Genomic DNA, 52009 nt, shown 5'->3' on the forward strand with positions numbered 1-52009 from the left:
GTGAGTCTAGAGACTTGGCCTTACCCCACAGCGAGTTTAGAGACTCAACTTCTTGGTTGAACAAGGCGTCGGTGAGTCTAGGGACTCGGCCTTACCCCGTAGCATGTCTAGGAACTCGACTTGGTCGCGAGGCCTTGACGAAGACTCGGGATCTGGTGCCCAAGCTCGACCCCCTGGCGTGTCTAGGGACTCGACTTCTTACTTGAGCGAGGGATCGGCGAGTCTAGGGACTTGGTTGGTCTTTATTCACCTGTTCCTCGCGCTAAGCAGTAATGATTGTCGAGCTTGGATTTAGATAGGAGATTGGCTCAATCTCGTAGAGTGCGCACGAAGGATGGTCAGGCAGTCAAGCAACCTGCCCGCTTATTCGGGCGCCTAGGAGGTCAGGCGGTCCCTGACCTTTCTCGAACAGGGTGTGAGTGCGGAATTCGGCTAAGGAGGGAATAGGCTCGACCGCATAGAGTGTGAGCATGTAGCCTGTCTAAAGCAGGAGATGGATTCAACCGCATAACTTTTAAGCGCGTAGCTCGTCTAAGGCGGGAGATGGGCAAAATCGCGTAGTGTGAGCGTGTAGCTCGTCTAAGGAGGGAGATGGGCTTGACTGCATAGAGTCCGCACGAAGCTTGGCCGAGTAGTCAAGCGACCTGCCCACCTATTCGGGCGCCTAGGAGGTCGGGCGATCCCCGATCTTTATTGAACAGGGTGCAAGTGCGAAGCTTGACTAAGGTGGGAGATAGGATTGATCGCGTAGAGTGCAACGTAGCTCGGCTAGGGCGGGGATGAACTTGACCACATGAGGTGAGAGCGCAGAGCTCAAGTGTGGCGAGAATTGTGCTCGGCGGCGCAAGAAGCACGTAGCTCGGTGGTGCGTCTATATATATTCTTGTCATTTTTTGGAAAGTGTATGTTCGCCTGGCGTTTCCGTTTTCAATTTTATTGGTGTTGAAATTTGTATGGAGTAACCAATGCAAAGTGGTTAGAGGGCCCGTTGACCCCCAGGGTCCACCTTAGGCTGTTGCTGAGCCCGCAATGAGTGTAAGGACTCGACTTCTTTGTTGAAATGGGGTCGACGAGTTTAGGGACTTGACCTTAACCCGTAGTGAGTTTAGGGATTCGACTTCTTTGTTGAATGGGGGGTCGGTAAGTCTAGGGACTTGGCCTTACCCTGCAGCGAGTTTAGGCACTCGGCCTTACCCCACAACGAGTCTAAGGACTCGACTTCGTTGGTCGCGAGGCCTTGATGAGGGCTTGGGATCTAGTGCTCGGCCTTGACCCCACTATGAGTGTAGGGACTTGGCCCACCCCACGGCGAGCTTAGGGAGTCGACTTAAAATGTTCAACGGGGGGTTGGCGAGTCCAGGAACTTGGCCTTATGCCACATCGAGTCTAAGGACTTGACTGATTTGTTCGTGAGGCCTTGAAGAGGGCCCGAGATCTGGTGCCCAGCCTTGACCCGACAACTAGTTTAGGGACTCGTCTTTTATGGTTCCAAACCTTGACGACAAAGAGTTTGAGGCAAACATCCTAGCATTCTCATTCATCACATAAGTTTACAATTTTCATACAAAGTATTGCTCTATGTCTCGACACATAGTATTTCTTCAGGTGGATGGTGTTCTAAGGGTGGGGGAACTCGAGTCCCTAGCTATCCTTAAGGCAATAGGAGCCGGGTCAGTTGCTTGCAGTTACTACATACGGGCCTTCCCACCGTGGCCCAGCTTCCCTTCTTCCTGGGTAGTTACTCTATTCTGTCTCAGCACTAAGTCACCGACCCTGAAGGAGCACGGCCTGACCAATTTGTTAAAGTATTGATCTACCTTTCGCTTGTTACATGCCATTCGTATTGCCACCTCTTCCCTTCTCCCTTCCAGAAGATCTAGCCCCTCGGCTAGCCTCTCGTTGTTCGCGTCCGGGTCGAAGTGATGTATATGGAATGTGGGCACTTCGACTTACACAGGAATTGTTGCTTCGTTGCTGTAAGTGAGGGCGAAGGGCATCTCCTCAGTGGGGGTCCGAATAGTCGTTCGGTATGCCCATAGTATACTTGGGAGTTCTTCGGCCCATGCTCCTTTGTGTGCCCCGAGCTTCTTCTTGAGGGTGGAGAGGAATGTTTTATTGGTGGCCCCAGACTAGCTATTGGCTTGCGGGTATCCTGGCGAGGACTACTTCACCTTGATTCCGAGCTTTGCGCACCACTCCTGGTAATGTGTGCAATTGATCTGTCTTTTGTTGTCCTGTATGAAGCTTTGCGGTATGCAGAATCGGCAAACTACTGACTTCCACAGGAACTTTGTGATGGCTCAGGAGGTGATGCTCACGAGGGCCTCTACTTCGGCCCACTTTGTGAAGTAATTGACCGCTGATAAGTGTGATTTTTATATGATTTTTATTACTCTTTTGTTTATGAAAAGTGTCATTTTTCCTTCAAAACTATTGATTTTATTTTATATCTATATATTTTTCTTTATTTTCTAGGATTTGAAGGAATGAGAAGATTTAGTGCAAAAGGAGAGGATTTTGGTACAAAAGAAGAAACTACAGATTTAGACTGATAAGAGGCAGCAACATCTGAAGAGAGCCGAGGAGATTTAGGTGAAGAGACTCGCGACCAAACTCGCGACCAGAAGACGCGACCAGAAGGTGCGACCAAAATTGGCCACAAGCATTAGGTGATAAGCGAGAGATTTTACCTCCTAGGCGCAAAGACTTGGCGCAAGGCTCTGGGCAACTAGATTGGGTGACTAGTCTAAACGACCAACTTAAGCAACCAACCTAAATGACATTGTGGACAACAAATAGCAAAGGCGAGCAGCTTTACCACTTGGTAGGCTGACGAGAGGAGTCTTTCATCTCGGTCAAAAACCTTACATCGTGGCCATTGGGCGAGGAGACCAGTTATATTCAGTGCACACGACATCTACCCGGTGGGACCCTTTTGAGTTCCGCAATCAACTTGCTGATTATGAAATCCTCCCGAGCTCTACAATTCAAATCACATATCACTGAATCTTCCATTTTATGAATGATGTGTTCCAGATTCTTGGGATAATTTTTTTTTTATGTTAACATCTATCTTTAGAAACTATTTTCCAGAGTTTTAGGCTATATTTTAGCCGCATTTATCTTGTTTCATGATTTGGGTTTTGACATCTATTTAATCCCGTCTTGTGGGATGAATATGGGGAGTCTTGAGTTTTAGAGTCTGAGTTCTATTCCAGAGTTTATTCTTTAAGTTTCTTTCAAGGAGGCATATCTAGAGGGTAGAGCCGAGAGCCGCATGCTTCATCAACCAATTCCAACGAAGAATACTAGTTTTATTCTTGTTCTTTTCAATTTCATTATGAACTGATTTTATTTTCTAGAGTTTTGATGTAGTTTAGCATTGAACACACAATTTATATTCCAAGTTATTTTATTTTCAATATTTCTATAATTGAGTGTTTATTTCTTATTCTTAGTGCTTGTAATTTTCTAGCTAACTGTTATTCGATCTATTGAATCGCAATGAGACCGAGAGGTGATTTGTGATTAAAGCTCTAGGATTAAGCACCATTAGTTGAGCGAAAGTAGAGATGCTTTACCAAAATTAGTGTGATTTTCAAGAAAAATCCAAATAACTTAATGAGTCTCTAATTAGTTAAATTCACATAGAGATATGGAGTTATTAGTTGGAGATATTTTTGATATTGTTCGAGAGAAAATATTGAATAGTTAAGGGATTTTTATCATTAACTTGGGATAATTGGAATTCTATAACGAGGAAGAATAAATTGTGTGGGATTTGTTAGGTGAAATCAAACGCTCTACATCTATTCTTATTATCTTCAAAATCTTAGTTTTAATGCTCTTGTCTTCAATTTAATTTAAATAATTCATTCTTCAAATTTCGGTTTTCCAAATAGTAATTAATTTAGTAAATTTCAATACTCAATAGCATAATTATTCCTTGTGAGTTCGATATATATTTTCTTTAAAACACTTTACTACTTGTTACAATTCTGTGCATTTGCAGATCATATTTTATGCGAACAACTACCACGACCACGAACTTGGTCCCTCCTCTGGCCGTTGGGAATGGGCCGATTAGATCCAAAGGCCCTACTGAGTGAAAGGCCATGGAGCCGTGATCAATGTTAGCTCCTCTAGTGGGCAGTGTGGCACCGGCCCATGCTCTTGACACTTAAGGGTATTTTTTCTTGAAATCCACTGCATCCTTGTGGGAACGGGGCCTCGTTATTATTACGTGACAGTACTACTATGCTACTTGTCCCATTAAAGGACCGGAATCATGCCTGAAAGAGTACCTACTACTACTAGGGTTACTTTGAACTAGTAATTAAGGTTGTTGATGAGATACAAGGCATTGCTTGTCAGCCTGGCAACTTCCAATATACGTTTTCTGACCTTGTTCTTCACCTTTTCGCTTATTTCTTGGCCTTCCTCAAACCCATCCAAGCACGTATTCTCATCCGTTAAGGCCGCGCTCACCCAAGTCTTAATGTTGGACATCTGGAATTCCTTATCCCAACCGCTTAATTTGTCCATGGCATCCAGGGATTCTCGGAGCTCATCAATGGAGTTTTTAATGTTCACGACGCAGTCCTTAATAACTGCAGTCTCAGAACTCGTCAATGATCCCTTCTGCTTCAGTTGTTTCGATACTATGGAGGATGCATTCTGGGATTTGCTTTGATTTTGGAGGCATAGGAGGAGAGGGACGTGTAGCATAATTGTGGGTATGTGGTTGAATTGCAGGATGTGATGATGTAATTTTCGTAGGTTTGGCTGGTATTGGTGGTGGCTAAGACTGCTTGAAGCGTCGACACGAATAGATCAAGAGTTAGAAGCATCATGAAAACATGGTATGAGAGTGGATGTCTAGGAGTGTTGTTGGCTGCCATCTCTCTTTAATTCTCTCTTTTTTCTATGCACTCATGATTAATTTTGTGGAGGAGCCCAATATATATAGGATGGAGAGCTGTAGGCCAGGAGCTGGCCGCTACGGTGATCATGATCATGCTGTAGAAAAGATCAATAGGAAATGATCAAAACGATATATACTCTAGAAGAATATAATAAGTGAATAGAAGAAAGTTTAAGTACGTAAAAAGGGGGTACGTAATTTCAGAATTAGGCCGGCGTCCAAGGAATAAATCAATCACATGTTGGTATTTGCATACCAAAAGGAATATTTGTAGGTCAGCACGACACGACGATGTCAACCAGCTAGCTTACTAGGTACGTACGTCTTGATTATCCAATTCTCATTGATCATCGTGCTCTGCACATCACTGAAATTAATGGTATTAATAATATTATAATAATGTTCTGTAGTTGAACATATTATATTATGCATACATTGATTATATAATGTTATTATTCAAGTCAACCATAATTTGATGTAATTAAGTCAACCATGGCTAGCTGTTTGTATAATTGATATTTATATGGTTTGATAACCCGACACTACAAGGTTCAACAATTTTGCCAGCGATTATGTATCGCTGGCTATACACAACAAATCGCTGGCATATGTATATCCCAGCGATTTTTAAATTGCTGACAAATCGCCGGTATTAACGCCCCACTTTAGATCTACTGCAACGGAAACCAAAACTCGCTGCCATATATTAATATTCCGGCGAATTTTTTTTCGCTGCTGATTACAAATTAATCGCCGCTAATTCAATATAGGATTCTGTCATTAAACGCTGCGATAGATTATTAGCAGCATTTACTATTCGCCGCTAAAAATGATTTTCTCGCTGCCAAATATATTTGCCAGCCACTCCACAAAATCGCCGCAATGAGAAAATCGCCGTATATTACCATATAGCAGCGATTAATTATCGCTGGTTTTATTAATAAGCGGCGATTTTTTATATTTACCATATTATTCATAGTATTTCGCAGCGATATAATATTCGCTGCTAAATACTATTATACAGCGAGGTTTCACTCGCTGCGAATTGGTTTTCAAATCGGTAATATATGGCGGCGATATATTAAATCGCCGCCATATATTTAGAGGCAGCGAGTTTCCAAGATCGCTGGCAAATACATTCTGGTATATAAATTTATTTGCGGCGAATATTTAGTCGCCGGTATTGATATTTAGTAGCGATTTTTACATCGCTGGGTTAGGAGATTTAAGTGTCAGTTTATAGCGGTGAGTAAAAATTCGCCGCTAAATGCACTTAATTCGCCGCTAAACCTGGATTCGTGTTTAAATTTCTTGGGCTTCATTTTCTTTCTAAGCCTGGTTTTTAGTTGTTCCTAAATGCACCATTCATAATCCAAACTCATTCATTCAAGTTGCTAATCAATATAACATGCGTAATAAATACATAAAGTTCCATCCAAGCCTATCAACAAAATCCAAACTCATATGTATTACAATGGGGTGGTGTATTAATGTATTCTCATATACAAACTGAGCTTTTATCCTTAATAATAAATAAGCATCACAATCATCCAAAGGATTAGTACCAAATCATTGGTTGCAGGAAGAATTACACTTGATCAATCAGGCCGTTACATGGGCACCAGACACAGCACAACAGAAGACATTAGGAAACCTGGCCAAGGTCATAGCTGAAAGATATCCACCATAACTCCACCCATACAACCCAATATGGCCAACTTTATCAAGCCCTCGTTTAAATGTGGGGTGCGGCTCCAGTCAGCTGATCATCAGCATCAATCTGGCCAGCCTTGTATTTTAAAGAGCATTCATTAAGCCCACGTCGAGCAGTTCCTCTATTGTCCATCTGTACAAATGGTAAGAATATATAAAAAATCATGAGCATTACGCCTATCAATTTTTCAAAATAAGTAGTATGATGTTGGATAAGACCTGCTCGAGAAGCAGGTAGAAGATAGCTTTTATCAATATGTTCGACAAAATGAGTGGAGTATCCACTATCCACTCCAGACTTATGTTTGACACCTCAAACATGTTTGACACCTCAAAACATGTGAAGGAAAAGATACATGTGCAGACACCTACTTAAGCCTAAAAGTTCAAGTATATAGAAGGGACCTGATCATGTATCAACCCTTTTACTTTAAAATTGTGCAACTCAACACTCACATATGTACCATAACAAGGTCAATAGACCTGGAAAGAAAAACAACTTAAACCAGAAAATCTATGGAAAATCTAGCTAATACTACCGCTCTTTATTATATGATAGATAAAGCCGAAGGAAACTTTTAGAACTGAGCATTACAACAAAAATCTTAAAATTGACTGAAAAAACTAAAATCAAATATCAATCAACAAAAGCTAAATTCATCACGTCGATTCAACATTTGCAGTAGTTTTCCAGCCCAACTTTCTGCATCCGATGCTAAGCATGCAGAACACAATAATATATCACTACAAGAAAGGAAGTAGAACCCAACATACCTCATCAAATTCCATCTGAAAGAACAATCGTGCCCTGCTGCAGCAATGCCTCCAATCTTTCTTTTTTGAAATCTGAAAGTCCAGCTCCGTTGCTGTTGCTAAATAAAGAGCGGTAGTATACTTCATAGGCTCAACTGATCCATTCCCTACGACCTCCTCACATTTTCTTCCAAAATAGTTGGATGTTTGGGAAGCAGAAGGGAGAAAAGCATCATCAGACGATAAAAGCTCCATTACTTGTTGTGTATAGAAACCAAAGTACATATTAATACTTGCATGGTGTTCAGCTCTAGCAACCATCCCCTTTGAAGCTTTTGACATAACAAGGAAAGCCACTGCTACACATGACAACTGAAGTTTAATGAGAAACTAGATGATAATTTGTCAAGGAAGAGGCCCAATGGCACCCCTTCCTCTTAAAAATGAAAAATAGTAGAATATGCATTAATGTGAGAAATATTAAAGGGAAATTGCAACGCCTTACAATAGCCGTCACAGTAACACTCCTACTTAGCAAACCATAACAAATTGTACATAAAATTATAGATTACCATGATTGCTATTCCAATCAATTTTATTATAATCCAATAATTCTCTATACACCCAAACCATAGCATCAATACACCACAATATGGTCCAACCCTCAAAGCCTTTTAAGCTATACAGATTCTATTATGTTATTACACAAATGGTCAGCTCAATGAGAGAGAGAGAGAGAGAGAGAGAGAGAGATCAGTGCAAAAGTAGTCATATTTACTAGAATTTCCAAAGCGACAAAGCTAGTTAAGAACCAAATGATTAACTGTAGAGGATCAATGTCATTTTACACGGGAAAAAAATAAAACACAAGTTGTAAGTAAACTTTTACAGAGCAGGGAAAAGGTGTCGGAACTTACTCTCTCTCTAGCCTTAAGCTTCTCTTCCAACACAAGTAATTCCAAGATCCTTCATCTCAAGGAAGCTTCTCAGAATGTCAGCCTTCTGTGATTCAAATTAACAAAAAAAAAAAAAAAAGGAATTATGTATAAAACCATCAATGAATTATTCATCGGGTTTGGGAAACAAAGTTGCTAGAAATATATTTAACACTTCACTTGTACAAGTACATTTTATGGTGGATAACTCCAAATGATACTAACCTCATTTGCAGACCATGAGAGATCCAAGAGATCCCCGGTGTAGACATAGATCCAAGATTTATATAAATATATATAATACTATATATATATTTATATCATATAGCCCAGTGTCGTATAAAGTAAGTACAAAAACCACCCAAATGGAAAACACGTCGACACCCTTGACTCCTCATGCCTCCCCGGTGTCACAAAAAACCACCCAAAAAATGTGCCCTTTTATGAGAAGCCCCTTATGGGCCGGGGGAATCGTTACACTGAGTCTGTCGAATTGACTCAGTGAACGACGGGAAAGCCCTAAAGAAAGACTGCATCACTTTGTCATTTTCTATCTGATGCTCCCTCAGCTCCCGCATCTCTGTCCTCATTTCATCCAGCTGACTCTTGTAAGCTTCAGCATCCTTCTTATATTGCTCAGCATCCTTCTTATATTGTTCAGCATCTTTCTTGTGCTTTTCAGCCTCAGACATGTATTGTTGCATTTGAACTTTGTCACGTTGTCTACTTGACTCGGGGATGACCATTTCCCCAAGTCCCCGTGCATATCCAGGTCGATGGCCAAGAACCTCCCTAGAGACAGTCGCTGCTGCCTCATCACTACGTTGCTCTGGTCCTAGGCCATCCAACCTACCTTGCATCTCCTTCTGCACATTGAGAAAGCAACGATTATTAACAAATAATCAGCTAGTGCTATATTAATGATTTTACTACCGTATAGAAAGAAACATAGATCCCAACGGCTGTTTCTGCACTACTCACATAAGTACTTTCTGTAGCATCTGTGACAAATGCATTCTTTTTCTTCGACCAACGCGTCTCTTTGTAGAAGTCGACCAAATTCTCATTCTCATTGCGCTGTCATGTGTATGAACCATTTGACATTTGAACAACAAAAGCTATGAGTAACCACCTTTAGTGATAGTAAAGTAATATTGTCACTAAAATCTCCAAGTAAAGTGCATTTTCACTATTCTATTGAAATGAAAAGATTGTTTTCCCTTAGACATACCTTTTGCTCAGGTAATCGGACGAATGATTTACGTCCTGATGTGTGATTAATGGCCTGTTTGTTTCGGTTCTCCCGATTTTGAGCTGAAATTTTCTGTCATACACAATAGGGAACAATTACTTATAATAGACAAACAGATTTTCCACCACAATATTTAGACATATTAAATATATACATATTATATGGTTGTATGTAAGAAAGACTATCTGTACCTTGAAGGCATCGCTGCCCCACCTTTCACACAACTTCACCCATACAATGGGGTCCACCAGACTAGTTCCATTAGCCAACGCTTCTGCGTGGCTTCCATAGGATTCATAAATCTTGTGCAAGTCATGGTGGAAGGAGTTGAAGCGCTTACGTAAGGCCTTTGTCACCGTCAATCGGTGGTTTTCGCGATCCCAGTCCAACACAAAGTCACTCTATATAAGGCAGCATGCAAACAATCAATGTGTCATCTCGTTATTTAGGCGATGATTATACTACATAAACAACACCCCAAACAAGGACAATTAAATTTTTTACTTACCCGAACACGGTCAATGAGCTCCTCTTTAATCGCTGGTGGGACATCCGACCAACGCTTGTAACTCATGTCACAGTATTGTTTCACAATCCACGATACTCGTGTTGTGAACATAGAAGCGTGTTCACAACATGGGGCTGTCTCACCATCGTTTATCTTCAACTGCACTTTCCCCGTTCTTCCTTAGCTTGTCAAAGAAAATGCATCTAGATGGCCCACGAGTTCGTCTCCTTTGTTCTTGCGTTCCTTCGGTCTCCATTGGGGCATCTGCAGCTGTATTTTAAGGTACAATATATTAGTATTTTAAAGTGTAATGTGGAATATTCACACTTAATAACACATACAAACATGCGAATGCTTTCAAAATTAAAGTATTGGAAAAATATGCACCAGTTTGTTCTCCAGTAGGTGATTGTTCCCCAGCAGTATTTGGTTGGGGTTCTTGAATATATTGTACCGCGTGAGTTGGCATAACGCATGGTGGGGGCTTGGGGGCTGTGTTGAGTCATCCGAGGAGGATTGATTACACTCCTCCGTGCTATGATGTGAAGATAATTTCGCACCGCGTGGTCGACAATGACGACCTGAGTATGGGATATAACGCCTTCCACCTCGAAGACCTCGAAGTCTGCCTCCACCTCTTGAACTGGGTCCCGGCTGATTACCTGCACGAGTACAAGTTAATAACATAGTGGGATAAAATTGATGCCCTAATTGATACAAAATAATCTCAATATGCACAGACAGGTTCGTAAACAAGCAAATTTATCTACCATTTTCAGTTACTTTTAGGTAGACTAACCCTTACACTATGAGACTTTAAATAGATAAACGAATAACTGAGAGTCGGCCGTATATATACCTTGATACGGCATAGTGCATCCCAGTTCACACAGCCTCCCAATATTGAACGTAACCTGAAGCAAATTAAATCACATGTTAGATACTATTTAATTTAGGTATAGATGTTGTAAAACTTGAATACTACTCTCAAGATTGTTTGCTACTTGCATAATAAGAAAATATGAGTTTGCATAATAAGTAGTTCGAGCCAGGTAAAATGATTTTCTTCATGGTAGTAAGAAAATAAATCAAAACATATATTTCACCCAAACACATATTGAACTATCTATATACACATACCAATTTCAAAGTCAATCTCATATTGTCAGATGTCTATATACACATGGAAATTTCGAACAAGAATTCTAATATCTCAACCTTAAATGAACGAAGTTCCTGGGTTATATTTATAGGTCGCCAGACTCATCAGATGTTGTGTGCCCATCCTCATCTGAATGTTCCCCCTCATTTGTTGATAGGTCCTCTTCATCTGAATATTCCCCCTCACTGGCCGCATTTCCAGACTCAGAAGTGATCATGTTATCATTAATAAAGCCTGTTGAATCTATGCATTGACCAACCGGATCCATGATTTCTCGTGCATCTACATGGCTAGGTAGTATATCAGGCCTATTCAGTTGAGTTGCCACTTGATCTGTGTTATCACACTGCACTGGTTCATAATAATATGATGGCTCATCTTCTTGATCGGCATCAGGAGTACTTGATTCCCCATCAAGTACTTCAAGAACTCTCGGCCGTGGCGGAATGTTGTATACATTCCTATTTGCATAGCTCTGCATAACACCCCAATTCCCTTTCGCCCTTAAATCTCTTATGTAGAAACATTGATCAGCCTGACTCGCCAACACGAATGGTTCATCCTTATACCAAGTCCTGTTCATGTTGACACTAATCATATGGTCATCGACCCGCACCCCTCGTTTTCGATCACCAACATCAAACCAATCGCATTCAAACAGGTACACCCGACGCCACTCCATGTAGCGTAACTCTACAATATTATTAATAACTCCATAGAAGTCCAAATTATTTGTGGCCTCATCACCAGTTACCACCACTCCAGAATTTTGTGTACGACGGCGAAGTTCACGCTGTTTCGTATGAAACCTTTTTCCATGTATTATGCAAGCAGCATATGTTGCAACCCAACGGTCAGGCCCGCAAGCTAACGCGTATAGATCGGCGGACACATCAAGTGTATACGAGGTACGATGTTCCTGGATCTATATATTTAAAAAAGCAAATTTCATAACGTTTATTTTCGATTAGATCCAAATCATATAAAATGAAAGCTATAGCAGCACATCTTAGATAGGAATGGATAAGAACTTACACGTTGCTTAAACCAAGTTGGGAACTCAGTTTGGTGCGTGCGCTCGATGCAATCTGGGTGTTGAACCTTACATTTCTCGTAGTGTTCCCTGCATTTGGTGCATCGAGGCGAAGCAACATATTGAAGTTAGATGGTATTGGGTTCATCCCAAATTGTATAGAATGAAAGATGATTTTTAAGTAGACTCGTTAATGCTTACTCTATATAAGGTCCAATCTCCGCACAATTATTGAGCACGTACCAGATGGCTGCCCTAAATAGTTTATCCTCTAATTGCACGTTCGAAGGCATACCCAAGGGACGAACTTTCTGGTTGAAAATTTTGAACCCATCTAACGTTTCCTCTTCGTCAGCATCAATGTTGCGGTCCGGTCGGCTAAACCTCGTCTCAATATCTTTGAGATACATGGAGCAGAATGTCAAGCATTCGGTGTGAATGTAAGCCTCGGCTATTGAACCTTCTGGGCGGGCTTTATTCTTAACATACCGCTTGAATTTGCCGAGATACCTCTCAAATGGGTACATCCACCTATATTGTACTGGACCCCCAAGTCTGGCCTCACGGGGTAAATGGAAAGCTAGGTGGACCATAACATCGAAAAAGGAAGGAAGGAATATCATCTCCAGTTTGCATAGAATGGTGACAACATCAGTTTGGAGTTGGGCCAGGCGGTTGACATCGAGTGTTCGAGCGCACAACTCTTTGAAGAAAGTACCAAGTTCAGTCAAAGCCAAGCCAATGTCACTTCTTAAATACCCCCCAGCAGCAATAGGGAGTAGTCTTTGAAGGAAAACGTGACAGTCATGGCTTTTCAACCCTGAGATTTTGCAGTCACGTCGAGATACACAGTTCGAGATATTGGAAGCGAACCCATCTGGAAATTTGATATCAGACAACCGCTAACAAAATTTATTCCTTTGCTCGACGTTTAATGTGTACTGTGCATGTGGTATTGTTACACGATCACCATGCCATATCAAGTGTAATTCTTTTCTATAGCCCAAAAGCTCTAAGTCACGCCTTGAATTGATGTTATCCTTACTTTTCCCTGGACTGTTCATTAAAGTGAATAAGATGTTGTCGGCAATATTCTTCTCAATATGCATAACATCTAAATTATGCCGAAGTCGAACTGTTGACCAATAAGGTAACACGAAGAATATGCTACACTTTGTCCAGTTCAGCTCTTCAGCAGTGTGTTTTTTCTTCCTATGAGATTTGCCAAACTGAACATCCCCAATCATCTGCAATTGATTTTGAATCTCTTCAGGACCAAATTCCCTTGGTGGCATGCGATGATCTTCTCTACCGTTGAACAACCATTTCCTCCTTCTCCATATGTGATCTGGGGGTAAGAAACGACGATGTCCCATGTAACAATATTTTCGGCCATATTTCAACCAATTAGAGTCTGTGTCTGCATTGCAAGACGGACAAGCCAATTTTCCCTTTGTTGACCAGCCAGACAGATTCCCGTAGGCAGGAAAATCGTTGATTGTCCACAATAAGGCAGCATGCAACATAAACGTCTCCTTAGTTGAGGCATCATATGTAGGTACCCCATCTATCCAAAATTCAAGCAGTTCATCGATCAACGGCTGCAAGTATACATCAATCTCATTCCCTGGTGACCTTGGGCCAGGAATAATCAGAGATGTTATGAAGAATTGGTCTTTCATGCATGACCACGGCGGCAAGTTATAGGGGACAAGGATCACTGGCCAAATGCTATGAGGTTTAGCCAAGTTGTTGAATGGAGTGAAGCCATCACTTGCCAGACCGAGCCTAACATTGCGAGGATCTGAAGCGAACCAGCCATGATCTTCATCAAATTTCTTCCAGCACTCAGAGTCGGCCGGATGTCTCATACAACTATCTTCTTTCGTCTGTTGCTCTTTGTGCCATCGCATATCACCTGCTATCTTTGCAGACATGAAGAGACGCTGCAATCTCGGTTTCAAAGGAAAGTGACGCAACACTTTTTGAGGTACCGCGCGCTGTCCGTGTGTATTTGGTATCCACCTCGAAGCCTTACATACAGGGCATTCATTAAGAGCTGCATTTTCCTTCCAAAATAAGATGCAGTCGTTGGGGCACGCATGGATTTTGTGGTATTTGAAGCCCAAACCGCGCTCCAAAGACCTTGACTCCTCATATGATTGTGGCAATAGGGCATCAGGAAAGGCAGACCTCAACAAATCAAGTAGAATGTCAAATGACTTAATTGACCACCCACCGATTGATTTGATGTGTAACAACTTGACCACGAATGACAGTTTTGAAAATTTTGTACACCCATCAAATAACGGACGTCGGGCATCCTCTAGTAGTTGCTGGAAAGATGGTGAATCTACCGTCTCTAGTGGCCTGTTTGCCGCAGGAGTGCTATCTTGGGGCGCATCATCGAAGGTGCCTGCCCGGATGTCATCCAACATATCCTGTATGTCATCTATGTAATCGTCTTCTTGGTTGATATCATCATCAATATCTTCATCACTCATGTTCCATGTTGTATCCTCCTCCCCATGAAATATCCACTGCGTGTAATTTGGGTTGATCCCTTTCATAAACAAATGAGTTTCTACCTCAAATATAGGCAGCCACAGATTGTTAAGGCATGCACGACATGGACACCGGATGCGATCCCTTCCACTTGCATGGTTTCGTGCTTGTGTGAGGAAATATTTAACGCCTTCGGCGTATGCAGGTGATACAAGCCTATCGGGGTCATTCATCCAACTTTTGTCCATCTGAAGCACGATATGGGAGGGGAAGAAAGTTAGTTAAGCATGGCAACCTCTACAACTATGCAAATGTACCAAAGAAGTTTAAGTGTTCAGGAATTTTAATGAAGCACCAATGAAGAACCCAAGTTCACAATATTTTAACTCCATTAAGGGACTTCTTGATTGGGTAGTCATGATATGGTTAGTAGTCATGATTTTCTCATCTCATATAGGGACTTTGAATCTGGTCTTATATATTAGATCATATGCAAGGGGAAGCTACACTCAACTGTGCTCTTTGATATGTACATAAAGTTTTGCTTAGTGCTTTTAATCTTCTAGTATATATATAATATATATATATATAGAAAGTATTAGGATATATGGAAGTACTCACGTCTGCATTATAGTCACAAAAGAACTGGCATAAATAGGACTACTCCCCCATATATAAGACTACATAAAATCTTACATATTTTTCATTTGCTGGCTGTTCAGTGTTGAAACTCCCAACTAGACAGAACGTGTATAGTAACATAATGGAAAATGATTATATAACACTATGTAAAGTTGGCTTAATACATGATTAAGTCACAGAACTGGCATAAAGTTACTTTGTATTTAAAGTATTTCTCTATGGAAGAAATCATATTTAGGTGGGAGTCGTGGGACTCATTTTCCTGGTTTTTACTGGAGGTAGAAACAAGAAGGCTAGGTGCACGAAATTTAAGCAAAAGTAAGAAGCTGCATGCCAGTGCATGCATGAGTCATAGTCCAGTCAAATATTGCAATTCAATATTCCCATGGAGTCTTCATTTATTATAGTTGTTGTCATTAAGTTGCTGTTCTTTAAACAACTTTCATAAGCATTAGATGATCAGGCCAATATTTTGGTCTTTTGCGCCTTGATCTTTAATTATGTTCTTGGTCAAGCCAATATTTGCAATTCCATTTAATGTCTTATAGCATTCTCATTGAATTGGCAAAATACAAATTTAAATTTTAGCTAATATCACTCAGAGTTTGTCGGTGTCTATTCCATTCAAATCTAATCCCTATATTGGATTTACTCTCTATATGATTAAAAAATAAAAATAATTTAATAGTTTTTTTATTGAATACCTATTTTTATCACATTTTGTAGTTCTACCAATTAAGATTTAATTTAATTATATTCTAATTAAATTAAATCTTAATATTCTAATTAATATTAACTAATTAATATATTTTTATCACATATTATATTTAATAATAATAAATTAAAGGTATTTTCTTAATTACGAAAAGCACCTACATATTTGGTGAGAGGAGTGAGAAATGAATTATATAGTGTTTGGCTAAGTTACTATACGAAAAACAATTTAGTGAGTTACTTTAATTAGGTCCATAAATTTATCCAAACATGCTTAATTCAATGTAGGGTGTTTTAAATGTCTTGTTAGCTAAATTTAGTTGAAGTTAGATTTTATCCAAACCAATGAGGATGTTCTAATTAAGTGGCCAGTACTTGACAGGTTGAATGACATGACTACACCTTACCAAATATAAGATTCAACTTTCTTTTTGGAATTCAATGAAAAAAAATTTTACAAACTATAATGCTATCGGTAGATTCGGTACAACAAAGTCTAAAGCTGGAATTTCTATGCTCCCCAGTCATTTATAAATCCATTTTTATGACTGTACGCATTTAAATATCACAATATTATAAATGGAAAATAAATAGTATCGATGGCTTTTTGTTACGTACTCTATTAGGCAATAGAAATATACACATGATCAAGATATCCAGCAGCAGATCAGGGTCCCAAAATTAGCAGCATCACACAGAGTACACCAACCAAAAACCAACTAGCAACACCTATATATGGACCAAGCACCTAGCTAATCGAGTACATGATACATATCAAGATCTTTTCAAGTATTTATCTAAATTTGAAGATCGGAAAAAACATAGATATACAATTTATCTTACGTGTCTATCTTTTCCCTCTTCTACATAAAAAATCAAGGAAACCAGAAATTAATATATCCATTTCCCAACATCGATCAATCATTAGCTCCTAATGATTGGTTGTAGGGGAGAAAAAGGAAGCCAAAAAAATAAATGATAATACTAAATAAATTATAATTTAAATATGGGGGCCATATAAACATGAAAATATCCTTAAATTAATCTGCTCTCTTACCAATTGAGCATAGGATCAATGTCCATATATATATAAAGTCTATATTCATATATATATATATATATGAATATAGACTTTATAATTGAGTAATAGGATATGATCGATTTTCATATATGGGGGGGTCTACCAAGCCTATATAATGAGATGAACTACACAAAAAAGCTTGAAGATGTATTCAATATATTAATATTTCATGAATAACATGAGGGGCCAAGGTCTTATAAGTCGGTGACAAAGTTAGGGAATCACATCCAAATGATTATTAATTGGATCACCCTACGTACCAAGAGAGAGGGGAGAGAGAACTCTTTGGAGTATTGAAGATGTATTTATCTATGATGCTGACAGCTGGACACAGTAACGCTAGTTGTACGTGGGTCCCAAGTATATAGTGGTTCGGATGATGGCTGTTACATGGAAGGAATCTAGTGGCTCTTTGTCTCTATATATATGTTAGTGAAAATGGGACAAATACCAGTCCAAACTGACAAGGTTTTCGTCCATGATCATGATGTCAAGAACCAAAAATCAGTCTATTAAGTAATATCTAAACAGAATATGGGTAGAACCAAATATATATATATATATATTAATTCATGAATTTAATATTTGTTTTTCATTAGTACTAATTAATTAGGAGGATGATCTCCTTATCATTTAGATATTTAATTGGTGAATTTTTTAATTAATCACTCACATGTGTATCACACAAGTACTCATCATGTGAAGTTAGATGGAGCATAGTATTAACGTGAAAACAGAATCCATATATTCAATAGTGATTATATTTCATGCATTTCGATCATTTAATCCATATATACACACACCATATATGTTGCAAGATAATCCCCAATATTATCCCTTAGTATATCATGAATCTCAAAAGAAATTTGCGATAAGTGAGGGAAAAACAGAAAATAAATTAACTCGAAACGATATGAATGTAATTCGGGGGAAAATATTGAATTATGAGCTTTCTACAGAAAGAAATGAGAGGGCTGTGGACTAACAATCATCATGCATGTAAGAGATCATGCATAAACAATGGGGCTAACATGAAAAACAAACAGTAATAATAAAAAAAAATACTCCAATAGCATGATCATATTGGAAGTGCACTTAATTGCTCAATTAATATTTCAGAATGGACTTGATTAATATTTAGGGAGTACTATATAATTGATACATATACCCAAATGGAAGATAAAATCTGTTGTGGTGATATTTTTCTCCAAAAAAGAAGTCATTGTAAGCAAGTTATCAAACTCTCGAGAAGATAATGTATTTCTAATTTTAAGACAAATCTGATTGCTTCAGTCATATAAGAGCGAGCTTCTTAGTTATACCAAAAGAACTAGTCAAAGTTATAATTGGAGTTCCAAGCTCGAAGTGTCTCATTATGTTTTCTAACTTAATTCAAACTATAGTTTGAATCCAATATTTCCAAACCACCACAATACCATGCACTTTGCAACAAAAAGTGAGAGAAGATCAGACTCAATACTCGTTCATCATGATCAGCTAATTAAAAAGCTAAAATAAGCTGGACAAAAAATTAAATTAATTTTTCTAATAATTTTCACCGGCTGCGTTTTCACTTCTTAATAAAGTGGTTCTCTCACTTTGTTAACAGTACGTACAGTCGCCGCTAATAAAACATTACAGATCAGATATGAAGGGACGAAAGACACTTAGATTACACGTTTGAAGCCACTAAGGGAGAAGCAGACAAGAAAAATCTCTTTTAATTGGTTGGTTTTTGAGCAGTAGGCAGTAAAGCTCCCGGAAAACATATATATTATTAATTTCAGCATCATGTTTCCAAAACATGATTTATATCCAATCCATTAATCACGGAAAGCCATTATACTTTGGAAAACAGAATTAGGAGTTTGTACCCCCCATTAAAATCAGATCTACTTTATGATCATATAGTTCAGTACTCAGTATCAAACTTTTTTACACTAGAAGAAAAAAGGGTTAATCCAGCGCAATGATAATGTGCGCAAGCTTCTTAGATTCTACCAAAAGAACTAGTCAAAGTTATAATAAAAAATCCTAGTTAAAGTGTCTCATTATCTAATCAAACTTAATTAAGGCTGACAAATGAGATAGGTCTTATTAATTTAGAAATAATTAGATATATAATCTATATCTATATATATATATAGCATAATTTATTAAATCACATCTTAAGATAAGAGTCATCCCTGTTCTTGATCATTAGTAGCATTAGGACTACATGCACTCAAACCAGTAAAAAGAGTTTTTTCTAGCACACATTTTGGTATATGAAGTCTGTTGTGGGTAAATGAGGCATTTTCTATCTACATTTGGGCAACAAAGTTTGCCCAAGAGGATGAAAGAAAAAAGGCCCTAGCTAGCACAAATCCAATTTCAAAAGCACAGAAATATGCATTAATGTTCAGTCTATTATGAGAACATTCTGTACATTCTGTTATGAGAACAGGTACACTCCAAAAACAAGTAGGACTATAAACTTGAGATTATCTATAATGCGTTTTGACTAATTGGTATAAGATGTATTGGCAAAATAGCAATTTTTTACTGGGTCATTCAATGTTCGAGCCATGGACATGAGTTCTGTGAAACACAAAATGCAGATATTGAACGCAAATTTCGTGAAAAGAAACCCTAATTACTGGTACATTTCACAACTGCACAGATAGAAATTAGTCTAGCAACAAAAAACTCCTAATTTTGTAAAGAAACCCGCGCTTCAAATCGATTCATTACCAAACTCCAACTGAGTTGCAGCCATACCTGTGGTGACAGAAGGACCCACGCTATCCCTCAATTGAATCTTGACCAACCTCAGTTGGAAGCAGCTGACCCAAATCCCACAGATTCAAAGAGACGAATCGCACGGCTCCTAATCAGCTTCGGGGATACTATCTCGACCGTAGCTTCCGCGGGAGGAAAATGTGGTAAAGGAGCAAACTTTGGGTGGTCGGGCGAAAGTGGAGATGAAATCGTTGGGGGGACGTGGGTGGAGTAGCAGCTGATCTCTCGGAAAGGGAAATGGAGATGGAATATTGCGGAAGAACAGAGAGAAGTGTCGGGGGAAAGAAATCGGGGGGAAAAACAAAATATTTTTAGGGGAATGGCGCCACTTACTATATTACGGCGAAATCGAGCGTTGCAACATGTTTTTTCTTTTACCGGCGAAATAAATCGCTGTTAAAAAGACTATTTTCGCTGCAACTCGATAAGTAACTTGATGAATCAGTTTTCTCAACGGAATTAAGCGGCGATTAAAAAATCGCCGCAAAAACTACTCTAATGCGGCGTTCTGTTTTGCAACACTAGAAAAATCGCAGGAAAAACCCTTTTTTCTTGTAGTGCGAGATGGTAGTTGCCGACATTAATCTCGGCCGGCCACCACCTCTCTTTCCCGAGGTAGAAATTTGTAAAGAGATCATATAGGCATGCATGCAGTTGGCAATAAGTAAAGAAATTTGAAGGTTTGAACTAAACATCGCAGGCTAGCCGGGTACTATATACTACTACAACACAATTACATTTTAGTGATGGTTGGAAAATTGTGACAGTCTCCAAACCGTCACTAAAAATCATTTTCTGTGACGATTTCTAGAAACCGTCACTAAAGACAGATGAGATTTTTTTACGTTCTAACCTATAGAAATTTTACGTTCGAACATCACATATACATTCAAACATTGTGGCTACTTACGTGCGAACGTGAAATGTTTTGGCTCCAACATTCGAACATTAGTAATTAACGTTCAAATGTAAAATGTTTTGCGCCAACATGCGAACATTAATTACTAACGTTCGAACGTTGGCGCCAATTTTAATTAAATATTACTCTAATTTAAAATTATGTAGTTTTTATAGTACATAATTTGTGAACAAGTCTATATAATTGACTTGTATATATTTATATATACATAATTTGTAATATATTTATTTATGTTTATGTATATTTGAAGTGCATGATTTAGAATTAAAGATGGAAAATATAACATTATATAAGATTGAGAATTGAATGGTGAAAAACTATAGAATTATTAAATAATATTTTTCTCTACAAATAATAAAAGTAAAATACAAAATATGATCGAATTTCTTAAACAACACTCAGATGATAGCGTTGTTCACGAAATTCGAACTTCGTACCTCCTCGGTCAAGGTATCAACCTTGTCGTTGAGGATACCTACACAATGGGTGATCTCAGATACAAACGCCTCTATAGCCGCGAGCAATCAATCGATCTTATGATCGATATGCACAGTCAGCTATGAGATCACCGCATCAACCTAAGCAAGCCGCGCACCTCCCGCAGATGTACTCGACGGCTGCTGACTACTACTCCCCACATGACCTGGATCAGGCTACGTCGGAGGAACTAGATCCTCTACAGGGGTGGCTGACGTCCCCTAGCCTGTCCAATGCTACGTCGATGCGTGGTCATGTCGAGGGGGCTCATCTGATCTTTCACCCACTCCTCTGGCTGAGTTGGCACTCCTCGTGCAAGTAATAGCCGGCTGATCAGGATACCATATGGGAGATTATCCGTGGAGACGATGCTCACCTCGTAACGGATCCTCTCAAAGATGTGAAGTGGCAAATCTATGGAATCTCCAAGTGCCACTCGTATAAAAAACTGTGTCCGAAGCAGACTAAATATCGTTTTATGTGCCACAAGATCCACATTTGTTGCAACAATAAGGTGCAACATGTGGAAGAAAGGTAGCAGATGGTTCTGGTTGAATGCGTTCTTCCTCTTGATCTGCATGCGGTCCCTCCCCGTGAGGATGTAGAAATCCTCGTCTCTGTCATCATCTCGAGCCTCGAGGCTAGTATCATCGGCCTCTGATCAGTCTGCATCTTTGGCTGATGCTGCCTCAAATGGGCGGCTAGTAGATGATGCAGAAGTGGCTACATCCTCAGGGGATGTAGCGTGTGCAGATGTCTCAACTCCTCGACGAATCCCTAGGTGCTCGGCGATGACATCTGGTGAAATCTCAATGGAAACACCACGTACAGTCACGGTGTGAGAGGATGTGTCCTGAGGCATGGCACACATCCCCATATAGAACTCCTGAACCATTGAGGGGTATACCTTCCCCCTCAATGTGCAGATATTTCTCCAGCCTCTACTAATGAAAACATCTCTCATATTCGTCTGCTCCCATATGAGTTCGTCAAACTCATTAATCAAGACCTCTTGCTCTACCATAACAGTACGAGCCCCGGTACGAGCAGTGTCCTGAGTGGCTCCTTCCCTCCCTCGTTTCCTAGTATGTAGAGGATGAGCCATATTCTGAAAATAGAAAAGGAAAAAAATTATTTACATTGATGCATTTTTTGTGTTAATTTTAAGCTGCTTTGCATTAACGTTTGAACATAACAAAAGAATGTTCGAACGTTAAATAAAACGTTCGAACGTGTATCCTTTACGTTCGCATGTAAAATGATGTTAATAAATTTACATTCGGATGTGCATCCAATACGTTCGCACATAAAACACATATGTGTGTACGTATAACATACACGTTTGAACGTAAGCAGTAAATAAATTTAACTAACGTATGTTTGGACGTTTATGTTATACGTTCGAACGTATGAGTTTTACGTGCGAACGTAAAGGATGCACGTCCGAACGTTGAGACATTAATAAATTTAAAAAATAGTACGTTCGGACGTTATAAGTAAAGTTCGAATGTAAATTTTACAAAAAACTAACGTCCGAATGTAAAACAATACACGTTCGAACTTAGAAGACTTAACGGCTATGTAATTGAAACGTCATATGTTCGAATGTCTTGGTGAAGCGTTCGAACATTACGACACAGAATGGCTGAGTCAACTCAGCCATTATTGAAATCTCCAAAATCAATCTACAATGTTTTAAATACCGAAATGCCACCGTAGAAATGAAGTTTACACTTCAAGAAACTTTTCTACGGTGACTATTTGGCCAATGGCAAGCCGTGGTGGCCAAAAAATTGAGTTAAACATTCGGCCACCATTTGACCCGTTTTAAACAAAACCAAACTCAAATCTCAAATAAATATATGTTATTTGATTAAAAGATGAATGCTTACCTTTTAGTGACGGTTGTGGCGGAGTTTGACGGCGGCGGCAACGGAGAAGTGGTGGCGTGCAAACGGGAACGAAGTTAGTAACGGTGAAAATGACATTTCGTCGTTCTGTTTTGGGCGTATATACAAGTTATGTTCAAACGTAATTCTTAGTACGTTCGAACATTTTTCGATTTATTTTTCAAATTATTGACTATAATATATTATATTATTAATATATGTTATATATTATAATGTATACTATAACATATAGCATACTATATATTACATTATATTATAATATATATATATAGTATAGTATAGTATCTATATATACTGTGTATTAATATATATAATGTATTCTATAGTATATTATATATATACTGTACTATATATATAGTATAGTATATATCTAATATTATATTATATATTATAATATAATATATAATATATTATATATATACGATCTATTATAAACTAATGAAAACAACATTAGAACTACAAGCTCTTATTATTAGCCCAAAACAATATATTTTATTTATTACAACTCGTACCCAAAATTCTAGTGTACAAATTCCTAAATAGATTTTTTGGAATCAAATTACTCTCTCTAATGAATGACAATTAGATTAATTGATTTTTTGAATTTGTAAGTGCTAGTTATATTTCTTCAAGTTTAGCAATATGTTTATATATGTTGTTGTGATTTTATGCTTACTCTTGAAATAATTGTGATTATTGTTTGTGAATATTGTGAATAGTTTGTGAGTTTATGGTGTTTATTGATGAATTAATATGTGTAGAAATATTGTTGTTGTTATGATATGGATTTGAAATATTGTGATTGTTGTTTTTGAATTTTTATTGAATATATTTAACAAGAAAATTATAAGTTTAGGATCTTAATTTAGGTAAAGATTAAAACATTTAATATACATCTAATATTCTTGTTTTAATATTTAACATAGAGGAAGTATATATAATATATTCATACTAATTTAGTTAGAATATGATTATTATTCAAATTATAAGTATAGTATAAAACTTGATCTTAAAAAAAAAGAAAAAAAAAATTATATAACTTAACTATATATAAAGTATAATACTTTTTTCATATAGAGGGAGATAAAAAACAGGACTGGCCATTGGATCAGTAAATAACAAGGCAGTTTTAGTGGGAGAATCAATCCTTTTTTTTTTCAAAGTAATGTTCAAACATCGTCCATAATTGTGTTACAAGTAACAAATATATAGAGAACTGACTAACTAATTAGCTCGGTGATCACGTTATACTTGCGTACTTTCAGCTGTTGCGTTTGTGGCTATGAAGTAGGCTGTACGTATCTTCAGACATCGATATAGGTGTTCATCAATATAGGTGTTAATTGAAAGTCATATATTTGGATGAAGTTAAAAGTCATACAAATTATGACCCTCAGATGATGTGATTCTAGAAAATCATTACTATATAGTATATATATATAGTGCATTATATATATATAGTGTATTATATATATATATATAGTATTATAGATATATACTATACTATATATCTATAATACTATATATATACTATACTATATATATAATACTATATATATACTATCATATTATGTTTTCATTTAAAGTATTATGCTATCATAATATAAAATATAGTATATAATATTATATATTATATACTATATATATAGTCCATATTACTCACATTGGCATCCCGTGCGTCCATATTTCTATCTTTCAAAATTGAAAATAAAAGTGCGGGAAATTTGACATTTGATTTAGGTATCCAAGTGATGATCTGAACGTTCAGACGTTAAAATTTTACGTTCGAACGTTCGTCGATAAAAATAACTGAAAATTTATAAACGTTCGAACACCAAATTTATTAACGTTCGAACATGAAAATAAAAGTGCGGAAAATTTTTCACTCGATTTAGGTACATCTGTGATGATATGAACGTTCGGACGTTAAAAGTTTTACATTTGAACGTTAGTGGATGAAAATCATTGGGAATTTATAAACGTTCGAACGCCAAAATTCTTAACGTTCGAACATGAAAATAAAAGTGCGGGAAATTTCCCACTAGATTTTTGGCGTTGTTATAGTAAGATACGTTCGAACGTATATAGAAAACGTCCGAATGTTTTTTCTAGAAAATTTATCCGTGTTTTTTAACGTTCGAACGTCATGTAAAAATTAGGCGGGATAATATAATGTTCAAACGTATAACTTAAACGCTCGAACATTTCGTCTAAAAATTTTCACTTTCAATTAATACACGCACGGGAGGCAGCAGCCTCATTTCTGCTACTTCTCCCATACACGCAAGAGAGAGACGCGAGAGAGAGATCACTTCCTAGGTTAGAGAGAGAAAGGATTAGAGTGAGAGAGAGTTGAGTGAGAGAGGGATCACGTGGGTTAGAGTGAGAGAGGGTTAGAGTGAGAGTTGAGTTGAGTTTTGGTAACAAAAAATTATTTTTGTTTTGTATTTTCTTAAATTTTATTATATTTGTCTTGTATTTTTGTTATATATATTTCTAATAAGTTAGTGTTGTATGTTTTTGAAGGATTGGTTATTTTGGCAAGTTGGAAGCTTTTGATTTGTAAGAGGATATTGTGAGTGCTAGGTATATTTTTAAACTTTAACAATATGTTTATACATTTTATGCTTACTCTTGAAATATTGTGATTAATGTTTGTATAGTTTGTGAATACTTTGTGAGTTTATAGTATTATTGATGAATTAATATGTGTAAAAATATTGTTGTAGGAATATTGTGAATATGTTGTGATATGGATTTGAAATATTGTGATTTTTGTTTGTAAATTTTCTTTGAATATGTTTACATGGGTAAAAATATATTGTGTTTTAGTTTAGGAATTATGTGAAAATTTTGATATAATATTTTTTGGCTTTGAAGAATTTGTGAGTGCTAGTTATCTTTCTCAAGTAGAGGAATATGTTTATACATGTTGTCATTTTATGCTTACTCTTGAAATATTATGATTATTGTTTGTATAGTTTGTGAGTTTATGAAATTCATTTATGAATTAATATGTGTAGAAATATTGTTATGGGAATATTGTTATTGTTGTTGTGATATGGATTTGAAATATTGTGATTATTATTTGTGAATTTTTATTGAATATGTTTATATGCTCAGATTTATGTAAAGATTGGGAATTTAATATACATTTAATATGGGAGACTTAATATTTAACATTTAATAAGTAAATATAATATATTCATACTAAGTTATCTAGAATATGATTATTATTAAAATTATAACTATAGTATAAAACCTAATTTAGAAAAAAAGGAAAAAAAGTATATAACTTAACTTTAGGAATGATAATAATTAAAATTATATAATAACCTTTCAAATTAAGTATAACAATTATAATAACAATTATAATGACAATTATATAACAATTAAATTATTTCGTATATGATAGCCCCAACCAATCTAAAATCACTATAAAAAACTTTGTTGGTTGTTGAGAAATCTGAACTTTTGATTCCATAACTATTAATTTTTATTTCTTTTATAAATTAACAATGTCACATTCGTATTGTATTATATTGTTAAACTAGAGAGAGATGAAAGAATATGTAAACAAGTTTCGTGTCTTGTACACTCTGGGGAAGAATGATCTTGAAGAAATGTCGGTCAAATTGCTTAACTCTCAAAGTCTCTCTGGCCTTGAGAGTTGTCAAGGTCGGACAGTTTGTGACGGTTAAGTAATTAGACTAAAATATAAACATTTATTTAAGATCATTCTATCTCGTTGTGTACTGATAGGAAACTGTTTCGTATAATCTTTCATCTCTCTCTAGTTTAACAATATAACACTACTAGAAAGTGACATTGTTAATTCAAACAACATGGACATATTGTTTGTAGTGTGAATTTGATAGATATGGTGTGACATTGCATAAATATTGTGATTATTGTTTGTATAGTTTGTGAATAGTTTGTGAGTTTATGCGTGGCATTCATTGATGAATTAATATGTGTATAAATATTGTTGTGAGAATATTGTAAATATGTTGTGATATGGATTTGAAATATTGTGATTATTATTTGTGAATTTTGTTTGAATATGTTTACATGGTTAGAAATATATTGTCTTTAGGTTTTGTTAATACATGTTTATTGCTTACTCAAATCTAGGAATATGTTAATATTCTTACCGTTTAGTTAGAATATGATTAGTTAGAATAATCATTATTATTCAAATTATAACTATAGTATAAAACTTAATTTTAAAAAATAAAAAATAAAATTACTATAACTTAACTATATATAAAGTATAATATATACATACAATAACTATAATTAATAATTACTTATTAGACTTTGCTATAGAATAAACTCATATTTTATCGAGTTTGGGTCCTCTCTGTTGAGCAGATGGGGTTTTCTCTCTATGCTTCCTAGGAATATAGAGTTTGTGTCTCTTGGATCTCCTCGATACATAGAGTTTGTTGCTTGTCTCAGTTGATCTTACACACATGGAAGAGGAGATTTCTCATCTTTGTAAGGGCCTCCAGCTCTCGGAAGAGGAACAGCAAGAATACTACCTAACGGAGAAGGAATTTATGCCTTCTCAGGATATCAGCAACTTGTGCCTTGTTGCACTGGTAGTGGCAGACAGAAAAGTGAATAAAGGAGCCTTCAAAGCAATAATGACTAGGCTATGGAATGGTGAAAGTGGAATTTCTTTTAAAGATTTAGGAAGAAACAAGTTCCTGCTCGAGTTTCATAACTCTATTGTGAGAACCAGGGTGTTAACTGGTCGACCTTGGTCTTTCGACAGAAACTTAATTTGTATTCAGGAGTGTAAAGGCAGATTAGCCTTAAAAGATATCGAGTTTTCTCTGGAACCATTTTGGCTCCAACTCCATGATCTCCCATTTGCTGCTATGAACAAAAGAACGAGTGAGAAGCTTGGGATCAGTGCAGGTTAGGTCATCATGGTGGATGTTGATGAAAAAGGAAGAGCATGGGGGGGGGGGGGGGGGGGAGTCCTATGTGTGAAGGTGATGATTGACCTCTCTAAACCTTTGACAAGGGGTTGTGTAATTAATGTAGGAGATGCTCGTTCCTGGATACCCTTCAAATACGAAAGACTACTCTCATTTTGCTACCACTGTGTTATAGTTTTGCACACTCAACTCAAATGCTCAAGACATATCTCAGATGGTAGTACCCATACTGCGTCACCACTTCAATATGGCCCTTGGCTCAGAGCTATTCTATCTCAAAAGCCAAATCACTACAAAACACAATCAAGCAGTCCAGAGGGGAAGACCACAGGCAGTGGTCGGCAGGCCAGCTCCGATGTTCAAGAGTCTGATTTTGGCTGGAATAATTCATCTCAAAAGTCAGCTGATTTCTCGCCAACAGTCCCGTGTGATCCTGTACAACCAAACTCTGCATTGGAAAAGGAAAGGGGAGATGAAGACCTTTTGTCAAAAAAGGACAGTGTCAGGTGTCAACAGTCAAAAAAATAATAATTACTTATTAAATATAAATAACTCACTCAATTAAAATGATACGACTTTAGGAATAATAATAATAATAATAATTAATTATTAATTATAGCTATTAAGTATAACAATTAAAATTAATGATACTTTAGGAATAAGATGAGTATAAAACTTAATTTAAAAAAAAGAAAAAAGAAAAAAAAGTATATAACTTAACTATATATAAAGTATAATATATATATAATAACTATTATTAATAAATTGTTCGTTAAATATCCTTACTATTGTGAGGTTCCAAACCATTATATTATTAAATATATATATATATAAAGAAAGAAAGTCAAATACTCTTCAATAAAAAAGTCTTGAACCTACCAAATAAGTAGAGTTGGAATAAATTAATATATTTATTTAAAATAAACTAGAGAGTAAGTAAATAAGGATCAAATAAATGCTTATGTAAAAATTATATACTTATTGTCTATATAAATAAATAACTCATAACAATTAAGTATAACAATTAAAATGATAATTTAGGAATGAAAATAATTAAAATTATATAATAACCTTTAAAATTATATATAACAATTATAATAACAATTGTTAGGACTGGAGAGTCTATGACAGTTAAGCAATTAGACTAAAATATAAACATTTCTTCAATATCATTCTCCCTCGTATCTACTCATGATACGAAACTTGTGAATATATTCTTCCATCTCTCTCTAGTTTAACAATATAACATGCAATACTATTTGTTTGACAATCTAGACACAAAACATGAAGATATTGTTTATAGTGTTTTTTGATAGATGCATGTGATATTGCATGAATAACCTTAGACCCGTTTGGGAATTTGTGTACATTTATGTGTCCACTAATTTCTGAATTGTCCAGTGTGGACAGTTTGAGATTATATTATTTGTATTGCACATTTTTGTTACTCCTACTTTCCACGTTTAATATGAAGTTTTGATGTCTTCTTCTACTATTCTTTGGGTATACTGTTTTTAGGGTCACAATCCCTCTATTTGAACATGTATACTTGGAGAACTATGGGGAGGTGCTGCCGAAATTTCTATTAACGTGGAAAGTAGTAGAGTGACGAGATTTGTGCAATATGGATAATATAATTTCAAATGGGATAGGACCAACTATCTTATCAAAAAAACAACTTCGTATTGGAACATGACATGCATGTGAATTTTCTATGTACGTGTTATTAATAGATAGATGTTTTTAGAAATGGACAAAAATTAGATGCGTCTGGGCAATAGACTTGGAAAGGATTATGTACTCTATGCGCGTGGAGTAAGAACCTTCATTGATTTTGCACGGGCCTTTGCTGATAGTCGTGGTTACATTAAGTGTCCATGTCGAGGGTGTAAAAATTTGTGTGCGATAGGGTTGGATGAAGTAGAAAGTCATATATTTGTGAATGGTATGGATCTGGGGTATACCCGATGGGTACTGCATGGTGAGCCGTATGAACAGTCAGCAGATGTATTGATCGATCATCACAATTATTTGTGGCACATGGATGATGATTATGAGCAGGATGAGATGGAGGAGATGTTGGGTGACATTGGAACGGGGATGTTTATGGATGAGGTTGACGACAATGCCTCAAGTGGCAGAGGGACTGATTGTGAAAATTTCTCTTCAATGTGGGAATATGCAAAGCGCGAGCTTTATCTAGGCTGTACAAAACATTCCAAAATGTAGTTTATTGTACGGTTGCTTCACATTAAGTCATTGTGCGGGATGTCGACAAAAGCAATAAATATGGTATTGGACTAATTTAACAAGGTGCTTCCCGAAGGGTCTGCATTGCCCAATAACTTTTATGAAGCGAAATAGTTGAGAAATGGATTAGGATTTTAGTACAAGTCCATACATGCATGCAAGAATGATTGTGTTTTGTTCTGGAAGGAGAACGAGGAGGAATAAGCATGTCCTGTATGCGGAGAGTCGAGGTGGAAGGATAAGAAAAACGTGCCGGTTAAGGTATTGCGGTATTTTCCTTTGATACCTAGGTTGCAAAGACTATATATGTAAGAAAACAGCTCACGATATAAGGTGGCACGAGGAGAAAAGAGTTAAGGACGACATATATATGAGGCACCTAGCTGATTCACTTGCGTGGCAGTCTTTCGATAATCAATATCCAGAGTTTGGGATAAAAGCTCGGAACGTGCGCCGGGGACTCACAACCGATGGATTCAACCCTTTTGGGAATATGAGTACAAGTTATAGCACTTGGCCCGTAGTGTTGATTCCGTACAATCTTCCACCATGGAGGTGCATAAAGGCACCCAACTTTTTGTTAACTTTACTTATCCCCAGCCCGAGATCACCTGGGAATGACATTGACATATTCATGCAGCCGTTGATTGAAGAGCTAAAAGAGTTATGGGAAATAAGCGTTAGAACTTATGATGCATCCACGTTGACATCTTTTCAAATGAATGTTGTAGTAATGTGGACCATAAATGACTTCTCGGCATATGAGAATCTTTCCGGCTGGAGTACGAAAGGGAAGTTAGCGTGTCTGACTTATAATAAAGAAACTGCTAGTGAGTGGTTAAAATATTCTCCGAAGTTGTGTTTCATGGGTCATTGACGTTATCTACCAGCAAATTATGCATAGAGAAGAGAATATGCTAAGTTTGATGGGAGAATAGAGGATAGAATTGCACCAAAAGAGTTGTCTGGGGAGGAGATAGTGGAACAATTGGTACATGTTAGAGCGAGCAATTTTGGCAAAGGTTGGAGAAAGAACAAGAGAAAACGAGGCACAGTAGAATTGAATTGGACAAAGCGTAGTATTTTTTTTAACTTGCCGTATTGGTTGTCTTGCATGTTGCGACATAGTTTGGATGTAATGCACATAGAGAAGAATATTTGTGATAATATACTGGGTACATTGATGAGCATTAACAAAAAGACGAAGGACACGATCAAGAAGAGGAAAGATCTCGAGAGAATGGGAATTAAACATAATCTACATTTGCGGGTGGAAGGCAATAGGGTGGTCATGCCGCATGCATGTTTTACGTTGACGAGGGAGGAGATGATGGACTTTTGCAAATGGTTGCAAGGTGTGAAGTTGCCAGATGGTTATGCTTCAAATATTGATAGATGCGTGAGTCCTGATGACTAGAAAATCAGTGGATTGAAAAGTCATGACTGTCACGTATTTTTGCAGAAGTTATTGCCTGTGGGAATTCATGGGAAGCTGACATCTAATGTACGTGTTGCCATATCCGAACTCTGTATATTTTTTAAGGATTTGTGCGCTCGGGTAGTAAATCGAGATGTGTTGTAGAAATTGGAAGAAGATATTGCTACTATACTATGTAAATTGGAGCAGATCTTTCCACCATCATTTTTTGATGTCATGGTCTATTGAGCAATACATTTACCGCGAGAGGTACTGTTGGGTGGACCGGTGCAGTTTCGTTGGATGTATCCAGTTGAAAGATATTTGGGTTGACTGAAGCGCACTGTTGGGAATAAAGCCAGAGCTGAGGGTTCAATAGCAGAGGCTTATATACACGATGAATGGTTAACATTTTTCTCTCTATATCTTCGTGGTGTTGAGACACGATTTAATCTTCAAGAGCGAAATGCTAATCTTGCTGTTCCGCCTCTTTGTGAGCTATCAGTGTTTTCTCAGAATGTATGACCCTTGGGTGCACAAACGGGTTACGATTTAATCGATAGATAGTTGGGTAAAGTTCGATGGAATGTGCTAAATAATTGCTGGAGATTGATGATTATCTCAAGTATGTAGTTCCATAGTTCGAATAATTCTAGTTTTTCAAGTTTAACTATAATTATTGTGCTCAAAATATACATATTTTGCATTTATCTATAACAGTGAGCACATGGACAAACTTAGGACGGAAGGCATAGAAAATATAGAGGTAAGACACGAGGAAGAATTTCCTGGATGATTTTAAGAACGTGTATGAACTAAAATTATATATATGTTATATTTTGAAACTTTTAACTCTGGGTAACTTTTAATAAATATATATTATTTCCATTGTTAGATTTTGGAACAACGTACTCATGATCCCGGATCAATTTCTTCTGAATTATATGCAATGGCTCATGGTCCCTCAAATAGAGCATTTCGATACACTGCATGCATGGTTCAAGGTTATAGATACCATACTCTAGATCGTGAACGTAATAGAAAGACTCAAAACTCTAGTGTGTTGGTCAAGGGGAGTCATGGAACAGATGATATTGACTATTATGGTGTCATACGTGATATTATCGGATTGAAATATTTGAGTGGGTCTGTAACATATGTCATTAAATGTGATTGGTGGGATCTAGGCGGTAGTCGGATTTCGATACAAAGGAATAATCACTTTATGAGTGTCAATACTGCATCTAAATGGTACAAAGATGATCCATTTGTATTGGCTTGTCAAGCTACGCAAGTCTATTACTTGATTGATTCAATGAAAAGTACTGATGAAGATAATAGAGATATAACTTGGCGAGTCGTACAAAAATTTGTCTCTCAAAATATATATGAAGTAGGAACGAGTGCAAAGTACGAGAATAGTGGAGATGAAGATGACACTCCGATTGTGGAGGCATACCAGGAAGATGGAGAGGGTATTAACTTGTTTGTTGACCTTGGTGCACTCGAGTTGCTCCCCTTGTGTAGAGATGATGTCCCACCCGTCCATCTCGACCCATCCATATTAAATGATCATTTAATTCAAGTAAGTGAGGAAGAGGAAGAAGAAGAAGAAGTGTCACAAGATGAAGACGAATCAGAATCCGGCCAGAAGGTGGATAAGGAGGATGAAGAAGAGGTGCATGATAATGATGAAGATGTTATTGAGAGAGATTCTGAAACAAGCATGGAAAATACATATGAAGATGAAGAATAAAAGTAGTAAATATTTTATTCATATACGTGACTATAAAATATCTTGAATTTTCATAATTTCTTCTAATTAATTTTCTTTGATAATATTAATTATTTTCAAGAATGCTACCAAAACGACAACGAAGAAATATGTCTCTGCCAAGTCCAAGTCCCGAACCCATTGAGGACTCCCACTCAAGGAATCCGCTCCTGAAAATCATGTTAACATGCAATAGAATAACAGTCAGTCAACACCTACCAGTAAGGAAATATTGTCATTGATAATTAATTATATAGTTAATATTTTTGTCTCAATAACTATATAACTATAACTATACTATCTATTATTATGTAGTTGATGCATCTGCACATCGTGGTCGTGGCTATACACGTGGCATCTCTCTTGAGAAAAGTAGAAGGCACGAAAAACTCAAGATCACCATTCCTGATAATTCCACTGGAGGAGTGGATGATAGTGCAGCAGCGCTTTCCTCCTATATTGGCACAGCAGTTCGAGCTTATACTCCATTTTATGTGTGCTCATGGCGAGATGTTCCGAATGAGATTAAGGAGCACATTCGAAGTCGTGTGCTGGTGAGTTTATTTTGAGAGAACATTTTTTTCACCTAGATTAGTATATCATATTTTTGACCTGATTCACTTGTAGGATGAATTCGACCTCGACTTTGGCCATAGCGAGGATTTGAGAACTGTGAATGAGTTGATGACTACACTATTTCGACGTCACAAGGGACAATGTCATGACCACTTCAAGAAGTTTGAGACGTTGGAAGAGGCTGCGCAGTCTCCTTTCCAACAGATGAAGTTAGATGATTGGAGAAAGTGCTGTGATCTTTTTGCATCTCCAGATTATCAGGTATTTTACATTTATATCTTTTAATTATTTACATTCATATTCGTTCTATATATTATATGTATATATATTACAATTAACATTCTTAATTTATTTTGTAGCACTTGAGTTCTACAAATGCACAGAATAGATCCACTCTGACTGTCTACCATCGTGCCGATTCAAGGTCATTCCACCATCTTGCTGAAAAAATGGTAATTAAAAAATTATAGAATTCATTTATTTTTCTGATATTCTTTTATTTAAGTACTAACATTATCTTTTTAAAATTACGTATGTCGCTTTTTTAGAAACGTGATGATCCTGAAAACTTTTATCTCATTCATGTTTATGCTGCTGCTCATACTAATGAGTATAGTGAGTGGATGGATTCTGTCCCTGCAGATAATTATGTAAGTAGTGTTAATTTTGTTAAATAAATGATGTAACATGTGAATAATTTATTTTTTATTTCTATTTCTTTTAATACGTTACTTAGTAACGATCATTACCTTTAAAATTGCAGGAAAAAGTGATGGAGATGCAGTCGACTTCTGGGGAATACTCCCCTAGTGACATAGACATATTCACACAAGTGCTCGAGCCGCAGTCTAGTATGGCAAGAGGTTTGGGACGATCTATTAAGCATAGATGTTCATCTTCCTCAACCTCATCGACTTCACAAATTAATAATCTTACCAAAGATTTAGAAGCTGCACGGCGTGAGAGTGAGTATATGAGGTCGAGACAGCAAGAGTTAGAGTCTTTCTTAGAACGACAGTCTCATTTAGAGATGCGTTTACAGGACCAACAGAGAGATCAGGAGGAAAGAATGCGCAGTGAAGTCCAAGAGCAAGTGCAACAAGAGATGATGGTGCAAATGGAGCATGTTATGTCGTTGCAACAGAATCGCGATGGGCGAGGGAAAAAGAAGAAATGAATTTTATCAGTATTGGCGGCTAGTTTTAATATCTAATTTTATAATTTTATAAGACATTGTTACTTGTTAATTGATGGTATGTAATATGATACAATTGGTATGTTTTTAAATTTTATGAAATTAGTATTTCTGATCTGTACGTTCGAATGTAAATTAAAAACGTTCAAACGTTGGTTCACATTCAAACCAACATTCAAACGTGAATACATAAAATTGGATAGTAACATTCGAACGTAGGCCTCTACGTTCGAACGTACTCACACTCAAAAGAACAAAACGTTCGAACAAAGCCCCGAACGTACCACTTGCATTTGAACGCTCCTTCATTTATATTCGAAATAACGTTCGAACGTTTAACCCATTACGTTTGAACATTTGTCCGTTAACATTCAAACGGAATTACGAACATTTATTATAATGAACGTTCGGACGCATAAACATTCGAATGTAAATATAAACATTCGAACTATAATTAACGAACATCAAATTCTCTCATTCGAACGCCAATCCGTCGGGTTGCCGTTCGAACGTTCAATTTGACGTCCAAACGTTACTTTCTGTGACAGTTCTCAACCGTCACAAAAAAAGTAACGTTTGAACGTTCAACCAAACGGAACACATTCAATTGTCACTAAAAATATTTTTAGTGACGGTTCAACAGTAAACCGTCACCAATTGCATGTTTTCTGTGACGCACATTAGGTGACAGTCGTTGTGACGGTTTCAAACCATCACCAAATATTTTTAGTGACGTTTTGGAAATTTTTGATGACGATTTCCTCCGTCACGAAAGACAAATTGTATTGTAGTGTATATATAAACCGTGCATGCTAACTATATATGCCCAAAGCCAAAAACAAACAAAGCGGGTTTCAGGGATATTGAGTTTAGCTAATTCAGTCCATGACCATGCAATGAGAAAAGCTGAAATGATTTCAAAAAGTCAGACGCAGATCCATTGAAGAGGAGATCATCAGGAACTTGCATACTAAGGTTTGATGCAAAACGGGTGAGGAAATAAAGAGTACATGGGTCCTGAATGATTGAGTTTTATGATATTCAACATAACAGAGTTGTGAATGGAATTCTAAAAGGGCTTCATAATGATTTCAAGAAACTTCTCTTATAACTCTGACTAATCGTTTTGGATTAAGTTTATGTGTCTGACTTTCCTTTGATCATTACAACTGATTATCTGGTGATCAGACCGAAGACTAACAATAATTATTCTCTATCATGTATTAAGAATCCGACGTTCAATATTGATAATGTGACAGTAACAAATGTCCTACTAATTAAGTTGACTAGTAGTACTAGTCGGCCCACCGGTAAGTTTTAATGATTTGTAAATGCATTTGTTATAGAATAATTACAACCGTCGTCTTCAAACGTGCATTTCCATGTTAAAAAAAAAAAAAAAAACACATGCGTTTCCAAATTATTAAACTTAGAAAAAGAAGAAGAGGTTTTATACTTTAATTTGAAGGTGCGTGAGAAGCCGGCCGTTGAACTTTTATTAATGGACCGTTAGTTAAATAATGGTCATCCATTGGCCCAATGTAAACTCCATGCACGTGTCTAACTTGATAACATCTTTATATATATATATATATATATATATATATATATATATATATATTATAGATTATTTATAATTTCTTTAGCATAAACTTAGGGGTGACAATGTGTCCAACCTCGTACTTGCTGGGCGAAGCCTCCCATTTGGACATCAGGGGTGGATTGGACCCTGTTTGCCCACCCAGGACAGATAGACCATAGTCACAATTGAAAACACTAAAAAAATCCAAATTAAAAATTACAACAATTGGAAAAAAATCCTAAACTAGTAAACTTAAACTTTCCATAAAATCACCTCAACTCATTTCAAATCAATCATTGATTAGACCTATTATTTTTTCAACTTCTCATAAAAAGTTAAAACTCATCTCAACCCACTTCATACATTCAAACACATCTTAATAAGATTCACAAAATACTACTATTCACATATCAACTTAGATAATTTGAGATCACTTTAATATCTAAATGCAGCTTAACATATATGAGTTCAAACTCTACAAAGAACCACAACCATGGTCGTGGTTCCCTTCGCAACCCCATGAACATTCATGCACACAGGACACCCTACCCCCACATTTGACAGGGGCTAGCTTGCGCTACCCATGTAGAGCAGAGTGGTGGAGGGTGAGCGGACGGGGTGCGGTGCCAAACACCCACCCGTACATGAACTATTACTTCATCCAAATAAATACTAGTTTTTGAGACTTTGGAAAATAAGGAACTGGTACAAAAAGTCCAAAATGAAGTCCAAGATTATAGGGAATTTAAGTTTATAAGTACAATGGAGAAAAATATGGTAATTCATGGAAGAAAAAATCAATTACATTTTATCCCATTTTTGGTACATACCACTCCCTTCCCTTATCTATCCATGCAAAACATATTTTCTATAGCACCCAATTTGTCGAAAATCTTAGGGAGAGTAATGGTAAATATTAGAGCATGCAAATCGTCTCGTGTAGTACTTTTGAAAAAAGTGAGTTTCACTATAAAAAAAATAAACTGTTTTAAGACTTAAATTAGTGAGATTATATTTATTGAGGGAAAATTTAGTTGATTGGCATATTCTTGTGAAAACCTATGTAAAATTGAGTTGTAACAAGTGTTGAAGCGGTGTAACATGAAAAAGATTGAAGTGTGCTCAACACGGCTCAACTGGCGCTCGAGCGGAACCCATCCAGAGAGGTTCGCTCAATGTGCGCTAGACGTGGCGTTCGAGCAGAACTCTTCCAGAGAGATTCGCTCGATGTGCGCTCGACGTGGCACTCGAGCAGAACCCAATCCAGAGAGATTCGCTCAATGTGCGCTGGATGTGGCACTCGAGCATAACTCTTCCAAAGAGGTTCGCTCGATGTGCGCTCGACACAGCACTCGAGCAGAACTCTTCCAGAGAGGTTCGCTCAACTTGCGCTCAACACCTCGCTCGAGCCAATGTTCAAGATAACTTAAAATTCAGGATTTTGAGCGCCGTGATTTGTTGGGACTATATATAGAACAGCTTATTTCTATTCTTTGGTGTGGAGAAACAAAGCAAAAACCCTAGTTGCTTCAAGAGCCATAGAGAAAAACCTTCCCTCACTTGTGAATCTCTCTTGGACAAACACATCTCCACTACACCACACTCAAGATCAAATCAAAGTCCATTGAAGTGGACGTGTTGATTGGCCGGAAGGTTTCCAGAGCTGCTGTTGCTGCAGAGATCGAGAGGTTCTCATGGGACGCTATAGAAAGGTCGGAGTTCTGACACTACATGCTTGTAGAGATCGAGTGGGTCACTCGTGGTGTTGCAAGCCAAGTTTAGGAACTACAAAGGTTTTGTGAGTGTCTCTATATTGGTTGTAACAAACTTTTTTCTATAGTGGATTTTAGGTGGTGCTTTACACCCGGAGTGGTTTTAGAATTTGAAAACGTTTTTCAAATGAGTTTCCACTTCGTAACCAAATCTCTGTGTTGATTATTTGTATGATTTGTTTTATCTTTTGATTACTTACTTGTCAATATATTTGATTAGACCATAAAATTTGAAATGCACCTATTCACTCCTCTCTAGGTGTTGTATGGGATAGAACCACTACTTTTTCAATATTAATATATATTAGTTGTACGAACGTGCATGAAGTCATAAGAAAAGTAGCGTGCGGATGCTTCTGCGGCATCAATGATTCAATATATATATATATATATATATATATATATGATACCAAAACAGCGGAATGGAAGAGAAGGAACTGAAGGAGAAGAGAATGAAGGGAATGGAAGAAACTGAATAAATTGCACAATAATTAAATTATGCAAGCACAAAATAAACAGGCGGTTAAACCGGCCATATGCATGTATGAATATGCAAAATTAATTGTAATAAACATATAAGTTTTATTAAAATTAACAAGCTTAAAGTAATTACAGGCGCAAGGTAGTGCAGATTTGCACTTACAGAAATCAGGATAAATAAGGAGACTCAAGAACAGGGTAGAGAGGATCAAAAGTGTTTCTCTCGAGTGAGTTCTGGTTTGAGTTCTGCTTCATCTTAGAATAAGGTTCTCCTTTTATAGCATAAGGAGTTACTGTTTACAATTATTAAAGTAAAATAGTAAATCAATCCGTGAGTGAACAGTGGGAACTGTTTAGGCACGAGGCTCAGGGTATCATTATTGTGTCTCTCCAGCTGTCCTCGTGGGCGGCTACTTTAGGCACAAAATGATAGAATACCATTTGGTCGTCTCTGTGTCTTCCAGCTGTCTCTGTGGGCGGCTGCTTTAGGTACAAGATGACGAATATCTCAAAGAGGACTATGGTCGGTCTTCTTTGAACTCAAATAGTAGTTTGAATATCTCAAAAAGGACTATCGTCGGCCTTCTTTGAACTCAAGTAGTAGTCAATCATCTTCCAGCTTTGGAATGCCTTCTGAATCATGACCAAATATATTACTGTATGAAGCCTCTGAGGATGCTTCTGAATTCTCATCGTTTTCAGAATTATCACTCGTAGACTTAGACAGTTGTTGCTCTAATAATTTTATTAAATCTTTTTTACCAAGTCTGTTGAGGATATTATCTTTAGCAGACTTAGAAGATTTCTTTGAGGATGAGCTGGCGGCTTTTCCTCTTGATGAAGCAGTTGGTGAATTAGGGGCCCAAACTATCAGGGGGTATTCGGGGACTGGTGAACCAGATTTGATTGTTGGGAATTCCTTCTTGTCTTGCAAATCCGGAGCGACTTGAGGGAAATCTTTAATCCTCTGGTTGATCACTTTTTCAGTATATCCAAACATATCCCACCATTTTGTGAAATAAGCTCGGTCAATTATATCAGCATTTTTCTCATAAGTCCATTTAAAGATCCACGGTAGTTTGTAGTTCTTGCAAAAATGGAGCTCATAAGGAAACATCTGTAAATGCCGGTTCAGTTTTGTACCAGTAACTTGTTGATAAAATGTAGAAGCTCTGGCGAGCTGCTTATGAAGATTCTGTGAAATTAATCCAAATTGATTCCACCATTGGAGAAACCAGTAGGGGAAAGTTCTTTTGAATCTTGTATCAAAATTGATGAACCATGAATGGCTCATATCAGGTACCTGAAAGAACATGAAACGTCTCCAGGCAGTTATGTAATCAAAATAATTATAACTCAGTGCAGAGTCTAAGAGTCTTTTGGGAGTCCATGGATTTGTTCCCCATTCGGCCTCTGTCATGACTCGGAGGATATAAGCACTGTGATAGATTAATTTGGTGGAATCATTCTTATCATAAATAGGTTTTATGACAAGAGAGTTGATGAGAATTAAAATACTAGAATAATACTGGAGATTTTTAGAGGAATCTTCAGGTATCCAGTGGAAATTAGGGGGAAATAGAAAGAGGCTATTTTGAATGGATCTGTTAAATTGAACAGTTAGGTTCTGTATGAAACAGATGAGTAATAAATGGCTTCTTCAAATATTCAGATTTTACTTTTGGGAGGAAAAACTGAGGAGTAATCAAAGTAGGGCCTTTTGATGCAATTGCTTTCGCATATGGGTCAAAAGTTGTAGAAACCGTAGACGCGAAGGTCACCGGTTGCACAATTTTACCAAGAGGTGTGAACCTATTGGCAATATCCAGTGTTGTTGAGGAGACACTAGGCACAATGGAAGATCCAGACGCATTCTTGATGAGTTTTATACTGGGTATTGGAGGTGGAGGTTCGCTCTCTGTTTCTCTTTTCCTTTCTTCTTGCTTACGCTCATGGTTGAGTGTCTGCAAGAACTCTCTGGTAAGAAAATCAGGGATAGAATTATCAGAGCCTTTGATATATTCAATATCAAAATCAAAAACACTTAAAATACCTTGCGATCGTGCAAAAATATGTTTTGATGCAATGTTTTGAACATTTTGTTCTAAAACAAATTTGGCACTCATGCAGTCAATACGAAGTAAAAACTTCTTGTTTAACAAATCAGATTGAAATTTAGAAATACATAGTATTATAGATAAAATTTCTTGTTTAATGGTACTATATTTCTCTTGTGCAGGATTCCAAGTTCCCAAATGAAAACGAACAATTTGTTCAGAAGAACCTGGTGAAACAGATTGTTTCAGAATGCCACCATAACCAATGTTTGAGGCATCTGTTTCAACAATTTTAAATGAATCAGAAGTGGGGATACCAAGGCACGGAAGAGTTTTGACATGTGCTTTGATTTTTCTCACTATTTTAGTATGGATTTCTGTCCAAGGGGAAGATTAGAAAGAAGTCATTTGAACAAAGGACGACATTGTTTTCTCATATCCCTGTAAAAATCAGCAACATAATTAAGAGGTACTAAGAACCTCTGTAATTATTTTTTGTCAAGAATGACATCAGGGAATTTGTCGGCAAAATCAATGGCTTTTTGGATAAGCCTGATTTTCCCTTCAGAAATATCATAATCAAGGAATCTGATCTTGGTTTGAAACAGTTCGATTTTCTTCACAGAAACGACAAGACCATTAGTTCTAATGATGTCTACAAACGAATTCATATGTTTCCAGTGTTCATCAATAGATTTAGAAAAAAAGGGACATCATCTATACAGACGATGGTAAAAGCAGAGAACGAGTTGAAGACGTCGTTCATGATATGTTGGAACTCACTAGGGGCATTTTTGAGACTAAATGGTATCACATTCCATTCGAAATGACCGAAGGGGGTTACAAAGGCTGTCTTGTACCGGTCTGACTCGGCTATCTGGATTTGCCAAAAACCAGATTTGAGGTCAAATTTGGAAAAGACTAAAGCATCACTCAACCTATGAATTAAGTCATTTTTGTTGGGAATAGGGTACCTAATCCACTGCAAGACTTTGTTCAAAGGTTTGTAATTAATGACTAAACGAGGGGTGCCTCTTTCTAGTTCAACATTTTTTCGGACATAAAAGGCTGGACAAGACCAAGGGGATTTGCTATCCCTAATTATGCCTTTTTTCATAAGATCTGCAATTTCTTTTTTGCAGAATTCTAAAGTCTGACTATTCATCTGAATTGGTCTGGCTTTAGTGGGGATAGTGCTTCCATCAAAATTTTTGATATAAGGAAGAGAAACAATGTGTTTCTTCCTATGCCAAAAAGCATTTGGTAAATCAGAACAAACATAAAAAACAAGACGCTTGTTAAAATTATCAATTTTTGAAAGTAAAATTGGCGAAGATAATTGTTCAGAAATCTTTTTGTACCTTATTTCCTGTTGGAGGAAATTCAGATGTTTTTGTTTTGCAAAAAGCAAAGATTTCAAACATTTATCTTGATCGATCTCCTGACGAGATGCAAATTTAAATTTGACCTTTTGACCAAATGGTTGGTAGTGATACCATCTTTTTCAGTCAAAAAAGGATATAAAGCATAAATAAATAGAATGTCTAAAATCACTTTGTCAGACATGTTTTTGACTAAAACAGAAGCGATTTTAAAGCAAACATTGTTTTGACAAACATGAGCGTTGTTAAGCTCATATGTGATTTTCATCTGGGATCCATTTGCAGAAAATAATCTCTTAGATGATTTTTCAAAATATTTGCTAGGAACAAGTCCTTTCTGAATGCAATTCAGGTCAAATCCAGAATCAATCATAGCAACAACAGAAAATTAAAAATCATGGGCGACCACAATGGTAACCCTTGAAAACCATTTTGGAGGAATGGTATGATGGATCAAACAAATCTGGTTATCAGCGGCTAACTCATGTTGGCTTGAACCAAAATCGTTTGTTTGCTCCTTGTTAGAAGGAATATCCTGATCAAGTTGTTTATCGATTTTAAACACTAAAAATTCTTGTTTTAAAATCTCATTTTCAGACTTAAGGTTGTTAACCTCGGATCTGAGTTCAACGATTTCTTTTTTAACAAGATTTATTTCATGTTGTAAATCATTTGTAGAAATTTTCTTGGATTTTTTCTTTTGAAATCTTTCCAAGGTTTCTTGAAAACTAATAATTTGCTTAGAAGACTCTAGTTCTTGACGAGCCATAATCTTTCTTAATTAAGAAGATATTCTTCCTTAAGCTCAGTATTTGTATTTTAGAAATCAAGGTTAGCAATAGGTTTTCTTGTTCTTCAGATTTGGACAAGACATGGATTGTCTTATCCTTTGTCTGGCAACAAGTATCATTACAATTGCAACCTAGCTTAGGACCAGTAGAATCTGGGGGTTTAGTTTCTGAGTGATATTTTGAATCACTAGAACTAAACTCGAGGATATAAGATGATGAAGATGAAGCTATTTCTAGGAGTCGAAATAGTTCTTCTTTATCATTGTTATCAATATTCAACTGATTAAGTTTTTTTTTTTAATTTTTTATCTTTTTTGGCTTTCTGGGGGCATTTATCAGCGAAATGTCCTGGATTGCCACAAATAAAACATTTTCCTTGAGAAAAATTCTTAAATTTCTTTTTCTTAGAAAATGATTTTTTATAAGTTTTCTTATAAAATTCATCACGGGGTTTTCTCCTGATACCACCATGAGGTTTAGAAAACTTGTGCTTTCTTTTAGAGGGAGCTATAGCAGGAAGTCCAAATTGTTTACAAAATGTTCTCATTTCATATTTGGCTTTCTTGCTATTTCTCATCTGCTCTCGGAGCATCCTTTGATCATTACACATATTAATACCAAATTTCTTGATTATTGCACAAATATCACTATAGGTGTATGCGTCATAATTAAGAGACCCAGCAATAGTAAGTTCATCCTTCACTTTGTAAGTGAACAAGCGAGGTAAACCATCAATAAATTTCTCCTTCCAGTAAGGCTTCTGACTATCATCCCGAAGCATCACTTTGGAAATAAAAACATCTTGGTACCATCTATAATCAGACATATGATGACATCTAAGATTATTCAAGTGGTCGCTGATGCGGCTAGTTATGTCAGATGGTGTGCCAATAAAATGATTTAAAATTGTATAAAACAAAGTATTAACTCCATCAGATTGGGCAGACCTAATGGATTCATAAAAAATAGGTAACCCTTCATCATTACACTTGAAAGCGTTCTAAATGGTTTCCTTAGCATCTCTGGTTAGGTGTTTATCCCACCAGTTTCTTAAAACACCGAAAAATCCTTATGTTAAAATCTTAACAATATCAGGTTGTCTGATATTGTTGTTCACATAAGCATTTGCTACAAGGGACATTTTACTCATGGTATTCATGATCTCTTGTTCAGAGAAACCATCAATATTCCATTCGTAAACCTTGTCAGCAGAGTAAGAAGATTGGCTTTGAAAAACTTTTTCTTCAAATTGTAAATCAAGAGGAGTATGCCTGGAATACCAGTTCTTCGTTAGACTCATTGGTTTGGGTCCTTTTGAAGAAAATCTGGCTATTTCAAGTTTTAAAATAATATCTTGAAAATTCTTTTCAAATAAATCAAGATCCTTTTCTTCAAAAGAGTGATCGTTAGAAGACTCATCTGTAGTTTCAACAAGAACTTCTTCTTCTATTTCTTTGTTTGACAAAGCACTAGTAGAAGGCTGTTCTTTTTCCAGATCATTAAGCATTTGATCAATCTTATCTAAAGTCTTTGCCTGAGGATTTTTAAAATCAATTTTGGCTCGACTTTCAGGTAAGATAATCAAAGGTTTTTCAATTATTTTCTTTGGTTGATCTGTAGTCAAAACCAAAGGAATAGGATCAGGTTTTTCAACCTTTTCTTCAATCCGATCTAACTGTTGTCCGATCGTATGAAGAGCAAGATTCACAAAGTTATTTTGAGAAATAACCTTTTTTGTTTCTTTGAGAATCTTGTCCTTCTCAGGATTTCTGGAAACAGTTTCCGAGATTTTGAAAGGTGAAGCAGATATCTCCACCCCTTTATGGGTGATGAGAACAGTCTCCAAAGGCGGATGACTAGACTGAACTACCATTTTGTCTTCTTCCTTGACAAAATCAGTTTTAACAACATTCAAAGTGTTGTTAGGAATGTAGATATTTTCATCAAAATTGAAGAAAAGAATATGTTTTTGCTGCTTATTCATTTCTTCTTTCCATTTCCGTTTAACACGTTTTTCTTTTTCAGAATACTTTGCATCTAGCACCGTTTTTTGAAAGTTTGTATTCTTCAAAAAGATAAACAAGATCAAACGCAAATGGTTTATTCAACACAGTTAAACTGTGATGAACTTGTGGTGCAACAGGAGCTACCATATCTGAAGCTGTAGGTGATAAAGATGAGTCATCTTCTTTATCGGCTTCATTATGAATAAGCTGGTCTTTAGAGGAACCAGCATCCTGTGCAGAGTAAAAAGCAGAAGTAACTTGAGAGGACGTAGAGAGTCTTTTCAGTTTTAAAACAGGGTTAACAGGTTGGGTTGTTTTAACAGAATCTTCCAGAAATTGTTTGAGATTTTGGACTCTTCTTATTGGAATTTCTGACCCTTCAAAAGAAGAACTAGATTCAGCAAAAGAATTTCTTCTTAGCCCTGGAGATCTAGCCTGATCAAAGCTAATTTTAATGGTTCCATCTAAATATTGTTGAATGTTACTTGGGTAACTGTCAACAGGATTTTGAGGAATAAGAAGAACCTCATCTTCCAAAATCCATTCTTTGGGAAGAATAATATCTTTTCAAAAAATCATTTTTGGAGTTGAAACATCCGCATCTGGGGTTGAACTCTGGATCAGAAGAGTTTTTCCCTAGATGGGTTTTGCAATAGCCTTTGGATTTAAACTCGTTTTTAAAAGACGATAATAAATCCTATAAATCAAAGTAAGGAGTTTGCTACCCTTAAGTATATCATAACCATAAGTTAAAATATTTAAGGTCAAACATTTTAAAATATATTTATCATCAAGAGCAAGTGTTAAATCAGGATAACAATTAAAATGGACTGGTCCATCCGTTAGAGAGGATTGGATCATTCCGAGAATACTTGTTTCAAAATTATTGAATCTGGCATCCCTTAAACAAAATAGTACGGATGCATTGATGCCTCTCCTTGTTAAAGGTTTAGCAGCAATTTGAACAGATCCAATATGAATATATCTAAAACATTGCTCTAAGAATTTGGTTACGTGTTTTTCTTGAAAAAGATAACATTTTTCTTGGGTTTTGGAAATAGCATAAGTTTGTTCAACAGTACGCCCGCAAAACTGTGTGCATAGATCTTTCAAACTAATTGGTTCGATAGATCGTGCTAACATCAAGTTTTGAAATCTTTCATAATCCAGCACAGACGACTCTGATGCTTCAAAAGCACAGTCTTCCTCGTTAACTATGTCAGGCGGCATAGCCAACCTGGAACTAATTGTTGAATTGGATCTATTTATCCAACTCATTTTGTCCTAGGACAACACCGACCGTCGCATCTCAGGGATCTGCGAACTTACCACTCTCGGCCCTCAGGTTTGAACCTATAGCTACCCTATACTCGCCTCCCTGGCTTCAAAACAGGACTTACACCTCGGTCTGTATATATAGCGTTGGTTGTGTTCGATTTGTCCTAGCTACTGCATATACCGTGGCTCTTCAATTAGGTTGAGGCTAAGCTCTCCATGAGATTAATTTTGTCGCAATGAGTTGCAGTCTCGTACAAACGGAAGTCACAAACCATATTTTTTTTTACTTTTTGATAAGTAAGAAGTCACAAACCATATATAACTACACTTAGCTGCACAAAAGAATAAACAAACGACATCATTAAGAAATATAAGAGGACTGATTCTTATTTTTTCTACCAACTTAACCATAATATTTTGTTTTAAATTTTAATAATTGTTATATTGATATGCTGTTTTACAGAGCGCGAGTGTGGAAATACAACATTCTTTCTTAAGGATGGATCTCAGCCAGTTAATTAATGAACTAAAACTACAAAATCAAATCTTTCGTGATTTGTGTGCATTATGACGCACCCAAGAAACTTCAGCCATTGACATGGAGTTACTTATAGTTACAAGCATCAGTTAAGAGGCCCTTTTGGGAGGGGACATGTTACTGATAAGAGATGTTAGTCTAGGGCTGTGCAAAATACCCGTTGGACCCGTCAACCCGTCTGACCAGATTAGATCCGTCCAATAGAAGACGATTTTGCATCAACGTCGGGTCGAACTCGATAAATAACGGCAGACCCGACTCTTACAAAAATAAAAATAAAACACTTCGATTTTCAGAGTTTAGATACAAACCTAGCAGCCAAGTCGCCCCTGCTGGTCATCGATGATTGCGAATCGCCTATTGTTTCATCTGCAACCAACATCGGATGACCATTGATCAGGTAAGATTTTACATAGATTTCATCTGCCCTTCCCCAACTTAGGCGACCGTTGCCTCTTCTTCACTCTGGCTCTCACTTTGCCTCTTCTCGCGATGACGACGCTACGGCATCTTTGTGGGCGTTGATGGACTCCAATATAACAAGCCAAACTCATGCACGACTTTGCGTCGAAGTATTTGATGCGAACGACGTTGCGATGGCGTTGGATTTTGTTGGGGTTTTCGTTTTGCTTATGAGGAATTTGGGGTTTTTCTTTTGCTTTGACTGAGAAATTGGGTTATCTTTGCGCTTGGGGCAATGACACAGCTAGTGAGGTTTTAACCGAGGCGCGTCTATTGCTGGTTGAAAACTATTTCCAAACCCCCTCTTCGGCCTGGGTTCAACCTTGGTCGTCGAGAATTTTTGGAAGGGCTCCCCTCGGGGTAAAGCTCTACGGAGAAAAAAAAAAAAAAAAAGATCGAGGAATTGGGAAAGTTTTCTCAGGAGTCGATGAATATTAAATGACCCGACCCGCATGTTATGGGTCGGGTCGTTTTTATCTGAGTATGTGGACGGGTCGGGTCGGGTCGGGTCAAAAAGTAGTGCGGGTTGGACAGGTTGCAGGCCTAGATGTTACTGTGCCAATTGTAAATACTTGTACCAGAAACCCTGGGAAAGTTCAACAGAGGAGATTAAAGTTGCAGTTCAGATGTAAAGTAACCATTAGTTATGATTATATAATCAACATTAAAGATTAGAACTCACCAAACAGAATAAGAGCAGTCTCCAGAAGTCCCAACTTCTTTGTTTCCCATTTACTTGGATCTCGGATAAACTACTCAGAAATCACAAACAAAATCAGGGCATTTCAACTAACAATTGAAGTTCCACGGTAACTAACTGTTTACACCAAGCATAGATATATATTCATTTTTGGAGATGGTGCTCTACAACTGCGTATAAGTGACTTTATAGATGCCTGGACAGATGAGACGATCTTGCCACATGACAGAAGTGATAAATCACAAGTTTGATTATATTATTTACTATTACTAATTGCAATCATCTTAGCAACTTCAAAGCATGCAGCAAATCTCTTTTTTATATACACGTGTATATTATGGCCCATATTTAATCAGAGTATAACTACTGCCATTTATACATACTATCACAATGACATCACAAAGCTACAACATGCACATTTGAAACAAATATTCAGAAACATACAAAGCCCAACCCATCAACAATTTTGTCAAATGCTTGTTGAGTAATAGATGTTCATGGAGTTAAAAAATTAAAGGCATTATGAAGAAATGATCTTTTCAACTGTTGTTCAGCTGGATCTTCTGCTAAAGTGTAACATACGGGTCCAAATTTAGGGCTTAAAACTAGAATTTTTTATTTTTATTTTTTTATTGTCTTTATTATTTTTATTATCATTTTAGGAAATATGCTATCTGATAAATTAAAATAGTGATTCTTTCCCCATCAAAACCTGTGTATAGTTATCCATTAGTTTCCATATTAGATTAGTTTCCTCGTTTGAATCTACAACTCGACTCTTCAAAATCCTCTTAGAATCCATATCCTCGTAGGAATAATTTTTCCAAGTGTAGCCAACTTCATACCCTAGCATACTTACTGAGGACTCATGCCACTCCCCTCCCCATCGTCTATAAAATCCCACGTAAACCCTCTGTTTTAAACACACACAAAATACCTAAGGGAAGAACTGACTTTTCGCATAAGCCTTGGTCTCTGCCCAGCCACCATTGACCACCCTAGGACGTCGGAGTACCACCCACAGCGCCAGAAACTACCGGCCAACCTAGCCCCATCACATCCCCTCCCTCAGGTAAGCCACTGCCGTCGCACTCACCCCTCCTCCCTCTCGGTGGTTTAAGTTTTCATTTCCATCTCTCTTTAAACTCTCTATCTCTCCCTCTCTCGGTGTCGCACCATCATAGGGACCTCCCAGTTGCGCCGCCGGTCACTTCCAGCCACCCTGAGCCACCGCGCAACAGCTTTTTCCCCTCGATGAGTTGCCCCTTTCGTCGCACGATGCTCCTCTCTGGAGCCTTTCTTTCTCAGCCTTTAGGGATTTTACATTATTGAAGTTAGAGTGGGCCATGGGCCTTTAGCCTTTCGGCCAGGAGCCTTATAAACTCTAAGAGGGCCTATTATCTACACGAGCCATGTTATAAGCTGGACCCAATTTTACAAAAATTGGTATATTATTTAAGTAGACTGTTTTCCAATGTGGGCTTAATATTATTATCACATAAACTGTTTTCTTATGATTTTTAAATTAGACCAAAGTTTATTTGAATCTATTTGTAACCCTAAACTTGTTCTTCAGAGAATGCTTAAGGGAGTGAAACTTATAACATTGGGTAGTAATACATGGTGGGCCTAGGGTTGCGAAATCATTACATTGCTATTTTATAAAATACATAATATGTAGATATTTCCTACTAATTTATATTATTGTTTTAGTAGCCATAAAATAGTGAGATTAATCAATGAATTCAGTATATAGCTAGATATTTTATTAGATTTAAAGTTTATGATATGTGCTCAAGTGGGAAGGATGTTAGGACACTTTTTCCTAGAAGATTAGTAACGTCGTGTACCTCATATAGGTAACGCGCTACCACTTGGAAGTCACGAAGCAACGCTAAGAGGTAAATAGTATGATCATATAAATGCATGCATACTGTGAACATTATTGTTATGTATGAAAGTATGATGTGTTTATGCTGATTATCTACGCTACGCTAAAAGACAAGTCAATGTTAGATTTCCTTTCACGATCTTTGATATATGAGATTATGCTTGAATGAATGAATGTTACCAAAATCACATGGAAGCCATGAGATGTTCATGTAGTAATTTAGGTCTAGTATGCCATGTAATAGAATAGTCAGATTATGTATGCCATATTCATGTAATACTTAGATGATGTATGTCACGTTCATGTAGCATTTAGATCATGTATGCCTAGGAATGTCATAAAATGTTCAGATCATGTTATAAAATGCCTTGTTATGCTATGCCATGTACAAGAAAATGCCATGTTATGCTTTGTCATGTACAAGAATATGTCATGTTATGTTAGGTCATGAACAAGAATATGCCATGTTAAGAAAAGTTCATGAAGCCTAATGAATTCTCATGCATAAAGAAATATAAGGAGATTTAAAGATAGTGCCACAGACTCAAACGTGGTTAACCACAAGTTAAGTGAAATATGGACTCAAGCGTGTTTAACTCCATGTTATTTAGTTAAAGTGAAACATAAACTCAAGCGTGTTTCACTCCATGTTATGCCAATTAAGTGAAACACAGACTCAAGCGTGTTTCACTCCAGGTTATACAAGATTAGGTGAAACACGGACTCAAGCGTGCTTCACTTCATGTTATGCCAGTTAAGTGAAACACGGACTCAAGCGTGTTTCACTCCAGGTTATGCAAGATTAGGTGAAACACAGACTTAAGCGTGTTTCACTTCATGTTAAGTCAAGTATTATGTATTCACGTTACACGCTTGCCATGAGTATATATGTATGTAAAGTTTTCAGAAAGTTATGATTGTGAATCTGTGATGCTGTATGCATGTGGTAAAGAGTCATCAGAAATTAAGTCTATGTTAGGCTAAACTATATTTTACAATATGATGTGCTACTTACTGAGTATTCGACTCATTTTTGTTTGTCTTCCTGTTTTCTTCTATGTCTAATTTTTACAGATGATGATTATGATGACGCAGAACTAGGAAGAAATAAGTGATATTCACACAAGAACTATAATTCTTTTATGTCATTCGTAAGATTGGTTTATGTTCTTTCACTTTACGTTCAGTTTCAAAACAATTATGTTCATTTTAGTTTTTGATGCTTTTCAATAAACGAGGTAATTCAGGATATGAATCTCTTTACCAAGTATTATGTTAAAAATGTTAGTAACATCTCTATCCTATGGGAACGGGGTGTTACATAAAAACTTTCGGTTCTCTACTTGGACCCCATGAAAAATGTGGACTTGTAGAAAATGATTCTGATCTAGTACTTCATGGCCTAGAAATAGAAGGTGCATCCACATGGACAAAAAAGGATTGCAATCACTTTGATAATGATCGAGTGCCATTGCTTCTTTCATCCAAAGCGGTAACCCCTTCGATATGATCCAATATAGATCTTATTTTACCTTGATCAAAGATATTTCTATCAAGACATGAATCAAAGTAGGAAGATCAACTAAAATGTGTATTCAAA

General features: G+C 36.8%; 3 protein-coding genes, 1 non-coding gene and 1 pseudogene across 4 annotated transcripts in view; 1 reads left to right on the forward strand and 4 right to left on the reverse strand.

The window, feature by feature from the left end:
• Positions 1-4259: 4259 nt before the first annotated feature.
• On the reverse strand, positions 4260-4901 carry LOC121267181 (annotated as a pseudogene).
• A 3879-nt stretch (positions 4902-8780) lies between these two features.
• Positions 8781-10251, reverse strand: LOC121267182. Its single transcript, XM_041171043.1, has 5 exons — positions 10086-10251; positions 9769-9978; positions 9557-9649; positions 9307-9402; positions 8781-9191 (listed from the first exon to the last, which is right to left on the reverse strand). Exons 1-5 carry the CDS (start codon positions 10194-10196, stop codon positions 8781-8783), a joined length of 921 nt encoding a protein of 306 aa, XP_041026977.1. The 5' UTR covers positions 10197-10251.
• Positions 10252-10265: 14 nt separating this feature from the next.
• On the reverse strand, positions 10266-15033 carry LOC121267183. The gene is made up of 8 exons (XM_041171044.1): positions 13251-15033; positions 12871-13157; positions 12524-12771; positions 12283-12370; positions 11349-12172; positions 10945-10999; positions 10610-10747; positions 10266-10355 (listed from the first exon to the last, which is right to left on the reverse strand). The coding sequence occupies exons 1-8, from the start codon at positions 15031-15033 to the stop codon at positions 10266-10268; spliced, it is 3513 nt and encodes a 1170-aa protein (XP_041026978.1).
• A 33002-nt stretch (positions 15034-48035) lies between these two features.
• LOC121268724 lies at positions 48036-48186 on the forward strand. Its single transcript, XR_005941235.1, has one exon. It is a non-coding gene; the product is annotated as a U4 spliceosomal RNA (small nuclear RNA).
• Positions 48187-48381: 195 nt separating this feature from the next.
• Positions 48382-52009, reverse strand: part of LOC121267394 — a 16067-nt gene continuing 12439 nt past the window's right edge. The window contains exon 6 of the mRNA XM_041171260.1: positions 48382-48570. Within this exon, the coding sequence (XP_041027194.1) occupies positions 48490-48570 (81 nt within the window). The 3' untranslated portion in view covers positions 48382-48489. The remainder of the gene's footprint in view (positions 48571-52009) is intronic.

Source organism: Juglans microcarpa x Juglans regia, chromosome 5S (assembly GCF_004785595.1).
Source record: "Juglans microcarpa x Juglans regia isolate MS1-56 chromosome 5S, Jm3101_v1.0, whole genome shotgun sequence".
Lineage (NCBI taxonomy): Eukaryota > Viridiplantae > Streptophyta > Magnoliopsida > Fagales > Juglandaceae > Juglans > Juglans microcarpa x Juglans regia.

Bases quoted from the DNA above. Each gene is read 5' to 3' on its own strand.
- LOC121267182 (XM_041171043.1), bottom strand. From the start codon at position 10,196: ATGTTCACAACACGAGTATCGTGGATTGTGAAACAATACTGTGACATG. The intron at 9,979-10,085 runs GTAAGTAAAAAA...TGCCTTATATAG, and splicing joins AGCTCATTGACCGTGTTCGG to AGTGACTTTGTGTTGGACTG. The intron at 9,192-9,306 runs GTGAGTAGTGCA...CTCAATGTGCAG, and splicing joins ATGCTACAGAAAGTACTTAT to AAGGAGATGCAAGGTAGGTT.
- LOC121267183 (XM_041171044.1), bottom strand. From the start codon at position 15,033: ATGGACAAAAGTTGGATGAATGACCCCGATAGGCTTGTATCACCTGCA. The intron at 11,000-11,348 runs GTCTGGCGACCT...AATTTGCTTCAG, and splicing joins GGGCACACAACATCTGATGA to GTTACGTTCAATATTGGGAG. The intron at 10,748-10,944 runs GTATATATACGG...GTACTCGTGCAG, and splicing joins ATGCACTATGCCGTATCAAG to GTAATCAGCCGGGACCCAGT.